Source organism: Alnus glutinosa, chromosome 2 (genome assembly GCF_958979055.1).
Source record: "Alnus glutinosa chromosome 2, dhAlnGlut1.1, whole genome shotgun sequence".
NCBI classification, from domain to species: domain Eukaryota; kingdom Viridiplantae; phylum Streptophyta; class Magnoliopsida; order Fagales; family Betulaceae; genus Alnus; species Alnus glutinosa.
Genome location: NC_084887.1, coordinates 7,696,178 through 7,768,266, shown reverse-complemented (window position 1 = coordinate 7,768,266; position 72,089 = coordinate 7,696,178). Strand labels below are relative to the sequence as shown.

The 72,089-nt window shown below is 34.0% G+C and overlaps 5 protein-coding genes, 2 non-coding genes and 1 pseudogene across 8 annotated transcripts; 4 read left to right on the top strand and 4 right to left on the bottom strand.

Annotated features, from left to right (window-relative positions):
* LOC133860249 (pentatricopeptide repeat-containing protein At5g65560-like) overlaps positions 1-713 on the bottom strand; it is an 8,771-nt pseudogene extending 8,058 nt beyond the window's left edge.
* A 4,507-nt stretch (positions 714-5,220) lies between these two features.
* LOC133860867 (uncharacterized) lies at positions 5,221-8,744 on the bottom strand. The gene is made up of 4 exons (XM_062296501.1): positions 6,721-8,744; positions 6,220-6,486; positions 5,784-5,903; positions 5,221-5,492 (listed from the first exon to the last, which is right to left on the bottom strand). Exons 1-4 carry the CDS (start codon positions 7,849-7,851, stop codon positions 5,442-5,444), a joined length of 1,569 nt encoding a protein of 522 aa, XP_062152485.1. The 5' UTR covers positions 7,852-8,744; the 3' UTR covers positions 5,221-5,441.
* Positions 8,745-29,157: 20,413 nt separating this feature from the next.
* On the top strand, positions 29,158-30,535 carry LOC133861323 (uncharacterized). Its single transcript, XM_062297078.1, has 2 exons — positions 29,158-29,456; positions 30,158-30,535. Exons 1-2 carry the CDS (start codon positions 29,213-29,215, stop codon positions 30,385-30,387), a joined length of 474 nt encoding a protein of 157 aa, XP_062153062.1. The 5' UTR covers positions 29,158-29,212; the 3' UTR covers positions 30,388-30,535.
* A 1,264-nt stretch (positions 30,536-31,799) lies between these two features.
* Positions 31,800-31,872, bottom strand: TRNAV-UAC (transfer RNA valine (anticodon UAC)). Its single transcript has one exon. It is a non-coding gene; the product is annotated as a tRNA-Val (tRNA).
* Positions 31,873-31,937: 65 nt separating this feature from the next.
* LOC133859206 (tetraspanin-19) lies at positions 31,938-37,561 on the top strand. Of its 2 annotated transcripts, none has more exons than XM_062294529.1 (7): positions 31,938-32,179; positions 32,272-32,441; positions 33,129-33,228; positions 35,951-36,031; positions 36,125-36,229; positions 36,753-36,938; positions 37,155-37,561. In XM_062294529.1, exons 2-7 carry the CDS (start codon positions 32,275-32,277, stop codon positions 37,164-37,166), a joined length of 651 nt encoding a protein of 216 aa, XP_062150513.1. In that variant the 5' UTR covers positions 31,938-32,179; positions 32,272-32,274; the 3' UTR covers positions 37,167-37,561. The 2 variants fall into 2 exon arrangements, with proteins under 2 accessions (XP_062150513.1, XP_062150514.1); XM_062294530.1 differs by having other exon boundaries at positions 31,964-32,139.
* Positions 37,562-46,907: 9,346 nt separating this feature from the next.
* Positions 46,908-50,812, top strand: LOC133860248 (expansin-B3-like). The gene is made up of 4 exons (XM_062295888.1): positions 46,908-47,046; positions 47,893-48,199; positions 48,768-48,897; positions 50,615-50,812. Exons 1-4 carry the CDS (start codon positions 46,908-46,910, stop codon positions 50,810-50,812), a joined length of 774 nt encoding a protein of 257 aa, XP_062151872.1.
* A 10,133-nt stretch (positions 50,813-60,945) lies between these two features.
* Positions 60,946-64,098, top strand: LOC133862027 (expansin-B3-like). The gene is made up of 4 exons (XM_062297867.1): positions 60,946-61,242; positions 61,429-61,735; positions 62,117-62,246; positions 63,630-64,098. The coding sequence occupies exons 1-4, from the start codon at positions 61,107-61,109 to the stop codon at positions 63,825-63,827; spliced, it is 771 nt and encodes a 256-aa protein (XP_062153851.1). The 5' UTR covers positions 60,946-61,106; the 3' UTR covers positions 63,828-64,098.
* A 96-nt stretch (positions 64,099-64,194) lies between these two features.
* On the bottom strand, positions 64,195-64,267 carry TRNAK-UUU (transfer RNA lysine (anticodon UUU)). The gene has a single exon. It is a non-coding gene; the product is annotated as a tRNA-Lys (tRNA).
* Positions 64,268-72,089: the final 7,822 nt, after the last annotated feature.

Sequence of the window (72,089 nt, the reverse complement as noted above, 5' to 3'; positions counted from 1 at the left end):
TAATAATAATAAATGGCAACGAATTTAAATCGACGGTTACCCAGGAACAAATTCCGTAAACGAAGTGGCAAACTAATGAAGAAAATTTCCACAGTTAGAACCAGCAAAATACGCACAATTTACATTCCATACAATTAAGTTCATCTTTTTTCTGAAAACAACAAAATTATCTGGGTTGGAAAAAGTAAATATTGCTTTAAATAACTAAATTAAGCACGAACAAGTTACAAGAATTAATCTATGCGACGCGATGTGGAGTGAAACGAAATGGGTGTGAATCCATTTAATGAATAAAATTCTTCAGTTACCCAAGAAAAGAGAAGTAAATAAGAAATGGGGTGAGAGAAAAATGTACCTCGAGAGCGTGACTGAAGCGCCTAAAGTCCTTCATGATTCGAACCAGTGATCGGATTTCTTGCTCGTTGACGGGTCGTTGCTCATTGACCCATTGCTCGAGCACTGGAATGACTGAGACCTTTGGGTTTCGGATGATTTGGATTCGGTGGTAGAGAGAAGTGGAGGAAGAAGAAGAAGAAGATGGTGGGTTCTGGGTTTTGGGGGAGAAGAGAGAAGCTAAAGTTAAAGAAACACTTGGGAGGTTTTGAGGAGAAGAAGAAATGATCTTGCTCATGCAGTAAAGCTTTTTCATTTTCGGTGTGTTTGTATTTTCAGAACAGAGAGTGGGGGCTTCAGGGGATTAGAAATCATTTCTACAAGGCTCTTTTCTTTTTCATTGTTGTTAAGGAACAAGGAATAATGTCAAATCAGACCTTCATCTCAATTATTTATCTGATTTATAATTCCTCTAAAAAAAATATATATATATCTGATTTAAAACTAATTTTTCGTGGTATCGAAATAAACTCAAAAGTTTTTGGAACATGCAAAACCAACAAATCACTTTCTATAGTCAAATTTCGTTAAACACTTGATAAATTCCGTTAGTGTATCATGTCAACTTCAATAAAATGATGACATATATTACTCTTAGTAAAAAAATACAAATATATAAAAAAAATTTAAAAAAAAATGAAAGAAAGGGGGTGGCTCGAAGGCCACCGCAGAGGAAGTCGGGAGTGGCGCACGCCACCGTCGGCCCCGCCACCCCATTTCTTTTTTTATTTTCTTTTTTCAATTTTTTAATAATAAAATAATTCTTTAAGTTTTTAGTTTTATATATTTTTTATTTATATTTATATTTTTTATTAAATGTGACACGTGTCGTTATTTTATTAGCACAGACGTGGTACACTAACAAAATTCGTTAAGTGTTTGATGGAATTCGTTATAGGGAATGATTTGTTTTTTTGGCATATTCCAATAACATTTGAGTTCATTTTGATACCTCACGGAGCAAATTGTAAACCAAAATCACAATAACTAATTTTGCATTTTTCCTTTTTGCTTTTTTTTTTTTTTGGTAAAAATTCTTTTATGTCCCTCCAATAATAATGTGGCTTTAAAATCACCATTGGGTTTGTGATTGATTACTATTGAATTTTAATTATATAATAATTTTAAAAGCTGCTTCATTTTTAGAGGATCACAAGAGGAATTTCTAGAATTATTTTTTTTCATGGTTTATTTATTCCCTTTCTTTGTTTTTAGTGTTTCGCCTGTAAATCATAAAATAAAAGAATATTTAAAAAATAAAAAATAAAAAAAATCCATTCGTCAACCTTTTTTTTCTAAGCATAAAGGCAAGCAGGGACGTGACCATAGTAGCACATGTTCATCAGGAACTGTATAGGAGGAGCCTAGACGGTGAGAACTGCAGGCGCTCCTTCAAGTTTCACTGAGTCAATCCACTCTCATCAGAATATTAGTAGAACTCAAGGCGACTAATACTAATAAGACTAACTGATTAAGAATACCTATTTCGAGAATCGAACTCTCTTCCTAGCACATGCCCACCAGCTTTGCAAAAGAAATACTCTACGCTCCAAGGGATTTTAGATCATTGATGAAGTATCATTCATCATCTCTTTAATTAGTGTACGGATGAGATTCATCCACATCAACCTAATACTTTTAATGTGTGTTGGAAGGTATTTTTTATTTTTTTTTAAATAAATGTTATGATATAACATAAATATGAATATTATCTTTACATTTTTATGAGTATTTTGTATTTTGGATTCAAGTTTTGTTTTAAGAACTAAAGAAAAAATATATAAGCATCTGGCTTACATGCAACCTAATTAGCTTAATTACTAACTAGACATCTCATGTTAAAAATTTGGATGACCCAGATTTAATTTTATACAAACAACGTCGTGACACACATGAGACTTTGGACATAAACAAATAGCTTTTTGAAAAAAAAAAAAAAAAAAAGATGAAAATTTGTTGAGGCTTGGATCATATGTTCAAATGGAGGGAAAACATATTTTTATTGAAATAATCTAACAAAGCACATTGCAAAATCAATCCCCGAGGCACCCCAGAACTATAATGTATGATAAATGAAACAAATTCGAATTCTACAGGCACAAAGTTGAGAATTCAATACCGTTACATGATCGACATGATCTACTATTACTTCCCCAGCTTCTTAGCAAACTAACTTGATCGATCTACAACAACAACCACATCGGCATTCTGTATATATATATTCCGGCGATGCCATTGTTCACTATACAAAGCTCGAATCAGTTTATTTCAGGGCTCGGGCCTGACGGTGGCACAGGACCTTTAGGAAGCATCGTGGCAAGTGTCCTAAGGTTCTTTTCATTTGAATTCACAACTCTCAATTTGGAAACTTCTACCTCCGGCAGCAGCCGAGCCTGAGAGCATGAACCGGCCGCTGTGAGAGAAAGAACCATGGCTAGAACGATTAGGAGGCAGCCGGCCAATTTCTTGCATGGCTGAAAGTACCCCATTTTTTGAGTACCTCCGGTTTGATAAGCAAAAGGTATATATATATATATATATATGGTGATGCATGAAAATGGGATACTTCTTCGTGCAAGAAAGGTGGCCACTGGCCGGCTTTTGAACTAAGATTTTGTACAGGTAATCTTTTGTTGGACGTCTTTAGGCGCCGGCGATTACTCGGAGAAAAGAATTTCACTTCAATATATATATATATAATTGAAGGATTTCAACGGGCCGGCTAGCCATTTTACGTAGGAAGGAATCATTGATATTATTTTTATCACATTCAAAACTCAGATTTGTATTGTTTATAGAAAGATTTTTCTCAAGTAGGTAGAGCTTACAATGTTTCTTTGGAAAAATGCTAAATCGGTGCTTTCACAAAGATAAGTGATATGTGCATTCTTAAGTACAGACTCTCTAACGTTACAATGGATCTAACAATGATTTTCACTGTCGCGTAAGAGAGTGTGCACTTGAAATTGTAAAGTTGGGAATGTATGCAACATCTTTATTTGACAAATAGCTCTTTGGAGTTTAAAAATTGACTAAACACTCCCTAGGGTAAGCAAAAAACAAAACAAAACAATTGTCGTTAAAAAAGTTGACAGAATTTGTTAATGTGATGCAGCAGTACTAATCCTATTGTGACACGTGTCACTTTCAATAGAAAATAAAAATATATATATATATATATATATATATATATATATATATATATATTAAAAAACCAAATATAATTAGCCATTTCTAATGTTAAGGACCCTTTTTTTTTCTTTTTTCTTTTTTCTTACCCTAGAGAATGTTTAGTCATTTTTTTTAACCCAGTAAGCTATTTGTCAAAACCCCAAATTATAATGACCAATTTAGCATTTTGTCTTTCTTTAAACTATATATTTGTATAATTAACTCATAATTTGATATTAGTTTACAATATCCTTGATATCTAAATCAAGTCAACGTTATCTATAAAAAAAAAAAAAAAAAAAAAAAAAAAAAAAAAAAAAATCAAGTCAACGTTAAGAAATTAATATCCGTAGGGCGAGCTGATCATTACAAATTAATTTTTTACCATTGATTTGAATTTCCTAAGAATTAGTTGTAGAAAGCCATCTAAAACCATTGAGGTTATTTACAATGTTTCTCTAATCTATAAATATATGGAATTAACATCCTAATTCGATATTAGTTTATTATATATAATATCTAAACTAAATAATTAAAGTTAACTAATGAATATCCATAGATGGGCATTACAAATTAACATGAACTGCTTGGTAGTTTTGGCACTTTATTGCATCCCACCACTGTACCTGTACGTCTATTGATCAATTTTGACACTTGAATTATGTGATGAACATTCTAAGTTAATCTTGAATAAGATTTTTCTTTTATTACAAAAATTAATATTTTACCATAATTATAATGAAAACATTTCTTATTTGCTAGTTTTGACACATTATTGCATCCTATTACAAATGATCCCTTAGTTTACACACTCGTGTAATTCCTAGAAGCCCCAACCATAGCGGATAAGCAAAACAAAATTCATCTAGCAAGCCCATTTAGATTTAGACAGCATCTTATATTGCGATTTTTAATCAAATCGAAGAAAATATATCGGTTTAGAGTGCTTTATTAAAAAATTATGATTTCCTTTTTTGCATTTTTAAATCGTAGGAAAAATAGTGCACTTTTTAAAGACGTACAATTTTAAAAATTAAATTGTAATTAAATTTAGGTATTTTAAAAATTGCGTTTTCAACACACGTTTTTAAATCGTTATTTTTAAATCACAAATCCAAACAAACCCTTTAAGATAAATGATTCATTAACATGATTAGAGTAAGCATGCATATGAAATTCCAAGCACAAATTTATAATGATTGACAAAAACCAGGCTACCGCTTAAGTATTTATGTAAGAGTAAATCCAAATTAAAGTGCAATCACAGAAACTCTTCTATATTTAAGGTTATGTTTAGTACACAGAATAGTTATTCCATTAGAAAAAATGAAAAATGAATTGCCTTATTAAGAATGGAAGAAGTTAAAATAAAATAGCATTGATGTTAAAGTATACATATACTATAAGGAATGACTATTCCTTAAATTGAGGAATAGTTATTCCTCTCCATTTGAGATGAGTAGTTATTCCTTAATTTAACGAATAGTCATTCTCTCATAGACCATAGGAATGGCTATTCCAACACTATTCTATTTCAATTACTTTCATTTTCAATAGAAGCTATTTTATTTTTCTAATGGAATAGGCATACCAAATGTAACCTAAGAGTGAATCTACAGTCAACCAGCAACTCATTTACCATGCAGACATGTCAGATGTGTAAGTTGAATGTATGCACCTCTGTCAGAAGAAAGGAATATACAACCTTAACGAAGTCCTGGTTATATCGGAAATCCTACCCCTGGTTTCTATGAGAATCATGTCTATGTACAATAGGAGGTACATGATAAAAGAAAAATCTACATGCTAAAAGAAAAATCTACAAGCTACTGTGAAACTAACATCACTACACGGTCCGGAAGATTCTTATGGCTGCTCTATATATCAGATTCATAGAAACGCAACAACTTCAGGGGTTTCACCTTTTCCTATGATCAAGCAATAACATAGAATTAATAAAAGCAAGTACTATTTTCACAAGAAAATTGAGTTCGTATAAATCTTTTTTATATATATAAGTAAAGGTAGACTAATGTTACTTTTCACACCCATTATCGTACTCGTTTCACGTCAGCTAGTATAGCGTGTTTTATAGTGACTTGTTTTTTTATTTTTTTTTAAGCGAAAGACATGAAAAGCCATTTAAAACACACTACATTAATCGGTGTGAAGAGTAGCATTACTCATAAAGATGGTCTTTTTAGAAATCTAAAACAAACCTGAGTCGTTTCTTCAGACTGGCAAGGGAAATGAAAACCTGTTGAGCAGTTCTCCGACACTTCGGGACTTTTCATCCATGCTCTCCGTGCATCACTCAACTTTAGTTTATACTTGAACATCTAGTAGTAGAACGAAGAAAGTCAATATCAATCAAATGCGTATTTCTTAGCAGTTTAATTAGAAATTAAATATGCAATATTTTAGTTAAAACAACAAATTGGGTCTCTTTTTTGGTAGAAAGAAGTTCTCAGGAAGATTAACAGGGTAGAATACCTCATCCTAGCTCAATTCATCTTGAATGATATTTTAAGCCTTTTGTGTAATAATTTCTGATGCATGTACATGACCAGAGTAAAAAATAGAGACTAACATATATGATAGATGAAATCTTGAGTAACTACAATAATTGTAAAAAATATCCCACAGCGTGCAAACCTCAGAAAGGGGGACAGATGGTTTCTCCAGCTCATCTCCTTCAATTATGATCCCAGTTCCCTGGCACTCCGGGCAGAAAACAGAATCAATTTGTCCTCTTGTAGCTTTCACCTCACCTTCTTTTCCTATTTCACTGTATTTAGCTGCATTCTTTCTCTTTGATTTTCTTCTCTTCAGTTTTGGACTAACTAACTCCTTTGTAATTATTTCAAACTCACAGAGAAGCAGCCAGTGAATAATGCAGGAAGTGTGAAATACATGAAATGCCTGCGTGCAAAAATGAAAATAACATGTAAACAACTTTCAAACATTTAACTTCTTTCTTTTTTTTTTGATAAGACTTTCAAACATTTAACTTTAAATGGAGGAATAGACTATAATGAGAATTTAATTCCTTAAATTGAAAAAAAAAAAAAAGAAGTAAAGTCACATAGGTTTTAAAAAGGAAACAGAAAATACAGCCAAAAGGAAAAGAGATGCAAGTTACTAAGAGACTATTACCCCATGCACATTTCGGCTACTGCAAACAAGCCTTCCAGTCTGCATATTCATTAGTGCTGATACGTCTTTCCCAGGAAGCATCTTGTGTTGACAGATATCACACATCCTTTCTGCAGCCAAACGCTGTTGCTGTCTCAGCTCTCGCCTTAAAGCCTTACTTGAAATAAACCTCTTATGCAGAAGGTGATCATCATAATAAGCCAAAATTAATCTCGAAGAGGACCCATTTGATGCTGCAGAATCCTCCCCAGATGAATCATACTGATTATTCAAGGACTCACTAATGTCCTCCGGGTCAGAAAATGATTTCTTTTTTTTCCTACTAGTGCCTTCCCCGTTCTCTGATTCTGACGTAGGACTAGATAACAGCAATGGCCTCACATGATCAAACAATTCTTTGCTACCAATATCACAATTATAACGGAAAGTAACAACAGCAAAATCATGCTCTGGAGCCTTGAACTTATCCTTATTTTCAGGATTTCTTTTCCCCAACCACTCACACCATATTCTACTAACCCCATTCAAAACCTTATCCTTCTCACGGTACCTGGCAGCAATTTGTCCACAACCAACCTCCTGTACTTTTATATCAGATATTTCATTCCAAATCCGCACACCAGGAACTACCACACTGCCATTAGCATTCAAAGTCTTATCACAATAACTAATTTCAATATCAGAATGAACATCACCATGCCCATTCGAACTCGTTTCCGAATTTCCACCATATTCGACAATAGCACGATTGTTGTTATCATTGTTCTGCAACTCCAACAACCTACTTTTATTTGTATTGAAAACACCCAACTCTTTTTGGTTCTCCACTGAATTATCAAAGAACAGAACACCATCATTGAAAGGCCATGGATTGGGCCCCAAAAGGGTAACCTTAGCAGTAGATAACCTCTCAGTGTGAAGATTCCCCTTCAAGTGATCAAACAACACGGCATCACTATAACACGGTGCAAGACACAAAGTACAGAAGAAAATGAACTTTTTCCCATCTTCCCGAAGCTCAACGTACGTATGCCCATGCGACCTCACATTGCGAAGAATGGTTCTCGCTGCTTGTTCTCTAAGACTACAAGCACTTGTCTTCGGAAACCCTACTTCCCACCTTCCCGCCATTCAAAAATTTCCCGCCACAAAATCCAAATTCAAGTTCAAACGCCCACCCAGCACCTTCAAAAATTACAACACGAAATTCAAACTCGAATCCCAATAATTTCTTCCATTTCCAAAACCAGAGCCCTGACGAGAACCAAATATAAAACCTAGAAAACTCGAAATTTGACGAAAGATTCTATCGAACCCTAGAAATCAAATTCATAAGTCCCTGAGATCTTCGTCAAAACCTAAGACACAGACATTTCATGAGCCATATGAAACCCTAGGGAGCTCAAATTTCCCAAGAACTTTCAAGAAACCCTAGAATTCCAATCTTGACACTCTAATCTTCGTGGAAATCACTAATATTCAAAGTTTAACCGAAATTAAGCTCAACCCAAATTCGCTGAAACCCTAGAGCTCTGGCATTCAATTCCACGAATCTCAGGTCCAACAGAGGAAAAAAAAACAAAAACAACAAAACCACAGAAAACAACCTTCGAATTCTAAAACAAAGAGATTTAGCAAGCCCTAGCTTTACATATTCGTTGCGTACTCCGTATAGGATTCTTCGGAAATCGTGGTGTTCGTCCATTCACCGTCGCAGCCGCGCGAGCCATGGAGAGAAGAGCGTGCGAAGAGAGCGAATCCTCCCCCATAGCCATCTCCATTTCTCGCAGTGGAACAGAGGATTCCAACGTGTTTGGATTGAGAGAAAGAGAGGGAAAATCAGAGGGAAAATCAGAGGGAAAAATTTGGTAAGAGGGCTGCGGGTGTGATGAAGCTAATAAAATGTTACGATGGTACCAGAATATGTAATGAGTTGGGACATTGATTTGGAGCCGTAGGATCCGTTGTGATGAAGGCCTGAGATTCTGATGCACGGTTAAGATGGAATTTGAAGTTTACTTGGATAGGATAGGTGGGGATGGGATAAGAGTAGATTCGAATTTTTGGAAGGAGGATGCCTTTTGTTTGGGGGGATGGGGATCGATAAAGGCTGGTGAGATTGGATTTGTCAACGGATTAGGCTAATTAATTAAGCTTACCAAATATAATTATTATTATTATTAATTAATTCCCCCCTTTTTTGATTTATTAAATATTTCAATTATTTAGGGAATTTCAAGATTGATTTAATAAAATTATACTTAATTATTGGCATGGTGGGTCGAGCCTTAAGCGACTTAGGCAGTTGTCTAAAACCCCCAATTAATAATTATACAATAAATTTATATTTTTTTAAAAAAATAATTAAACCTAAAAAAACATTTTAAAGCTCTAATATTATAAAAAGTTAATAAATACTCTTTAATTAATGTTCGTACTTAATAATTATACAATAAAGGTTATTTCCAAAACAAATTTTAAAACTCTAATATAATAAAAATTTAATAAATAGTATATAACTAAAGCCCTCAATCATGGTAAAAATAATTACAAATTGAAAGTCTCATTGTTCAAATTCATAAAAAAAATCCATAAATTTTTGAAAAGTTTCACTTATTTACTCTTTTCAAAAGCCCAATTTTTATATTCATGAAATTTATCCAACATGCATAATTGTTTCTTCGACGTTTATTTGAATTGAATGTTTAGAAAAATATGAAAAGTCTTCAAAGTACAAAAATTCTCATTTTTTGCATTATGCATAATAGTTAAAATTACAACCATTGGTGAACTTTCAAGTCCAACAATTTTTTTTTTGTTCTATTACACATCAATCTTTATATAACTTATTTCTATTTTTCTCTTTATTTTTCTTTAAATCTTATTATTTCATATCTTTGAATCAAGTAATAAGTCATTCTATATTTAATAAGTTATTAAAAAAAAATTTAAAATACATTTTACAAATAGGAGAAAGTGCTCTAATTGATCGACATATTAAATTAAAAAAAATAATATAAATATTAAAATAAATTTATTTTAATTAATATTTAAATATAAGAAAATAACTTCACTTAAACTTGTCGCTTTAGGCTTCAAAATTTATCAAGCGGGCCCTGATTATTGGAATGATGCAATTGTCTGCTCAGATTAGAGCAAATTCAAATAGACAATTGAGAGATGACTCAACGTGCTTAAATAAATTTTAGATTATCCGAACATCTATCGAAACACGTGAATTAATTAAAACCCTCTTTTATATAGGGTGGGGCAAGTTGCAAAATCCCAATCCCTTAACCATCTTTATATACTGCTCATTTAAATACCATGCATCATACAATGAAAGCTTTCATATATGTTTCAACACAATAAGCTAGAAATTAGCATTTCTCCTCATTTTGGGTGGGAAGCTGTTCTCGTGGGTTCTATTACTTCCCCTCTACGGCATCATTTTCAGACAAATAATGTTGCCACGTCTGCATCGTTGCAAGGGTCCATGTCAAACATAATACAAAAGTTGTTAGCAGTTAGAAAATATTTTCACAAGTTTTATAGTCATTGAATACTTAGATATCCAACATGTGAAACATTTGGAAAGAATAACATTTCTCTATAAATTATAGACTAAGATTTTAGCCATTGAAATGCGAAGGGTGTATCCCGATACACCAAATATCCACCGGACCGAGCCCCAAACCACGATCGAGGATCCGACCCTAAAAGTAGGACCCACTACACAAGCAGTACAAGAAAAAACAATACTGGGGGTGATTCTCCTACTACGTCATCCTAACTGTCTCTTATATTTCTCACAGGAAATTAGGTGACAATCGCAACATGCTAGAGTCGATGGAGTAATAATATCAGGGAGACTCATATACTCCTTGAGTCCTCTTAAAATTTATATAATTTTTTAAAATCATCATTAGATATGTGATAGATTACTATTAGATTTTGATCCAATAGTGATTTTAAAAGCATCATTAATTTTGAAATGACTCAAAGAGAACATAAATTCTCTTTATAACATTACTCGAGCTGATGATTCATTTCATTAGCCCCATAGGCCCGTACTCCACAAATAGATGACACCTAGCTACGAGGATATACAAGAATGACGCTTGGTATAATGGAAGAAGAGTAACTATTTTAAATACAGATTTTCTCCTTTCCTCCTTTATTTTGAAGACATTTTTTATTGACTTAAACACCAGAGATCGACATTCCAGACAAGTCTCCTAGCTCACCTTCAATCTCTTTCACAGGCAATTTATATAAAATATGTATGAAATATTAGTAGCATGATGTACCTGACAATTATATTTTTATATAAATAAAGTTGTATTTATGTTATAGCTCTAGTATCTTGTACAGAGTTTGTGGTTTAAAAAAAAAAAAAAATTAATAATTGGGTTTGGCGTTACACAAATTGTATGTCCTCAAGCAGTCCAATGTCTCATGCAACAATAGTAGTTGTAAAATTAGTCAATTTTATAGGTGAAATTGTGGGTCCAAGAGAAGTAAGCAGATACCCAATCATATCATTGTGTGTGACAAGAGACCATTTTATTAGGGGAAACTTCACAAAAGGGTACCTAACTATAGTGTTTTTTTACTTAAGGGTACTAATGTAACAAAACGTTCAATCGAGTGTATGAATTTATCAAAACTGTTCAATGTAGGGTATTCCGTCACCCTCCGTTCTAAATCGATGACGGAACCCAAAACATGTGCGTTTCACGTTATTTACTTAAGCATTTCTTCCCTTTATGCCCCTTAGAGCTCTCAAAAAAACTAAAAACAAAAACCATGCCACCTTCAAAATGCCCCGTTTAAATAAAAAATCACACTCTACGTTGTCATCGTCTTCTTCCCGCATTTTCTCTCTCCTCCTTTGTTTATGTACCTGACTCACAACGAAACTAGACCACAGCATATATGAAAACTATCATGTTTCTTGATTGCAAACTCAAACTGCTCCATCAGACACAACCAACAGCATGATCCATGATCTTCCCTCTCATAAGCTCTTCCACAAGCCTTCTGTCTTCACGTTGAAGCAAAATACGCATGCAAGCCTAACTTTTTGTTCCTCTCTTCAATCATCACGTGTCATGGTACTATATACGTACATAAGTAAATTTCTAATATTAGCAGTGTTCATCATGGCTTTCCCAGTTTGGTTCTAAAACACAGACGTGAAGGAAAAGGCCTCCAAGGAGAAGCTCCTATGTTAAAACAGAGGTGAACAAAGCCATAAGAATTTCTTAACAAAACATGATTTCAACACAAGCTAAAAATCATCATCTTCTACACATTATTAAATATTAATACAAAGCTGCTGCTCTGAAGACTGCAAGCAGTGACATAAAACAATATTTTAGAAAAAATCAATGGACCACAACATATCTGCATCCTCTACTTCTCCACCCCCTGCACCTTCGCCCTCGCCCTCTACCGATCCCCTACCGCCCGATTCTTCTCTCATGATCGCCAAAGAATACGATCACGCCCTCCACGATGGGGACTACAACAAAGCCGTGGAACTAGTAGAGGCTGCCTTTTCCCAATGCGACGCCGACGACGTTCCTTCACGCTACGAGGCAGTAATCCAACAATGCGAGTGCGCGTGGGCGTTGCTGATCCGGAATCCCACGGACCCGGCGACCTCTTCCGTCCAGAAAGAGAAAGCGAGAACGCAACTGTCGGAGATTATAATGGGTTGTAAACAAAGTCTACAGAGGAGTGAGTATGGGGAGCTGCAAAGACTGTTCGAGTTGCGAAAGGAAAAAGGGAATGAGGGTGAGGCTATACAAAAGCATCTTTTTGATTTGGCTGTAGAAAAGCACCGTTTGGTTTTGGCTTTAAAAATGGCGTTTATGATTTGGATATAGAAGATGGAAAATGTTAGATTTACAACACCAATACAACAACGGTACAACAATTCTTCACATGAGGGTAGGTCCCACATACTGGGGTCCACCCTCATGTGAGGGATTGTTGTGCAATTGTTGTATTAGTGTTGTACAAGAATCAAATCCCATAGAAGATTACCGTTTGGATGTAGAAGACCTTTTCCGCAATTATTTCCCACCAAAAGCTGATCAGCAAAACGAGAATACTAACATAGCGTAAGTCCTTCATACTTGCTATTTGAAACTTTTTCTAGATGTGTGTGTAAATTTTCTGTTCCTTTCTGAGTGAAGTGAAACTGGCGTTCCTCTAAAAGAACTGAGCCGATGGATAGTAATAGTGGAATCTAGGCAGCTTGGCTATGACGAGGTTGAAAGACAGATTGCAGAAACTTTTGAGAATTGGAGGCAAAACAAGGAGAATGAGGCTAGAGAAAAGCACCTGAAGCTAAGTAGCGTAGATGCTGAGCAAAATAAGAATGCCGGCGCCGGCCAAACTGGTATAGAGAATTTGACTGAGGAAGCTGACTAGCTAGCCTCTTTTACTTGTCATTTATTCTTTTATACTACTTAAAAAGTTTTTGCAGTGATGTAAGACTATCTTCTTATTAGTTTCTTAGTGATTGTTTAACAAGAAAAAGCATATCAGTAGATATATATGTCAAACAATATAGAAATAAAATGCATGGAATTGAGGCAAAGAGCATTAATATGTGTATGTTGAGGAAATTTGTGCTGAAACAATTAATAATCAGAAAACTCAATGCTAATTTGGATAAAACAAAGTCAAAGGACGACATCGACGTGATGGAGCAGGTCCAAGTTATTAGAGGATTAACCTCTGTAGCAAAAGTTATTGAAAGCTCTGGCACGGCCTACAAGCTGCTGCTCTGAGAGAGAGATTCCCTTTCCAAATGCCTGAGAGTATGCTGCCTTAAGAGCTCCAGTGGTGCTGAATGTCCAACAAGATTCATAGTGGCCTTGATCTTTAATTGGGCTGACTATGCCGGTGGGTGAATCTGATGGGGTTGGAGTCCCGAAGGTTGATGTCCTCTAATACAAGTTAAGAGATTGAAGGTGGCATGGTTTTTGTTTTTAGTTTTTTTGAGAGCTCTGAGGGGCATAAAGGGAAGAAATGCTTAAGTAAATCACGTGAAACGTACATGTTTTGGGTTCCATCATTGATTTAAAACGGAGGGTGACGGAATACCCTACATTGAACGGTTTTGATAAATTCATACACTCGATTGAACGTTTTGCTACATTAGTACCCTTAAGTGAAAAAGCGCTATAGTTGAGTACTCTTTTGTGAAGTTTCCCCTATTAAGATAGAACTTCTATCTCTTTTTGTTGAGGTGGAAGCCTTAAAACACGACTCAAACAAACAACCAAAAATCATAAACTATAGACCTCAAAATAATAATAATAATCAACCTTATTATCAAACGAGTAATGCTGCATATCACCCTTATGTCCTCATTTTGTCCCCCCCATAATTGATGTGGCTCTTAAAATCACCATTGAATTTATGATATATCACTTTTGAATTTTGATCAAATTGTGATTTTAAGAGTCACATCAATTATGAAGGGACAAAAGATAAACATAAGGGTGATATGTAATATTACTATTATCAAACATTTAAACTTTTCCTAACTAAAATCTCAAAACCAACAACAAAAATCACTTCCTCATATAAATAGTAAAGCATTGTACACACCATGTGGTTGTTATAATCTTAACCTTGCATTATGCACTACGACCAATTCTTGTCTCAAAGCTATATATTTTTTTGGAGTTGTACAACATATATATTCGTTGTTTTCTTCATTTACAAAATGATAAAGTTTTTTACAAGATAACATACCAGGTGTAACTCGTAAGTACTTGTCACAAACATATTAAGAAAATCACGTTAAAAGTGTTAAAGAAATAAAATTTCAAACTCAAAAAATAAAAGATGCTTTGTGCAATTAAGAAAAGCAATTTAAAATTTTAAAATGAAAGGAAAAACTAATTATTTAATTACAAACATATGGAATTCAAAGGTTAGAGCCCTTATTTTGACATAATCACTAGGTATAACATATTATTTTTTGTCAATTTTTTTAGCAAAAACTTACAATCAAAATACATATTGCAAATCCATGTTACCATAAATCAATTAAAATGTAGTATTTTTCATATTCTAAAAACTATTGAAAAATTAGATTTACCTCTGTTATAATTTCATTTAAATAAATTGTAACTAACATGAAAATAAAACATATATTCCATGATGATCATTGCAACTTCAAACATATATAAAAAAATCCCAAAACATTCTGAGACATTTTTTAAGTTTCATTTAAAAATAAGAAAAGCTTTTGAAATTCCCATCATCCCTATTTTCATGAACTGTAGTGCAAATTAAGACAACATATTTTGAAATTGATATATATATATATATATATATATATATGACAGGTTGGCTTTAATATTGCTAAAAACTAAAGAAATTCAAACAAGTTGATGTTTTTAGAAAAAAAGAAAAGAAAAGAAAAGAACAACCATAACACAAACAGTCTTAAATTTAGCACAAAATAAGCCTGCAAGTTATCTCTAGGGGAAGAAGCGAACACAACTACATGAAAAATAATTCACAGCTGGTCAAATCAAAGGATTGGTGAAAGGCTAAAATGATGGATGAATATATAGAGAAAAGAAATTGGATCAACCCTCCAAATATAGGCAGACAGCAGACTATCATAATGAACTTTCAGGTTTTCAAGATGATCGATTACACACGTTTATATGCTTGGGAACCAGAAATCACTCGGCCTGTGCTTCTCTAGAAAACTTCAAATTGCACACCGTTTGATGCATGGAAGTTAATTCTTCTGAATAAAACCCCAAAATCTACGACTGCAGCCGCTTTGGAATTTGAAAAGCATGCTTTGAAATACTGGCCTCCTGGCCGGGGGACAATGCGTTTGGTCTTCCTAGGCTTCCAAAGATCGAGTGGCCTTTTGACATGCCCTACACTTTTTTCAGATGCTTCTGCGTCAAGCATGCTTTGCTCTATCCTCGAGGAGGCAATAAATAATATTATGAAAATAAATATTTCACCGGTACAAGGATTTATTATACCAAAATTTTTTCCATTCAGCTGAGGTTAATGGTCATGTAATGTAATAATAAAAAATAAAAATAAAAGGTTAAATACTTTTGAATCCCCGTGGTTTAAAGACTTTTTTTTTTTTTTTTTCCTTATGTTTAATTCATTTCGTTTCATAGATGATACATTATTTATGATTAAAAACGAATACGGTACTTCAATCCATTTTCCGTCCAAAAATTTAATAGATTCCACGTCACTGACCTTAAAAAACCGACACGTGTCCTTATGTTTAATTAAAAATTTAAAAACTAAAAAAAAATTAAAAAAATTGAAAAACTTTAAAAATTGAAAAAAAAAAATAAATAAATAAAAAGGGTAGCTGAGCCACACCCTACGGCTGGTCGAGGGTGGCCAAACCACCCCCATAGTCCTTGGGATGGTTCAGTCACCCCCACATATGATACAAGGTTAAGAAGAAGAAGAAGAAACTTAAGGTTATTTTGGCTCTTAGGAGTGGTTCGGCCACCCCCAGTCCAGCAATGCGAGTGGCTGAGCCACTCTTTTATTTATTTTTAAAATATATATATATATATATATATATATATATATATATATATATATTTTAATGTTTTGAATGTTCTTTTTTATATATATTTAATGTTTTGAATGTTCTTTTAATTGTTTTATTTTTTATTTTTATTTTTAATGAGACATAGGACACGTGTTAGTTTCTTAAAAGTGCTAACGTGGGCTTCTGTCAGTTTTTGAACAGAATGATCATCTTCGTCTTTAGCCATAAACGAAGTACCATCTATTATACGAAATGAAGCACAATGAACAAAAAAATAAAATTTTTAAACCATTAGAGGCACAAATGTATTTAACCCTAAAAAATTAAGTTTGAATTGCTAAAATTTTTATTATAAATTTACGTGACAATATATACTTTTTTGAACGGGAACTGGAACTTTCATTGATAACAAACTCGAAGGCAAATATAACAGCCTGAAAGCAAACAACCAGCTTGAAAGCTACAAACACACGCCCGTAAGCCCAAGGTAGTTAGTAGAGATACAAAATCCCTTACAACTAAATTAGGAAGCAGCTATCTAAGCAACAAATTAAAATTATATGAACAAACAATTGAGTCTTCTCTTTACACTGAAGCACAACCGAATTAAAATGAGAGGGTCTGGTCTAGCTTACAAGCCACATAAAATACCTAAGTAATTTGCAACCCATTACAAAGGTAAACTGTGAACATAAATAATGATGTACAACTACATAAACACATTTAACAGAAAAATCAACCCAAGTCGACAGTAGGGGCACTATCATCGCCGGAGTCCAGCACGTGTATAGCATGCGCCGCCCCCGGAGCTACCAAACAGCAGATCGGCCTCCCTGTCTCCGGACGCCACCTTTGTACAACAAAAAAAGGCAGAGCGTGACCATCATGGGCTGCTCAAGAAGAAGACCTCCCTGGCGCGTGACGGCCACACGCCGGTCACCGGTAACCCACTCAGCCGATGCAAATGACGGCAGGACCAGAAGATGATGATGGACCCATTTGAGTAGCACGTGTCTCTCAGAAGCTGATGGAAAAGCGCATATTTGGCGTAAAAAAAATAGAGGAAAAGATGAAGTCCGGCCAAAACGCTCCACTAACGGCACGAACGATAACGACGACTCCCAACTAGACATCTCAAGATGAACCTCCTGTCAGAGAACGAGAAGAAGAAAAAACCAACACAAAAGCTTCAAAGCCCTGTAAAGACGGAGAAGGACAGCCACCAACGGATCCACCGAAGAAAACAAAAACTCCACAGCCCTAAAATTTAAGAGAAATCTACCTCCACTGGTACACAACATGGAGGAACAAAAAAATTCCATAGCCCTAAAAGGGCTAGGAGGCACTACCACCACCAAGACTCCCCGGCCAAAATCAACCGTAAAAAAGACTTTCTCTCTCTAGAAAATAAGAGCTTCTCTCTCTTGGTACCCACTTTTGATTTTCTTCTTTTATACGTGACAATATATATTGGTATCATGTAATGGGTGAGAAAATTAAGTAATAAAAGTTGACAATTAAGTAAATTTTTTAATAGTTAAACGTCCTAAGTGACACGTAATCTGTTACTTTAGTTTGTAAAACCTATATTAAAATCAAATAATAAATGGGAAAAATTATATTATGACCCCGTGCTTTCATGTTTTTTCGACGCCGAGATCCTAATTTACAATTCAATAAAATCGAAAGTCAAGATATAATAAGTTTGGACATAATGCGTGAAGCATATATGGGTGTCAATTTAATTAAATGGAAACTTAGGTCTGAATATCCAAAAAGTAATATTTACACCACTATTCCACTATAATCGCGTAGCATTGTTAATCTGCCATTAGTTTTTTTTTTTTTTTCTTTCAATAAAAGCTGATTTAAAAATAAATTGACAATATCACACTAGCTTAATAGAATAGTAGAATAGTAGCGTAGTATATATCATTGCTTCCTTAATTTGTAACTCTACATCTATGAGACATGGTTTTTTTTTCCTAAGCTTCTCAAATTTAGTTAGCAAAAAAAGAATTCACCTATAGCTCCGCTTGTGGGATGAATGCCACGTTCCATCTCCTAATTCTTGTATGTTATACAAATTTATACAAATGAGTAATGCTACAAAACACATAAACATCTTACGAAACTGATGTGACTAGTCAATATATATATATAAACAAAAGTTGATCCAAGAACTACTAAATCTTACCGCTTCAACTTTGCCATATATTTGTGGGATGTTTGTGAGTAGGTAACATTACTCTATAAAAATATTTAAAGTTGGACTAGCTTTGTATTGCCAAAGGATTTCCTTTTTTTTTTCTCCCTTCGACCACCGATGAAAGGGGTTAAAAAAGAAAAAAAAGAAAAAGAAAAAAAGGGTGGTGAAAAAACATGGAAAGAAGATTTTGTTGGTTAACTTGGATCTGTGGGCAGTTGTACTAGAAGTGGTTTTGTTGCATGTTGGGTAAACTTCTAGCTAGGAAAAGGTCGATTGATTAAGGTTTTTCTTAGGGTTTAAGAGGTTCATTAAGATTGGACAATCTGAATGAAAAGGTAGTTTCAGCTTTTTAGTAAGAAAATTGAGTGCCATTAGCCCTAGTGCGGTGTAGGGCTTCTAAATTATGTACGTCCTTTGCTTGCAGTGCAAGGAACAACGATAGAACGTAACCTTCCGTGCAACAAATATTCTATTGATTGTGTGGTGATCAGTTAACTCAGGCGAAGAATATGTTCACACGCTTAATTATCACGTGCCACCGACACGTGATAAAAATGTCTACTTATTTCACATCAATTGGTATAACATGCGATAATTCGAGTGTGTGGGCATATTTTTCTCCTTTCGCCCAAACTTCTGTGTAAATAGATTATACGCATCTTCTCCCTATTTTCAGTGAGAAATTGAGCACCTTGTGAAGTTATTTGCATTTGAAGTACGTACTACAACATGCGGAGGAGTACTTCTGCTTAATTCTTCGCCTAAAACAGAAGAATTTATTATGAATTGTATTAGATGAAAAGTTTGTTCAAGGCTGATGGCCGGTTAATGGGCAATTCAAGTATCTCAATCATAGCTTAGTATTTCGTTGGAACCTGCACACCTCTGTTGATTCGGTTTGAGGATATAGGGATGCCATGATGGGTGCATAACAAAACCAACAGGGTTCAGCGGGTTTGAGTTGGTAGTCGCCTACAACACCTGCAAAGAGTGACAGTGAGCTAGATGAGAATTGAAAGAATTCTCTTGTTGAGGGTGTTGTCCAGCCTGTTGCTTTGGTCACACTTCCGCCCCCAAGAGAAGTTGCAAGACTAGAGATACAGAGGAATTGCTTGCCCGCAGGGAACCTTAATGAGGAAGAATGGGTTACTGTTTATGGAAGTCAAATTAGACCCCAGAACTCCAATCCAGAGACTTTAGGGAAAGGCAAATAAGAGACAAGCACTTCTTATTTTTTTTGGCGATTGTTATTGTGTTGTATGTTGTCTCTGTGTCAGTTTGGTGTTGCTCTGTTTTGTGCTTTTTCGGGTTGCTTTTGCTGTTGATCTTGTGGCTTTGGTCTTGATAACCTCTGCAAATTATCTCTTGAGGTTACAGATTGCGTTTTTTTTTTTTTTTTTTTTTTCAGGCTTGTATTTCTGGCCTCTGAGATGGCTTTCTCTGTTTTGAGATTGCGTTTCAGTTTGTTTTCTTTCCGGAGTGAATGTTGATCGATGAAAGATTTTATTCATTTAAAAAAAAAAAACCATGCATTGGAGTAGGGTTGCAAATGCAGTTATGATTAGCGATTTTCTTGGTCTTTTGGTAAATTTTGTATAAAACTATTTTTATACAAAATATACCAAACACTTTTTCAATCTGTTGTACATAAAATCACTTTTCAAGAATGCAAAACATAAAACAATTTTTAAGGAAGACCTTCTTGAAACTTAGGATTTGTTTGGTAAAAATTGTTGAGTTGAAATTTTTTTTAGTAGTAGTAAGATGTAATTGTTGTGATATAAAGTAGAAGAATTTATATAAAAAATGTTAAAATATTTTTTTGTATGGTAATGAATTTTTTTATTTGAATAATAATAAAAAATTATTAATACATTATTTTGAAGTTTATTATTTTTAGAAGAAATGAAAATAAAGAAATCGAAGGGATAGTATGCTACCAAACGCACCCTAGTGTTGTGCTTACCTTAAAACTTTGGTAATAGACATGTGAGATGTCATATTTGATTATTAAACTAAAATTAAACGCAACTTGATACAAAAAAACAAAAGGAAGGTTCGAGACGGGTCAAGTTTGGATCAGAGTTTCGGAGCCCCGGTTTGGGATGCTCTCCTCTCTCTCTCTCTCTCTCTCTCTCTCTCTCTCTCAATATCTAGATCCGACTAAACTGGGGTCCAGATCAAGTGATATCATGAGGTGATGATGTGCCGGCACCACATAAAATCTCTCTCTCTCTCTCACCAGCTAGCTTTATTTAGCTCGACCGTCGACGGCCATGGATAATGGAATATAATCCTTAACTGAAAATATTACCCTAGTCTTCCGCTTTCGATATACAAATAATTTGAAAAATTGCACTTAAAAAAAGAAGAAGAAGAAGATAAATAACAAACAAAAATATTTATTATTACATCAATAAAGCTAATAGAAACCAATAAGATCTAAAAGTTAAACATACTGTCAACAAAATTATAGTTCAACCCAAACAACAAAAAAAAAAGGAAAAAAAAGACAAACCAACACAAATAAATAAGCTTATGACTCGGATCTTTACATTAAAATCAAACCTAGGATAGTAGGAACACGGCTTATAATATTAGCGTCTGATGTTCTTGACCTTGATCCAGCCTTTCTTGCATGAATCCCCCACAATCTTCACACCCTTCTTGAGGAAGAACTTGAGATGCTTGGCCCTCTCCTTCACCTGCTGCTCAAACCCAGCCATCGTTTCTTGAGAGAGAGAGAGAGAGAGAGAGAGAGAGAGATAGAGAGGGAGAAAGTGATGAACTTACTTTCTATATATATAGAGAGAGAGAGAGAGAGAGATGAGAGAGAGAGACAGAGCCACAGAGAGACTTCTTTAGGTTTGTTTGGTTGTTTTTTTTTTTTTTTTTTCTTTTAGTTGGCTGTGGGAGAAAGCAGAGGAGATGTGTGGTTTTCTTGCGTGTTGGGCTTTTAAACCGATAATCTCGTGGGATCCAACGCATCTCGGACACGTGGCGTGAATCTAGTAGCTGTCACGCACTCCCCGCTTTTAATATGGGTTTGATTGTTTCTTCATTTCTTGCCTTCCTGGTAATTATCCACGTTGATTGCGGGACAATAAGCATGAGCTGGCTGTCTGTGTGGGTGTGAGATTCATGATTGGGACTGTCTTTGGCCCACATGGACCACCAAGGTCTTTTTATATTTTGGCCCAACTAAACCAAACTTGTTTGTCCTTTGGACCCATTTAAGTATGAAAATCTATTTATCGCTTTGAGATATATATATATATATATATTCTTTTTTCTATTTAAACTATTAGTTTATATATATATATATATATATATATATATATATATATATTCTTTTTTCTATTTAAACTATTAGTTTTTAAATATAAATTTCAACGTATTATCTATCTCACTATTTACTTTCTTTAAATATTATTTTTCAATATATTTTTTTTATTATGAAAGTTGAGGGAGAGAGAAAAGGGAGGAAAAAGAATAAACAAAGACTAAAAAGTGCGACAGTGAATTTTGATAAATGAAAGTTTACTGTAGCAAAATGGATAGAGATGTTCTATTTTGAAGCATCTGTCAAAGGCTAAAGTGGCGTATAATTGCTAAATATAGGTATTATGAGCCATATGAAGAGTCTGCTGAAGATGCTTTGAGAAATGCTAGGTTTACTTTCAAGTGCTTACTCCTTGATGTGACTGTCAAAATCGTCATTGATACGAAATATATAGATTAACCCATCTAAAATTTAATAGTGATTTTCACTATCACATCAAGAAATAAACGCTTGAAAATACACGTAACGTTTATCTAATTGCTTTTGCAAAAAAGAAAATGATAAGAAAAGAGAAACATGCTTATCATATAGGGTGCAAAAGATGTCATATTGTCACTTTCAAGCATTTTTAAAATGGTGAATTAATGTAAAGTTGACAATGACTTTCAAAAACGAGTTCTTAAAATGAAGTTCCTCTCTAGATAACTACCAAACAGGCCCCATATTTGAAGATTACTATCACTTTAAAAGGCATGGACATAAAAGAAAATTAAAATTAAAAGCTCTAAAAGCATGGATTAATCAAGTATAAAATATTATGCCTATTGTAACATCAACGCAGGCACAGCTCATGGCATGGATACCATAAAGAAAAGAGGTATGGAAATTGATACCACCAGCTGGAATGAGTCAAAAGGTGAGCCTTTTGGATACTTTGAAGTCAATAAAATAGTACATTAATGAATTGGAAAGTTAATTAAACTTGTAGATTAATGCTATGTGCCTACATGTCATGTTTATTATTAATTTATTGGTTCAATTTGAAAAATGGAGAAAAGGGTGAAACCACAATTTGTTTAGAATCTTATAAGGTGGGAGAACATAAATAGATGACAAAGAGATTTCTCAAGAATAAGAATAATTTCATATGACCAATATAATTCTGTCTCCTTAAAATCACCATGGCCACATGAAGAAGCTTCATGATCCAAGAATACCAACTGGTGTACCTAAGAATTGAGCCTTTTCGGTTCGTTGTGGGTCAGGGCGGAACCAAACATTTAATGGTGGGTGACAAAATTTTAAAAAACAAAATTTTGGGGGGTAAAATATTAATCTTGCGATGACATTTCATAAAAAACCATAAATTTTTGGGGGCAATTTTAAAATTTTGAGGGGACATTAGCCCCCCCCCCCCCCCTAAAGCAACACACAGTTCCGTCCCTGGATGTGAGCCTTTTCAATTCATTAATTGGTCTAGACATACCCATTCTCAATAAAACTCTATAGGCTGGCCAATCTCAACTTGATCAAGGACAAGCACACAAAAAATAAAAGAAGTCAGCATGTACTATATTTTAGCCCTGTCACCTGAATTACTGTTATCCCTTTATTTTCAAAGACTCAAGAATGGGTGTCTAACGGAGCGGAGGCCATGAAATCAAATCCGTTTGCTCATAAATCTCTCCTCTTACCAACAGCGTGCAGAAAGCATTTTTACCTTTTTTTTAAACTTTTTTCATTCATTAAGATAAATTTTGACTTGGGCATCGAAATGACTATGAATCCCCTAAAAAAGAACTCTTCGAAAAACATGGAATGATGGAATCAAAGTCGGTAGAAAAAGTCATGACTTCTTGCTGAAGGGTGAAGAGTGAAGTAACATGTGCAACTGTGCAAGCAACCACTTTGTGTTATGAACACAAAGGAACAAGGAGACTATAATGTGATATTTACACTATCTTCTTTATCTTATGCTTTACTGTTGTGCCTAAGAGTAGGGTCTGTCATCTATGCAATAAGTATGACTTTTTATTTATTTTTAATAATAAATGGTATCTTATTTTTCTTATTCATGCATTTTAAGACGTATAAGTTTACTTTAAGGAAACCATGTTTGGCATTTCATAGTCATTGAAATGTGTGAACGTGCGTCGGTTTGGTCCTTTTTTTTTTTTTCTTTTTTTTTTTTTTTTAAGGGAAAGTTAATATTTCATTAATCATTGAGAAAATGTACAAATCACCACCAACTGGTGTACATAGAACAACACCATTAAGGTGTGTACCCCAAACTGAGCCAAGCTCAGACCAATACAACAACAAACAAAAAAACCATCCAAAACAAAGCTACAACCAGAAGAAGAACGCCTCCTAGAAGACACCCCACCAACATCAACCACCAAAATTCACTGGACGCCACCGAACCACGGCAAAAGGAACGGAGTGTGGCCCTCATGCACGCCTCAGAATGACAATAAAACCTGGCACGTGAGGGCTACACGCCGAACATTAACCATCTTTCCAGCCATAGAAAATCGCAGCAAGACCAGAAGACCTCGGAGACATATGCTGAGGGGCGCGTGTCGATCAGAGACAGCGGATTAACACAGATCTGGCCTCGCAACATGCTTAAAACGTTGAGGGACGGCCAACGCTGCCACCGACGCCACTAGAAGAGCACCACTCCTCCTCCTGCACCTCACTAGGTGTTTTCCCGTCATAAAACAACGAAAAAAAAAAAAAAAAACAAAAAAAAACAAAACAAAACAAAACCTTTATAGTCCAAAAGGACTAGAAGGGGCGCTACCACCACCGGATCTAAACCGGGAGGACAAAAACCACTACACAACCCTAATGGTTGGGGGACTTCTAGCCTCCACTGGAAAACCAGAGAGGAAACAAAACCCCCTTAGCCCAACAAGGCTAAGAGGAAGAAAACAGCAACCGGATGGAAGGCATGAAGCCTCCCCCCGGCAAGAAAGGCTATGAGAAATGATTCCTATACTCATTTCTCACAACAGCCCCACAACAAGCTGACGTGGCTGGTAATATTTTATTATTTTTTTTACAAAAAGAAAACAAAAAAAAAATAATAAAATATTACCAGCCACGTCAACTTGTTGTGGGACTGTTGTGAGAAATGAGTGTAGTGATCATTTCTCAAAGGCTATAGATGAAGAGAGACTTTTTTAGAGAGAGAAGCTCTGGTTTTTGGAGAGAGAGGGGTATATCTCGGGTCGAATCCAAGATTTTGCCCCCACCCTTGGTCCCTTTTATCTCATAATGTTTTCCAATTCGATGTCCTATTTTATTGACATTGATCTACAATAACTTCTTCTTTCTTCTTCTTCTTTTTTGTACTTTATTTATTTAATAGTATTTAATAATGTAATGACTTAATTGCTCGTTTGGTTGTGCAATTTTTAAAAAAATTGTAAATATCAAGAGAATTTATTTTTTGAAATTATGTTTGAATAGTTTAAAAACCATGAGACAAAATTAAAAAAAAAAAAAAAAAAAAAATTGAATAAAATCTTAGTAGAATTTGATATTTAAAAAATAGTAATTGAAAAATATTTGAAAAATTGCAATTTATCCAAACATGCCATTAACATATTATATCTATTGTCTATAGATAGTATCAAAACATTTTATTTCCGGCAGCATTCCCACATCCTGCCAGCTCCATTCTCCTCTTGGTTCTGTTGTCAGTGATTTTGTCCCGATCCAGTTAGCAATGTTGTACTTGGTTCGGATGCTACGAGTTGTCTTTCCCGGCCAATGCCTTAAGCATTGTTTTGTTGTTCTTTTACTCGTATCTAAAAAAGAAAAAGAAAAAGAAAAAAGAAAACAAATAGTTTGACGAAGACTGTTCGAGGGTCACGTCAACACCAACACAACACGTATCTTTAACAATAAAAAATTAAAAATAAAACCAAGAAGCTAGATGCCAAAATTATCTCGGGAACTTGGCTCCCTTCAAGCTACGGTGGACAGTGGACTCATAGATGAGTCACAGACGAGGAAGCAATTGGAGCATACAGGCTACAGATACAGCGACAAAAACAGCTTCAGTTCTGTTCCTGCTGGATCATACACTAACCTTTCCTGCCTGCAAAAGATGCCTTGTTCCTACCAGAATCTTTGTCCTCTTCTTTGTTTGTCATATTGTATTTGTTTTATTATATAATAACGTTGGGAAGTCTTCATTATTGGTATAGCACTCAATTCAAAGATTTAAACCTATGAATTTGAATATAATTATGGTATATTGATTACCTACGCTTGTGATATCTATCCAATGTGAAACTCAACCCTTTTACAATCATACGTGTATACTCAATAATTTTCTCATCCCAGTCCGTTACTACAATGCTACTCTAGATCTCCCCCTTGAATGACTCATTACTATACTCTCCTCGAATGAAAACTGCATCAATCTTATGAGCTATTTGTAGGATCGTGCGTGTGGGTTGTGTGCTTTATACGCACTATGCACCTTCGTCTCTGCTCCAATTGCAAAATGGACTCACCATTGAAGGACGCACACCATCTCCAATGCAACTATGAAAGGAACCCTTGTCATCCACCATATTGTACACTACTATTGGCTCTAAATTAGAGCCAATAATACCACTTGTTAGGAAGATTGACATTTTGAAAAGTCTTCTTAATAAGACCATAATATAACATATTGGAACACTACTCAACTTAAAAATTTAAGCCTATGAATTCGGACTTGATTATGTTATATTAATTACTCACACTTGTAATATCTATCTAATGTGGAACTTAGCCCTTTTAAATTCAAACGTGTATACTCAACACCTCCTATAGATGCTAACAGGTTCAAGTTCATAACTGAATGTTGAGTGTACATGTATGTTGTAGTGAGAAGAATCAATAACTGAATGTTGAGTGTACATGTATGCTGTAGTAATAAGAATCAATGACCTGAGGCAAAAGTAGGTCCAACGTCCATGAAATTGGGAAACTATGAAAATGGCTAAGAGCTCGTTTGTTAATGCTTTTTAGAATTGTCTTTTGCTTTATAGTAAAAAAGTAAAAACATTAACAAACAATTCAACACATTAAACAGTCAGAACTAATTTCACATTTATGTCACATCACAACAAAAAAGCAAAAGGCACTCCTAAAAAGCATTAGCAAACGAGCCCTAAATTTTATATTTAGGACAATAATGTTAACATTAGAGTCATGGCATTGTAAAGGGAGTGTACGACAATGGAGGAACTTAAGTTTCCACTCCAGCAACAAGAGCTTCCCAGGACACACCCAATGATGATCAGCTGTAAAAAGTTCTCTGCAGAAAAGTGTGCTGCACTAAAGATGACTGAACTGATTAAGATTGCTTGCTGCCATTTCATTGTTGATGAAATTGATGTCAAAAGAAACCCTCTATAAACAGTTTCCTCCTGAAGAGGAGTGACAAAGCAGTAAAAAGAAGGACACAGGCTGCTTTTGAGATGTCACTGCCCAGAAGGATCTCCTTCAATATGGGGTTGTTCACAGCCTGCACGTATATGGCATAAGAGAAGGTACTTGTAAGGGAGAAAAGAAAAGAGCATTTCAAAAGTCGAAAGCACCAAATTTTGTAACACCAAGCCTCCAATGATTTACATATCCTAAAGACATTAATGAGATGTAGACAAACATTATAGAGGGAACTTGGAAAATAAAATTAAAATCCACATCAGAAAACTCAACAAAAGCATAGAGAAGAACTGTATGAAATTCCTTCTATAGCAATGAAGTGTTGCATATATACCTCATAGCAATGCCTCAATGCACATTATACAAGCAAATGACTCAGGATGAAGTCAATGATCTGACAAACATCAACATATTAAGATGGCTTTTCTATCCCACTGTGGCACTACATAGATTGGAGAGAAGTTACCATTAAAACCTCTTCTACGAAGCTCTGATCCTCCCTGATACTGCGTATATAAGACGACAGCCATTAAATATTCTCATCAAAGTGCGGAATTCAGGCAGCCCTAAATCACATAAAACAATAAAAAACGTGTTAGTGGGAAAGAAAAGGTGATAATATGCTGAAAAACATCATCAAGCTCCGTGCAAGGAATTCAGTTCCCTTTCAACACAAACTAATTTTCATGCAGTATAACTTCTAGATGAATTGATTCACTATACGTACCTTGTTTCCAATTTTGTACGACACTAAACATGCATGCATTAGACAATTTGAATATTTCCAAACTAGTTTTTTTATGCGACATACATATCCCAAAAATCTAAGATGGAAGAATGCAATTACGTGTCTTCCATTCATCCAAAAGTAGCCACAAAATTGCAATTCATTCGATTTCATGATCAACATGGTAGTTACCATACAAAATGATATTGAACTTATAAGCGCTTTTTGTTTCGGCGTAAAATGTTTTCGGTCGTAAAATATTTTTTAGAAAATTATTTTTCAAGAAAATGTTTTTCGCTGAAAACATTTTCCAGCGTTTGGAGTGTACAACAAATCATAAATATTTTTTTTATATTTTCATTCAATCATATTAATTTATAAAAATCAATTTTTATTTACAACTTAAAAATATTAATATAAACTAATTAAAAAAATAATTAACCATCATTTGAGTTTTGTGAGTGGTATGGCAAAAGCCCGACGGTGGTCTGGTGGTGATTTAATGGTGGTCTAGCATTATTCGGGCGTGGCTCACTGGTGGTCCAATCGTGGCTTGGTGGTGGTTCAAGGGTGGCTCGGTGGTGGTGTAAGGGTGGCTCGATGGCTGTTTGAGGGTGGTTTGGTAGCGGTCCAGCAGTGGCTAGGAGGCAGTCGGGGGGTGGGTCGGTGGTGGTCCGGAGGTGGGTTAATGGTGGCCCAGTGCTGGCTTAGTGGTGGTCCAAAGATGATTCGGCGGTGGAAGTCTGGGGGTGGTTCATTAAAGTGTTCCAGGGATGGCTCAGTACTGGTCTAGGGGTGGCTCGGTGCTGGCTTGATGGTAGTTCAATAGTGGTCGGGGGGTGGCCCAATGTTGGTCTGGGAGTGGCTCGGTGTTGGCTTGGTAGTGGTCCGATTTGAAAAGGTGAAACTCAAACTCTAAAAATATTTTACGAAATTTAAAAATGAAAATCATTTTCTGAAATTAAAAAATATTTTTTTAGAAAATGACTTTTGGTCCAACCGAAAATATTTTCAGTCAGCACAAAACACTAGAAAATATGAAAAACATTTTTTAAAAAATATTTTTCGTCGAACAGGAATTGGGATTTCCTAAAATTCCCTCAAGTATTTTATTGAATAGATTTTACTTCGGAAATAAATATATAGTCTAAACTCTAAACTAATCCAAAACCAAACTAGCCTCTAGCATACGCTTGAAACACAGCAAACCAAAAAAAGGAAGGCCCAAACTCATCCATGTCGAGCGGGGTCATAGTGGAGCTCCATAGAAGCGCCACCAACTGGGGCAAGGTAGTGGATGACATAGTGAAACTAGAGAGAAAGATATTCCCCAAACACGAATCGCTTGCTAGGTCCTTTGATGAAGAGCTGAGGAAGAAGAATTCTGGGTTGCTTTACATGGACGTGGATGGAGAAGTTGTAGGCTATGTCATGTATTCTTGGCCTTCTTCCTTGTGCGCTTCTGTCACCAAGCTTGCAGGTTCCAAACCCATACCCATTTTCTTTGTTACATTTTTTTTTTGCCAAATAAATGATTTTTTTTCTCCTTTCAGCGGTCTTTAGATTTTCATCTTCCATTCCTCAGTATGAGAATAGTGAAAGTCTGTGTGTGTGTGTTTTCTTCCTTTTTATGATATTACGAAGTTCTCATCTTAGTTGTTTTGATGATTTCAGTATGTGTTTCTTTTGACGATTTGTTCTTGTCTGTGAATGTGAAATTGATGATTAAATGGAACTCTTAGAGACCCATCTGCTAGAAGTTTCAAAAATTCACGATTTTATCAATTTCTGGATGTGTGCAAGTAATCAGTGAAAGTTACCCACTTGTTGAAAGTTGTTGAAGTACTAAATTTTGTATTTTCAATATCTTTAGAATAGTATGTTCTCTATTGTGGCGTGGGTTGGTGAAACTTCAATTGTGCGCATCACCCATTTGATGAAAGGACCAAAATAGCAAAAAACAAATGAAAATGTAAAATGTGTATGCGTGTGTGTGCACACTAGTCAATGTATTGCTTTCGGGCTGTTTGATTTCTTTAATGGAGATGAGACTGATGGCAAACCCTTAGATACCCATCTGTGGAAACTATGTATAATTCTTCATGTTTTTGAGTCTGTATTGAACACGATGTAATTTATTCAATTTGGGTGTTCTTTTTTATTGATGGAAACCAAACTCAGTGAAGGAGAACTGTAGGAGGCAAGGGCATGGAGAGGCACTGTTGAAAGTAGCAATTCAAAAATGCAGAACCAGAAATGTGCACCGTATATCGCTTCATGTTGATCCCTTGAGGACTCCTGCTGTGATTCTCTACAAGAGATTTGGATTCCAAGTCGATAACCTGATAGAAGGTTACTATTCCTCTGATCGAAATGCCTATAGAATGTTCTTGGATTTTGATGCTGACTAGGGGGATAGAGGTCAAAACTTGATCCAAAGTTTTGCGGTAATTTAATCTATGGAAAGATTTTGTTGCTGAACAAGATGATCCAATGAATCTGCTGTGATATTGAATACCGTGATACGATGAGAAGAATATAATCAATGATGTAAGGAAATATGTTGTTTTTTGTAACTCTGTTCTTGTAGTTCTCATTGTCTTTAAGAGATCAATGCATTTCTGAGATAATCTTGCCCGTTAAAATACATTCATGTTGCAAGCTTTGGTCTTGCGTGCATAGTGTAATTAGAACTTAGAAGTATACTATAGTCTATAGCTTCTTGATTGTCACCATCACCATGCGTGCTAGTGTCTCTGTATGTGCAAGAAAAATGTTGTAGCTCTATAAGCTCCTATGTCTTCTTTAGGGGTGAAATAAAAGGTGAGAGGTTAATAATTGACTCTTAATCGCTTTAAACCGCTAAGGCGCTGACCACCTTATTGTTTTTGTAGGCAATTGGAAAAAAGCCGCTGACTGCCCTAGGGCTGGGCGGTTAGCGGTTTTAGGGGTAGGCAAATGCAGTTACTAACCGCTAATTGCTTCCCCCCCCCCCCCCCCCCTCTCACACACACACACACACATATACATACATATACAAAACGATGTCGTTTTATGTAAAGTTTTAAATGACAACATACTTAATTATTGTTCCTCAAGTTTAGTGGCTAGTAGCATAAGAGAAGAAAGGGAGTTAGTATGGCCCATATTAACTCCAATACCATATCAATCTTAAATTTAAACTTATTCTCCATTTGAAGAGAAATGGAGAGGAGATAAAACCATTTTAAGGTCAATATTACATTGCACAAATTTAGTGATGCATATATTACCACGTTATTTAAAATTATTTAAATAGTAGGAATATATGATGTGAATAATATAAAAGAGAGAAGATATAGAGCAGAAGTGGGCTACATCTTGTATATTAAAGTCCATTAATATGTATTACAATGGTATCTTATTTATAGAGAGACTATGAATAGTGAGCAAGTAAACCCTATAATAACTAATGAAGGGAATAAACCCTAATACTAAATACAATATAAAATATTCTAACAAATGGAACATTATTTACACCATTTGATGCATCAAAATAAAAATCTTAACCTTGAACTTAAGTAAAATAGAGATGATTATTAGTTAGCATACAATTTTATGGAATAGGCATGATGTCATGTCATGTCACATCTTTTAAAAAATTTAAATAATATGATATCATGTACACCATTAAATGTATAAACTTTAAATCTGACTAAAACCATTTCATATAAAACAGAGAAAATCTTTGTCCCAATTTTATGGCCAATGAATTATGCAACATTACAAAGAAGAAATTGGTTTTAAAAAAAAAATATATATATATATATATATACAAAACAAATGTTGCTGCCCAGGATCGAACTGGAGACCTTCAGTGTGTAAGACTGACGTGATAACCACTACACCACAGCAACCTTGATGCTATTGCTTCACGCATAGTTAATCTACAACATAGGAAAATGGTAAGCTCCATTGAACTAAAATCATTAACCCAAAGAAAAAGAAAGAGATAGGAACGAAAGAGAAAGGCCAAAATTTCATGGAAGCCTATACGATAATTTTTCTCCAAAATTATTCCTTAAAATTCGGAAAACTGAAAATCATCAAAACTAAAAGTGTTAAACCTTGAACCAGACTTCGTTGTTAATGATCTTTGGTCCACAGAGTCTTCCCCTTTTCGCGTACCTTCCAAGCGCTTTTGAGCCCTAGAGGCCATATAGGGTTTCCTGCAAATTTTCTTTCTCAATTCTTCTTTTCGTACTCTTTTTTTTTTTGGGCATTATAATTGTTTTTGGTGAATTGGGTTTGGGCAGAAAATGGCTAGAATAGTGAGGAGCTGTGTACAATCGATACTGAAGCTGGTGAACTCATTGATAGCGATGGTTGGGATGGCCATGGTTTTGTATGCTATTTGGATGATTAAGGTTTGGCAGAGGCACATGGATGAGTTGGCCTTTGGTGGGTCTGATTATCCAGCTCCATGGTATGCATTGTTTCTTCTTCTTTATTGTTTTCTGTGATTTTGTTTGGGCTTCGATGTGTTTTATTTTTTTGTTTTGGGATATTCTATTTGGGTCTGTTTGGCTGTTTAGAAAATGTGGGAAAGGAAAAGGAAGTCAAATTTTGAATGTTGGGATTTTCATTTTATGGGGATTGTTTAGAATTAGGATGATGGGGAAATGTAATAATTAAAATTTTTTGTTTGTTTGGTTTGTTGTGTTTAGAAAGATAAAGAAAAATGAAATTTTGGGTGTTTATTGGTCGCATTATAGTGGTTGTTGGTTCCAATAATTTAAACTTTTTCCTATATCAAGTACTGGTTCGACAGTCTCTGAAGATAGGTGGTCTCTTTAACTTTTGCTTTGGCCTTTGCTCTCGATATTCTAATTGACCACTACCATCTAATTGGTGTGGTTCTTAAAAATTTATGACAATTGATTGTAGTTGGAATTTGTTTGTTAGTTAGTTGGCCTGTTATTGAATTGAGGAAAATTGATAGAGACCCGGGGGGGGGGGGGGGGGGGCCCTTTCACGAGGATTTCCTTATTATTGAAATACATAGTTAATGTGCAGAAGTCTGTGTTGCTTAAGGAGTATTGTTTAATGTTTCTCATTGCTTCTTTCATAAAATTTACTTTTAAAGAGACTGCTTCTTTTTCATGAATTGCAGGTTCATGTACGCTTTTCTTGGCCTTGGGATCACTTTATGTGTGATCACATGCACAGGTCATGTTGCTGCAGAGACTGCAAATGGTTGTTGCCTTTATTTGGTATCCTTTTTCTTAAATCAATTGAATTGGATATTGATGGTCTTACTTTCATCCTCTTTTATATTACATATGCTTGGATTTCCGAGTCTTTTTTGTTACTTGTGATCAGACTATATTATTCACTGTAATATTAACTATTTAAGTAACTTGTTTCATCATATTTCGTCCCTTATTATTGTGACCCTCAGTTTTCAAGAATTTCAATTCTCAGTTTTTTTTTGGGTAAGTAATTTATATATATATATATATATATATACAAGAGACCTAACTAGTAAGAGCAAAAAGAACAAAAATATCATGAAAACTAATCACCAAAGGAGAAACAAAAGCAGCTGTCCAAAGATATATAGTGTTGAAAAATAAAGACTTAATCTCCTCTAAAGTCCTCTACGGTCGTCGAAACTTCTATCATTTATTTCCTTCCAAAGACACCACAAAAGGCACAAAGGTACCTTCTTCCACACTGTAGCACTTTGAATGTTGTCGACAGTCCCCAACAAGCATACAAGTCAACTACTCATCTAGGCATATAGCCCAAGACAGCCCAAACCAACTAAAGAAAACATTCCAAATAGCACAAGCAACCTCACAATGAAAAAGAAGATGATCTACGGACTCCCCACTCCTTTTATACATACAACATCTATTGACCGCAATGACGCGTCAGTTTCGGAGATAATCCATGCTAAGAATCTTTTCTAGGGCCAACGACCAAGCAAAAAAGGCTACCCTCAACGGAGCCTTGGTCCGCCATACACTCTTCCAGGATAAGCAGAGACCATCATTACAACTCATGACACTGCAAAAGAACTTAACAACAAACAACTTTCTTTTAGAAGGGACTCACCACAGCTTGTCCTTGCATTCCCGTCTCACTCTCTAAATACAACACCCTGAAAAAACGAGGCAAAGACATGCACCTCCCAATTATGAGCCAATCTAGCAAAGCTCACGTTCTACTAAATAGAACCTCCAGGAATGGCTACGTGATCCACAACAAAAGCACCATTTGCGCCCGCAATACCAAATAAACCCGGAAAAGCTTCCTTAAGGGCCATATCCCCACACTATAAATCATGCCAGAATCTAATCTTGGAGCCATTTCCCACATCAAATCTAGTATGACTTGAAAACTTTCTAGAATCTCTCATAACATTCTTTCATAACCCCACCCCGTACGCCACAACAGGCTCCATAGAGCACCAGCCTCCCCATGAACTCTCATATTTAGTGTCCACCACCACTTTCCACCAAGCCTCTCTCTCAAGCCCATAACACCAAAGCTATTTACCTAAGAGAGCATGGTTGAACCTCAACAAGTTTCTGATTCCCTAGCCCTCCTTTAGAGATTGGAGTACAAACCTTGGACCATCTCACCATGTGATTTTTGAACTCTTTGCCCAGCCCACCCCATAAGAAATCGCGTTGAAGTTTCTCTATACGGTTTGCAACTACCGTAGGGAGAGAAAAAAGAAACATGAAGTGCGTAGGTAAATTGGAAAGGATGATCTTGATAAGAGTAAGCCTACCACCCTTAGACAGGTTGAACCTTTTCCAACTAGCTAACCGACGTTCTGTCTTTTCAATAACACCGTCCCATATATGCTTGACCTTAGGGGAAGCCCCCAACGGAAGACAAAGATACTTCAAGGATAGAGATGCAACCCCATAGCCAAGAATCCCGGCCAACTTATTGACATTATCAACATTACCAACAAGAACCAATTCCGACTTGGCTAAGTTTGTCTTCAAACCTGACACAACTTCGAAACATAAGAATAAGGCCCGTAGATTACGTAGATGATTAGGGTCAACCCCACAGAAATTCTCAACTTAATAAAACTTAATTCTAGACATGGAAATGTGGCTATATCCATTTTATGTGATCTTTCACAATAATCCTCATTTTGTGATCCTTAATTTTGTCAATGTATATGTATCTTCTAATCCTTCGGCATTATGGTCAAATTAATTACCTAACAAGTGTAAAGAAGTTTCTACCTTTCTTCACAACTCTTGGACAAGCTTTTTGATTGATCTTTAACTGTAATAACCTTTAAAAGCTCTCTATTCACCCTATTAATGAAAAACAAAGCCTTAGTTATGAGCTTCGGATAGAATTGTGATTCAAATTTCCAAATTAAGTACTTACTAAAAAAAAATCCAAATTAAGTTGTAGTTGTTTTGGGCAGAACACATACGTTTTTAAGTTTAGTATTGAATTTTACCACCATAGCCATTTTGATTTGCACTTCCTGAATCATTGTCATTACAACTTTAACAAATTTAGGTTTGTGAAGCTTTTTTCTATTCTTTTTTATTTATTTGTTTTGGGGTTGGGGGGGCAGCGGGACTACTCAGTAAAGCATGTGACATAATGAGTTCATTGTGATTCAAATTTCCAAATTAAGTACTTATTAAAAAAAAAAAAATCCAAATTAAGTTGTAGTTGTTTTTGGGCAGAACATATACGTTTTTAAGTTTAGTATTGAATTTTACCACCATAGCCGTTTTGATTTGCACTTCCTGAATCATTGTCATTACAACTTTAACAAATTTCGGTTTGTGAAGCTTTTTTCTATTCTTTTTTATTTATTTGTTTGATTGGGGAGGGGGGGGGGGGGGGGGGGGGGGGGGGGGGGGGGGGGGGGGGGGGTGGCAGCGGGACTACTCAGTAAAGTATGTGACATAATGAGTTCACAGTTGACCTTAATGGAAACAGTATATGCTGTTTGTCTTCCTGCTCCTCATACTGGAGGCTGGAGTGACTGCTGATGTATTTCTAAACCGAAACTGGGAGGAGGTATTGTTCAGTTATTTCTATTTGATGACTTATGTAGTGAATGGCTTATGAAAGATGCTTTTTGTATGCTGATTTCGTTTAACCGGTGTCCAGGACTTTCCAGAGGATCCCAGTGGGAGTTTTACTCAGTTCAAAGATTTTGTCAAATCTAATTTTGAGATCTGCAAGTGGATAGGCTTGACCATTGTATCTATCCAGGTCTCTCTCTCTCTCTCTCTCTCTCTCTCTCTCTCTCTCTCTATGAACTTTTGGCATCCTTATGAGGATATAAGAGCGATGATTTGCTTCTCCATGAGTCATGGAATCAGTAGAAAGATTTGAATTTATGGTATGGTTACAGTCCTATAGATGACTTGGTCTACAAATGACCTGTGGGATAAAATTAAAAAAGAAAAAGAAAATCGATCATGTATCAGTAGGACTTGACACAAAATGAAAGAACTATATTATTTGTTGTTCCCAAAGAGTCACTTTGCTTTGTCATAATTGCCCAGTGCATTGTTTCTGCCTTGTCTTTGTCGACTGCCAAAGTTCTTTAGTTTTTCTCGTTGGACCTCAGTATGGGATTCATTTATTTTATAATTTTCTTGGTGCCTCTTCAAGTTATGCTTTCTGCAGTACTAAGATGAAGAACTCTCTGGGTTATGTTTTCATCTGTACTTAAGATAAAAGCCTTTTGGGTCCTTGAAGAAGAAATTTTGCTTTTGATATTACATTGCAGGGACTGTCTCTATTATTGGCAATGATTCTCAAAGCTCTTGGGCCACATCAATACTATGACAGTGATGATGACTATGCTCCTGATAGAGTTGCCCTCCTTATGAATGCTGCTCAGCCACCTCCTTATGTTGTTGGTGACCCTGTTTATGGATCAAAAAATGCATGGAATGTAAGAATTACTGAGAAGGTAAGAATGCTTCAAGTCTTGAATTGACAGTATTGCTTTATATGAGGCCTTTGATATTCCCAGATATCGTTTTTCGTTCGTTTTTGTTTATTCTTTTCTGTTTCTTCCACTTTATATGTTCTTTTGGCTTGGACCATCATAGGTTCTTATTGCTCAGAGGATTGTCCTTGCAGTTTATGATTTTCTTTTCTTATTGTTCTTTTTAATATATATTAGACAAACAAGTAACTGGATTCACATCAGAAAGAAGCTGAGTTATGGATGGATAGCAAGTTTAGGGGTGCGAAAAGTTGTTATCTAATGTTCATTAACGCACTCGAGGCACGGAAAGAACAGAAAAGCTCCAGATGTACTTTCAGAGGAATTGGTGGTGATGGCATGTACATGTTGCAATAAACTCCAATGTTTATAGCCCAAAACCTCATGAGAATGACACTATATCATATGGTTTGTCTTTTTGATCTCAAGCATATAGTCAGTATACAAATTCTGTTTTTTCTTTTTTTTCTTTTTGTCAAAATTTGTTTGTTTTACTGGGGAAATGTCCCAATTGTTTGGTTCTTCTCTTACATTGTTTTAACAAATAATTTATCCAATAGGAGAAAGTATCCCATGTTCTTTTATGGTGTTTCTCAAGAGTCTCACCGATTGGAAACTACCAACTTAGGATTTTAGTTTGGAATTTGGTATTATGGGGTTTTATAATTAAACCCTAGCATAAAGCCAAGTTCTGATATGCATTATTTTGATAGAAGCCTCGTCTTTATTCTTTGGTAAGAGAGAAGGAAAAGATAAATATGCACGATATTACATGCACTTCCAAGTAGATGCATTTGCATTGCCCCGAGCTTAAGCCATTTGCCTTCTCTTACCACCAATTCAAACAATCCAAACAATTTGTTTAAGAACAGCTTCCTTTTATTTTTCTTGCTTCTCGAAAACATTTTAATAAGCTCCAATTCCTGCAATCAGTTAGAATTTATAAAATATGTAGTCAAATCTAATTGAACATCTAAGTGTTCAAAATCTAATGGTAGCAGTTGTTTTTTTACTTGTACAGTTTTTTTTATATGTATTCAGTCACCCACGAGAAGCACTTTTTCTTCTTACACTGCACCAAGTCTAAGAATATCGAGATGAAAACACCACAATGATTATTACACAATACTAATTAAGCAAGGGGACAAAGTTCTTTGAATTTTTTCTTCCGCTAAGCTAACATGTGTCCAAAATGTATATAATATAAAATTCATTTTAATAGAATATGTGATACTGACATACATATTAGATACGTAACAACTTAATGGATTGGACTAGAGAAAAAATTTTCAACATAATTTGAAAGAAAACTTTGTTTGTAAGTAGGTGTACGGCTAGCAATATTTTACATGCATGATTAGCGAATTTAACACAAACTTAACATGAAATTAGCCGGTTAGGGTTGAGGGTCTAACCGATTTAATTATTTGGGTCGAGTAATGGTTGACTTGTATAGTCTTATGTCCATGTTTCAGCTGACATTTAAGACTGACAATTTTTGACACGACCTGCAAACCCAATACGGAATTAGCGGGTTAGGATTAGGGAATTTTACTCGTATAATTAAATGAGTCAGGTTAATATTGACCTATATAATCTTAGACCCGTGCATCGCCATGTAAACACGAATTGCAACCATGAAATAAGCATAACTCTTATAGAGAAACTTTTTTTTTTTTTCTTTGGTTACCTGGGGCTAGGGGTGTGCATGGGGCGGGGCGGTGCCAGTTTTCGCCTTTTTTGGCCCCGCCCCGCACCTTTGCGGGTTGGAAATTTTCCAACCCGCAAACCGCACTTGATAAAGACTAACCGTGTGGGGCGGATCACTGCGGGGCGGGTTCGCGCAGGGTGGGGATTGCAGGGCGGGTCGGGTATTTTGAGTGGCATTTATGTAATTTTGATTTTATTTTGTAAAAAAAAAAAATTCGAAAAAATACTGTTTCATTAAAGAAAAAAATACTGTTTCACAGAATCTTATGAATGCAAAGTCAAATTTTTAGGAAATCAACTCTGTTTCATTAAAGAAAAAAATTATTATTTCAAAGCTCCTTAAATTTAGTCATCGACATGTTGACACATATTTTTCAATAGTTCCTATTTCCATACAAGAACATTTTTCATGGAATTAGCCTTGTAAACTAAACTAAAAACTCTATTAATTATAGATAAAATTATAAGAAACATGATTTTTTTTTTTTTTCTCCTTTGTGCGGTGCGGGGGGGGGACCCGCGTTTTTTAAAAGGCTAAACCCGCCCCGCCCCGCATAAATTTTTCAAATTAAGACTCTAACCCGCAAAAAAACCTGAAAATCCAGTCCTCTACGGGGCGAGGATTGCGGGTTTTGCACACCCCTACCTGGCTGGGGCACCATAATTGGAAGTAAAATAGGTCTATTTTGTTGTTTATTAGACCATCATTGGTTTAATGTAAACAAAGAGAACCAGAATTCAAAATAGGAAATAGAGAGATTGTAAAGGCGCATGCATATGCCTATTGCCTACCAACTCAACAAAGAATCAAACCTTTATAGTAACACCCATGCGCATGGTGTCCATACAACCCGTAAAGCTCACCGCCCAACATATCCCACGAGGCCAGAAAAGGGAAAGGTAAAGGTAAAGGGAAAAAAAAATGGACCTTTTCGAGCTTTTTTCTCTTGATTTTGCCTTTTGAAAAGCATGTTTCAAGTTCTGTGGACAACCATGCTATATCCAATTAGATCTTTTAATTCTATTTACCATTTGATAGGACAGTTTTTGGTTGGGTCAGATATTCGAACGTGTGGAGGGGGTATTCTTTCACTTGGGTTGGTTCCGGGTGTTTTAGAGTACCATTTGGAGGGGGTATCTTTCCACTACAAAGCTTCCGGTTGTTATGGGGCTTTCTGTATAAAATTGGTGTTCCGGCAAAATAAGGAGACGGTCAGAGGGTCTCAAGCCGGAGACCGAAGACACTCTAATGTTTAAGTTAGCATGTTTGTGTTTTGAGTGAAGAATAATGTAAGGTGTGTGGTTTTAAGGAACCAAAAAGAGAGAGAGAAAGAGATGAATCAATAAGGGAGAGTTGAGAGATAGAGAGTCCGAGAGAAAAAAAGATGGAGAAGCCTTTAGAAAATGTATTAGGATCCTCTCCGGTTCAACTGAACCGGAGAGTATCCAGTTAGTTGTAGTGTAGGAGTATTTTTGTCCTAAAAAATGTGAAAAGACAAAAATGTCCCTACACTTATAACTATATGGAGAGGATACATTTCCTCATAAAAGGTAGGGAGGGGGAGGGAGAGGGGGAGATCCCTCTCTGCCTAGCCCTCCTCCTTTTATAGGGCCTCCACTTACCATATAAAATTTAAGGGGGGCCCACCTTGGTTTTGTATGGGATATTTTTCCCAACAACATTTATTCAACAATGTCGACAACATACTTTCAACTTACCGTTAATTAGAAAAGAAAAAAAAAACTTACCGTTAATTTTCTTATTTATTTATTTAATAAAGATTATTCTAAGCGTTGGTCGGAAGTGTCATACTAGCATTATTAGATAAATGTTGAATATAATTATAATATCTAACATTACTCATATCCAATATATATAAAATAGGAGAAACTACACTTTAATCCCATAACTATAACTCAATTTGTAACGTTTCTCCCAAATTCTTTAATTTTTGCAATGCATGCACCTTGTTTAACTTCTAAAAGGGTTGCAATATCCTTTTCTTAGGCTTCAAATGACAAAAATACACCTACATATATAAGAGAGAAAAAAAAAAAATTAGAACAAAATGAAAAAAGAAAAAAAATCTGAAAATGACTTTGCTTTTTCATTTTTATTTTTCAAAATTTTCACTTTGTTTATTTTTTTAAATTTTAATTCATTTTTTGTTTCTTCTTTAGCTCTTCTTCTTTTTCTTTTTTCTTTTTTTCCTTTTTCTTTTTTCTTCTTCTAAACTATATATATATATATATATATATATATATAATTTTATTTTATTTTATTTTACTTTATACAGGATATTTTTGTCATTTTGGGAAGCGAGAGGCGGGCATTGCAACTCCTTTGGTAGTTAAGCATTGCAAAAATTGAAAGTTAGGAGACACATTACATAATTATAAATTGAATGGTAATTTGAAATGATAAGATCATGCACAGTGAGCTCTTTAAAATTTCTTTAAATTTAACTCTAAAAATAGACTTTTGTTGATTTGGCTAATCACTTATTTAAAGCTATTAAATAAGAAACTTTCTAAATGTTTTTTTACTTTAAATAAATACAATTTTTCATTCATAAAGTTAACTATTAAAAGCCTTAAATGCATTAAATTCAAGTCAAGCCAAATCTTTTGAAGCATTTCATGCAAAAAATAATATTAACAAAAAATTTAACATTCATTTTTCGGCTTTTTATTAGATTTAAAGAGAGATTCTGACACATGGGAGGGAGGGGTTATAGGCCATGGCCCTCCTCAACTCTTAATAAAAAAAATTTTAAGGTAAAAAAAAAGATTATAAGGTTTTTTGCCTATTACCCTTTGGCCTCTTCCTTTTTATCATCTTTTCAACTGGTTTCTTATTTGGAACAATAGCTTATTTGTCAAAAATTTTTCCTTTAATATTTCACGAGTAATAACAGACATGTTTGAAAATGGTAATAATAGAAGGAGCTTTACAAAGTTGTAAATGTTTTGCTCAAAGTAAATGAAATGGTTTAGTAAAGTATTGCATTGGAAGAAGATAGGTGTGGACTCGATTGAGGAGTCACACGCCTGGCAAAGCTCGATTTCATAAGGATTGCGTGACAAAGATAACATAAAATTGGGATTAATTTCAATATACCTAAATGGCATTAGAAAAGTCTATAAGATATGCGTTTCATTTATTTTGTATTGCGTTTAGCAGAATGTGTTTTATGTAGAATATAGTGTGTTTTGTATAACAGTTAGTGAACTACTGTATTAATTAAAGTGGATTGTTCTAATAAAAGGAGTAAGAGAATGTTAGCTTTGAGAACCATGTCATCTAAGTAAAACCTTGCAAGAACGCCAAGAAGCATATAATTCATTAAACTAAAATTTCTCAATTTTAGTATAGAAACTGAGACTTTTTTTTTTTGTTATCTTCCGAATCTTTGGACAACAGTTTTCTTTACTTTTTTTTTTTTTTTTTCCAAAAAACTTTCTTTTCAATTATGCTTATTGATTTTTAATTTGAAGGAAATAGTAAAAATAGAAAAACTGGATAATGTTTAATTTACTTAAAATTTGGCTTTATATATATATATATATACACACACACACACTTTAACTCTTACTTAAAAAAATAAAAATAAAAATTATTCAGCCCCTTCTCATTCAAATGTTTGACTCTGTCCCTATTTTGACGGATGTTAAATTTAACTTTTGACAGAGTTTTGTTAAATGGTAGTTTTTGTGTGTTTTGTAAAAAATTTAGAGAAGAGTAAAATTTAAAGAGCTCATTGTGAGTTCTATAAGTGTAGTTTCTCTTTAAAAAAAAAAAAAAAAAAAAGTTTTAACAGCAAAATAATTTTTAGAAAAATCAACTTATAAACTTATAATCCACGGCTACGAGCCTTCTGCTGGATCCCCTTCAAATTAGTCTTTTATGAGATATTTGCTTAATGGATTCATTTCAAGATATAATCATCATCGGTACCAACTTTAACTACCAAACAAATATTACTTTATTAAGCATCATGGAGATGATCTTTTAACTACTTTGAGGCACTAAAAAAATAAAATAAAATAAAACAGTTGTGAGATGGTCAAGAAAGATAAGTTAAATCAAAGTCTTCTTTCAAGAGCACTAACCTAAATTATGTTTTCTATGCAGAATAATTATTTTATTATTAAAAAAAATATTTTTTATTAAGAATGGAAGAATATGAAATGTGGAATATAATAGCGTCGGTATTAGAGTATATGATAATGATCTAATACTTGGAACAACTATTCTTATTGTCGAAGGGAATAACTATTCTTAAAATTGAGCAATAACTATTCTTCTTAAATTAGAGTAATTCTATAAGAAGAACTTTAGTGCTCTTTATGTTCTCCCAAATGTTTAGGGTTAATTTATTTTAGTTGATAGGAGTCTTTCATATAGCATATGACATAATGAAAGGAGTCTTTCATTATGATAGGAGTCTTTCATTATTTATGTGCTCCTTAAATTAGAGTAATTCTATAAGAAGATGATAGGAGTCTTTCATATAGAATGACTTCTTTTTCTTTTTCTTTTTTTTAAACTATATATCACCGTCTAATTTTAATGTCATGAAACTAAATAATTTTACTATAATTAGTTTATTAATTACATAGCATTTACTAACATTTTTACTATAATTAGTGCCTTACTCTATCTTAACAAATTTTTTTTTTCACTCTCTTTCTATCTTTAAAGTCTCAATAATTGTTGTCTTAATTAGAGTGCATTAACTAACATTTTACCATAATTGGGATATTTCTTTCCTTGTGTCCTCTTATCCCTCTTCTATTCTTTCCGTCTTTTAGTTGGTAATATTTTTTTTAAGGGATAATTACACCACTAATTTTTAGGGTTGGTATAAATTACGAATCACTCCGTGTGGTACAAAAAGTTCATGGAGAGTCATTGTGGTAAACTATAATTACAAATTATTCATTGAACTCGTTTTTCGTCCATCAAGTTAACAACGTCTGTTAGTTTACCACGTCATACTCAATAGAAAATCAACACGTATCCATTATAATAAAAATATATATAAATAAATAAAACTTAATTTTTATTTTTTAAAAAAGTTAGAAAATAGTGAAGGAGTAGTGGTCGATTGGGCAGCCACCCCTAGTGGCCAGGGGTGGCTGCGCGCCACCCTCGGCCATCCCGTTGGGTAGCCACCCCTTTACTATTTTTTATGTAGGGTGAAATTTACTAATATTTTCGTTGAAAACAAAAATAGAAAATCAAATATAATATTGGAACAACACCGTTTGATTAGAGGTTTACTTGTTTGCAGACAATGGAAGTACAAAAGGAAAGACTTGGTCGTCAAGCTTGGATTTTATTTTATTTCCTTATTTAGAATTAAGATTTTATTTCCTTTACTTACTTAGATTAGATTTGCTTTATTTATTTATTTTCCTTACTAGGATTATATTTACTATTGTTACTAGAAATAGGTTTACTTTTATTTATTTTATAATATTTTCCTTTTTAGGAATAAGTTTATTATTACCATTAGGATTATGATTACTTTCTCTACAAGTATTTCTCTTCTATAAATAGGTTTGTTTATTATGTAAAATACTCAATTAAATTGTTATAAAATCAGAGAATTCTCTCTCAAATACTTTGCGGAGTTTTTTTTCTTTCTTTTAGCCTGCAAGCTTATTTTGTCTTTTTAGGTAGAAGACGAAGACGCTTCTCCTTGCAGAAACAAAGACGCTGCTCTTTGATTAGTTACCTTAATGTTCAGCTATGTCAATTTTCTAGTTTTTTAAAAATAATTTTTAATTTTTTTTAATATATTTATATTTTTTTTATTGTGAAGAACACGTGTCGATTTTCTATTGGGTATGATGTGGCAAACTAACAAATTCTATTAACTTGGTGGATGGAAAATGATTCAGAAAGTGATTCGTAATTATAATTTACCACAAGAATCCTTCATGAACTTTTTGTACAACAGGGAGTGATAAGTAATTTAGGCCAACCTCATAAACCAATGATACAATTATCCTTTTTTTAATGATAATTGGGATCTTAATTAGAGACATTGACTAATTTTTTTTCATTTTACTATAATTGGAGTATTAAACTTTTTTCTTTTTTTTTTTTAATATAGAAAGTGCCTTAATTATGTTGCAACTATTTAGGAGTCTTATTCTATTTGGAGAGCTTAATTAGGCGATCGCCAAAGAAGCCTAATGAAGAGCCGGCCATGACTAGGGTGTTGTATGCATGAGTTTGAGCATGATTCTCGGAGTCTATATTGGGGGTGGGGGATTCTACACAGTTTATTTTTAGAGCATGAGATTATCACATTCATCTTAATTCTCACATTTATTTTTAATCAACCTTCTCCTTCTATTATGATAATCAACATGTTTTTCTACAACTATTAGGCCTTTGGATCACTCACATACAAGATAATTAGGTGCATGCTCTAATTATCCAACTGGATTTGAACAGGAGAGGAGCCGGTTTCTTAAACAAATGGGAACTTCCTCCGTCAAAACTTGTTCTTCTTCGTGACACTTCCTTAGCCTGCTATTGAGCAGCCTAATTTGCTTTCGTTCAAACACGATATACTTGCTATGCTTGCAAACTATCTAAGATAATTAACTCTAGCAATATTTGTGATCAATTGACCATAACTACTCCAATTTATGCCATCCATTATCAGTAATTGTACAATTTGAAGAACATCACATTTGAAAACAACATCCTCCGGTCTTATATCTCAATTGAAAATCCCAGTTGTCTTTGTTGCCACCACCTCAGCAATTACCGAATTAGTAATGTAAGGTTTGGAATTAATTATGCCCATACCCATTTTATTATTCGGCTTATCCGTGCATAGCGGCATTCCAATTGACCTTCGCAAACTTACATAGCGGAGCTCTCTGTCTTTGGACAGTAGATTGTAGTAGTAATTTGTCCTTCTCACCTTTTTTTTCAAGTTTCAAAGTTGCAGAATCTTGGATTTCTAAAGCTATTTGATTTAATTTCCAAATCAACCTAATATTCATTTGATAAGTAGTACAATAGTCAAGACTAAATGCTAACCTTGTCATTAATACATGAACAAAATTTTCTTCCAAATGGAGAAAATTCTTGTAACTTAATTTATTAAATTAACATTTACGTTTTTAAAAATGCATGTGAACATTAATTATATGATCCGTTAATTATATTAAAAATACACGTAAAATCATGTATTCTAATAATATATATCAATTTAATAAATTGAGTTAAAAGTAATTTTTTTCTAAGAAAAAGAAAATTTTGTGGTTAATACATTAACTTAAAAAGTTACAGCATACAACATACTATTAACAATGTAGCAGAAAATAAAACATATACCTAGGGAGTGCTTCACCAAACAGTTTCACTAAAACACTGTCCTTTTTTTCCACTTTTACCTAAACTCAGGAACGAATAAAAGAAAGGTATAATTGCACAACTAGTTTTGGGGTTGGCCTAAATTACGAATCATTTTCTATGGTACAAAAAGTTTATGGAGGGTCCTTATGGTAAACTATAATTACGAATCACTCTCTAAACTCGTTTTTCGTCTACCAAACTAACAGAATGCAACGTCATATAAATTGTGAAACAACTTCTAAATATCATTTGTCTTGTAATCTATTAATTAATGGGCTCTGTTAACTTTGTGGGCAGAAAACGGGTTCAAAGAGTGATTTTTAATTTAAGCTAACCTCAAGGACCAGTGCCGCAATTAACTTAAAAAAAAAAAAAACTGAAAAGAAAGAGTCCAAACTCCAACGGTAGAAACATCCATTTGTTTGTTTGTTTTTTTTTTTTTCCACGGAAATGACAAAAACAGCCCTAGACTGGATGAATAGTGAATACCCTTAACAAACGCGTACCGTTGGGCGGAATTAACGCCTTAACGGCCGATGGGACCCCCTAACTGGCATTTATCAGTTTATCTTCCCGTAAATAGAACACAAGCCTACCCTATTTATTATTTATGAATGATAAACAATAATGAGAAATGTACGTTGCCTTGACGTCTGACGAACCCCTGCAAACCAAGAAACAACAGTTGAAACATCCAAAAAAAAAATTAAAAAAAAACAACAACAACAAAAGTGTCGGCGAAATCATTTCTTCAACTGTTTGTTCTTGGGCTTTGTGCCGTTTGGAAACTGAGCTGAGCGAGCGGTGGCGCGCTGCCGACACACGCACACACAATGCTGCTTTCAGCTCGGTCTTTCAGCCTCTGGGTTTCGTTGCTGTTGTTCAACTGTTTGTTTGCCTCTGCGTTGGACACACATTGGTACCCGGCCTCCGCCACCTGGTATGGCGACCCCGAAGGCGACGGTAGCAGCGGTAATGATTTCATTTTCCCGCTTTTTATTTTTATTTTTTAGAAGCAACTATTGAATATGTAAATCTCAAATACTTACGAATGAAATGACATAAAATATTTAATTGAAATGAAAGATAAATGGTAAAATTAAGGTTTAAACTATGACCTTTGATTTTGATATTACGATAAATTATCACTTTTTTTACAAGCTTAAGCATTAGGAAGAGATAATTTAATAATTTATTTAATTAATACTTTAACATACATGACCTACACATCTCTATATAATCAAGTTTCAAATTTATCGTTGAATATGCATGGGTTCAATCAATTTAATAGTGAATTTAAAAATGAAATGTGTACGAGATATATTTATATCATTTTTCAATTGCTAAATGCAAATAAATAATCCATGGTGTGCATATAAAATAGGGATTTGATTCTTACACTACATCATCACAACAATTGCACAACAACCCCTCACATGAGAGTGGGCCGCAGTGTGTGGGGCCCACCCTCATGTGAGGGGTTGTTGTGCAGTTGTTGTATTGGTGTTGTAAATCTAACATTTTCCTATAAAAGATAGGATGTGTTAATTAGTTGCACAACATAAAAGTGCATAGCATTTAAACAACAAGACACATTAGTGGGATCCATGCATGTGAATATATATGTGTGGAGATTTGATTCCTACACTACACTAATATATATGTGAATATGCTCTTGTTGTGTTGGCGTTGTAAATCTAACATTTTCCATATGTATAGATCACACATGCACGAATCTCACCAAAGTGTTTTGTTGTGTAAATGTTGTGCAAAAATCATTTTTCATAAAAGATTGACATATTATGCAATAATGTGAAGGTGGGGCATGTGGGTACGGATCGTTAGTGGACGTGAAGCCTTTGAAGGCGAGGGTTACTGCAGCGAGCCCAGTGCTGTTCAAGAACGGCCAAGGGTGTGGGGCATGCTTCAAGGTGAAGTGTCAAGACAAGAGTATATGCGCGAAACGCGCCGTTACCGTAATAGTGACGGACGAGTGCCCTGGCGGGCCCTGCTCGAATGGGCGCACCCACTTTGACCTCAGTGGCGCTGCATTTGGGCGCATGGCTATAGCCGGTGGGGGTGGTTCGCTCAGGAACCGAGGTGAACTCGCAGTCGTTTATCGACGGTATGTGCTCGATCTTCTTCTTGCTTTACCCATGCATGTCTTGTTTTCTCTACTCCTTTTCATACTTGCCTGCATATATTATTGACTATTGTCCACAGGTTGCAATTAGGAAAGTTAATTATATGTATATAAAAATAAATAAAAAAAATGAAAAAAAAAATCATTGGATTAGTCCTTAAAAAATTAAGAATCAATTAAAATTGACATATCATTACTGTGAGATAATTATAAAATAAAAATGTGATCTATAATTTCCTCCTGACCTAAGCAATCAAGAGCTGGTAATTTTTGCAAGTTGTTAATTCTCTCTCAACTCTCAATCATTTATCATATGCTCATCCTGATCATTTCGAATCATTTCTCCACTTTAATTACCACCTATTTATTTTTTATTTTTTAAATTACATATTAATATAATAGTCAAATGATTCTTCATGACTTTGTTTTTTTCAATCATCTTAGAGTCTGGGGACAAATAATAATTCATATTTTCCTTCATGCATCGCGTTTCTCATCAACCAGTTTTTTTTGGTAGTAGTGTAAATGGAATATGTTTGTGGAAGTACAGGACAACATGCAAGTATCGTGGGAAAAGCACTGCGTTCCATGTCAATGAAGGTTCAACAAATTATTGGCTATCAATCCAAGCGGAGTTTATGGATGGTGATGGAGACGTCGGATCAATGTCCATTAAACAAGTATGAACCTTTCTCCTTCTATACGTGTTCGATGAATTAAAAAAAAAAAAAAAAATTATAATTTAACCTATAAAACTGTTAGTCATTTTGTAAGTAGCCTTACAAATTATTAATACTTAAATTTTGACCCTTTAAATTGCCAAAAAAATTTTAAAAAGTTAATTTTATCGAAATATGCTTATAATATCCTTATCACTTGTCATTTTCCAATTAAAAAAAAAAAAAAAAAGTGTTTGGAGGTGGCTTCTTGGGAAGGAGGTGGCCTGTGAGCCACCGCCTAGGGCCGGGGTGGCCGCGCGGCCACCCCAAACGCTTTTTTATTAAAAAAGAAAAAGAAAAAGAAAAAATTTAAAAAAAAAATAAATTTTTAGTTATTTCATTTTTTTATTTTTTAATTTTTTTGCATTGAAAAATGATATGTGACAGGGGTACTATAGGCATATTTTGACAAAATAGGCTTTTTTTGAAACTTTTTAGTAGTTTGAGGGATGAGAGTCCAAGCATTGACAGTTAATGAAGGTACTTACAAAACGACTGACAATTTGAAGGGTTAAATTGTAATTTTATTAAAAAAATAAAAATAAAAATAAAAATAAAAATTAAGGAAAGAAAAAGAGCAGCGATGAGACTGCCTCTTCATGCTCCACAAGAGGGCATATATATATATATATATATATATATATGACTAATCTTATCAAATCAATCAAATCCATAAATTAAGCATTTTTAATCTTGAAAAGGGAAGATGTTTAGCCGAAAACGACTGCATAAACGTGGTTTTGATAGATCATATCATTCACTGAAATCATTGGTATGTTGGTATTTCCTATTATCGCGGGGCCGGGATGTCTCTTCCATATCATGTGCCAATGCCCTGCATTTCCATGCTTCTTTTCTTGTGCTTTTGTTAATGAGGGCCAATGTGAACTGTGCTCAAAAGCACCTTTTTTTTCTTTGCCTCTTTCTTATTTTATTTATTTATTTATTTTGTCATTTTACTATTCAACTATTCTCTCGAATCAAAGCATGTGAGAAAGATACGGACCACTCTTCAAAGTCACATTCCAAGCATGTTCATAATGACATTTTTCTGCCATGGCTGCAATACTTTACCCCCACCTGTTTGACCAACCTCGATACAAGATGTACATACATACATCTATGGCTCCTATACATATAGCAAGCACTACAAATAATTTTCTTTCTTTAGACTTTATTTTAAGTTCAGTAAAGAAAAAAAAAAATTATTTTTTGTTTCTCTATCCAAATATACTTCACAATCTGTGATTAACTTTCCCTATACTATTAAAATATTATTTCTTTACAAAATACAAGTTTCTTACCTACCTTCACATTTTTTACAAAATTTTAACACAATTTCCATTTCCCACCGAAAAAAACAACAAGATGAGAAAGAAGAAAGGAGATAGATATTTTATGTTAAAATAATGTATAGGGAAGCTAAAGTGCTACGACAGCATTCTCAATGTTTAGGTAAGCTGCTACAAGCAACATTTTGTAGTTTTTTTTTTTTTTTTTGAAATTTTTAAAATTACATGTAGAATTTAATGGTAAATTTTGCTACACGTTAATGAGTGAGTACTTGAGAGTATGTGTTGCATTAATTTCACGTCTATAAAAACAAGCATAATGCTATATATATATATATATTAATTGAAATTGGTCTATTGTATGTATGTATGTTGTACATTGGCAGGCAGGTTCGACGGAGTGGCAAGAGATGAGCCATGTATGGGGAGCAAACTGGTGCCTTAATGGCGGACCCTTGGAAGGCCCATTTTCTTTGAAGCTAACGACACTAACAACAGGAAAAACACTCTCTGCGACAGATGTCATCCCAAAGAACTGGTCACCAAAATCCACGTACTTCTCTCGCATGAAGTTCTCGTCCTAATTTTACCCACATGCATGCATGCATGCAAGCACATCAAGCTAGCTTGCTTGGTCTTTTGACAAATTAAAGGGACAAAGAAACAAAGCACTTTCTTAAACCCTTTTTATGCTACTCCTCCATTGTTGAAGCTAATTAAACATCATAAGTAATTAGATATATAATTTGGTTGAATAAGGTTTCTTATGTTGTATTTTTGTATATCTGCTTCTATAAATACACATGAAACCCTGAATATTATTAAGACGAAAACACAATGTAACAGTTGTTGATTTGTTTGTACGTATATCACTTTTAAAAAGTTTCTTGCATCAAACTTTTTAAATATTTCTCTATTTTAACTAGATATTATTTTTTTATTAGTTTTGAAAGCAACCACTTTAATGATGTTTTTAGAAGTGGGTAGCTAAAATAATTGTAAAAAGTTAATTTTCTAACTAAAATTTATATAGGAGATGCATAACTGAAGCAAATGCTCATAGAATCCAACATCGTGAATATTGCGGTGAAAATAGGCAAACGATTGATTCCACATTTTTTAAAAAAAAAAAAAATCGTTTGGAAAAATTACAAATATTTTTATATTTTCATTCAATCGTATTAACTTATAAAAATAAATTTTTATTCACAACACAAAAATATTAATATAAAATAATTTAAAAAATTGTCATAATAATTTGAGTTCCGACTGTGGTATGGCGAAGGCTTGTCGATGATATATTCAGTGATGGTTCGACGGTAGTTGACGATTGGTGGTTTGAGGGTGGCTCACTGTGGTCTGGCGGTGGCTTAATTGGTGGTAGTCCGGCGTAGGCCTGAGGGTGGCTTGATGGTAGTCTAGTGGTAGCTAGTGTTGGCTTGATGGTGGTCTGGCAGTTTGAGAATGAGAAAACTCAAACTCAGAAAAAATGGTTTATGGATTTTAAAAATGAAAACCATTTTCCGAAATTAAAGAAGTTTTTTGATCAAACCAAAAATATTTTTAGTTTGACTATTATTTTCGGTCACACCAAACTCTACAAAATACAAAAAATATTTTTCAAAAAATATTTTACTCCGAAACAAATAAAACTTTAAGTGTTCATAATCTAACAGTAGCAGTTTTTACTTGTACAATTTTTTGTTTGTTTATTTGTTTGTTTGTTTATATGTGTTCAGTCACGCACCATAACCACTTTTTCTTCTTACAATGCACAAAGCCTTAAGAATATGGAGAGATGAAAACACCACAAGGTCGAGAATGATTGTTACACAATAATAAGTAGGGACAATTTTTTTTTTCTTTCTTTTTCTTCTTTTTTTTTTTTAAAAAAAATTTTCTTTGATTCAATCTATTAAATTGAAATATGTCTAAAATACACGTAACACATCATTTTTAATAGAGTAATTCTTACATACAATGGCGGAACTAGGATTTTAAATGTGGTAGGAAAAAAAAAATTGGGAACATTTGAGGATTCCACCCCTGCTTACAAGCATTTTGGATACATATTAGTTTAATAGACTGAAATGGAAGAAATTTACCAAATTTGAGGAAAAAAAAAAAACACACTTTTTCCAAAACCAGATTTCACAATAGGAAGCAGTGAGCTTGTAAAGCTGCATGCAATATGCCTACCCACTCAACAAAGAATCAAACTTTAGCATGGTGTACGTCCATACAACCCGTAAAGCTCATTGCCCAACTTATCCCACAAGGCCAGAAAAGGGATTGGCAAAAAAAAAAAAAAAAAAAAAAAAAATAGTGTAAAAAAAAGAGGAATTTTTCGAGTTTGTTTATCTACAGATATAATTCTTTGTCAACTTTTTACACAACTATCCTATGTGACAGGAAATCATAGAATAGTTGTGATTTCTTTCTTTCTTTTTTCAAAAAGCCTATAATTCTCTACCACATAGGATAGTTGTGTTTTTAGCTGTGTGAAAAGTTGACAGAGAATCAAATCTCTTTTATCTATTACTTTTAAAAGTTTTCTATATTAAACTCTCAAAATATTTTACTGTTTTAATTAGATATATATATATTTTTTGGTTTTAAGAACAACCACTTTAAGGATATTTTTAGAAGTGGGTAACCAAAATAATTGTAAAAAGTTAATTTTCTGACTAAAATTTAAATAGGAGATGCATAACTGAAGCAAATGCTCATAGAATCCAACTATCGTGAACGTGGTGAAACTCAAGCAAACGATTGATTCCACGAATAAAAAAAAATTATTGAGAAAGAATTTAAAATATTTAAAAATTATTGAAAAATTCGCTATCTATTTTTATTATTCTATTTAAATATTTTTTTTTCAAAGATTTTTTTTTATTTTCTTCTCTAAAATTTATTTTTTTTAATGTTTGTTTTTTCCTAATGATTATTTATTTATTTTTTTGAATATTTGTCTTATTCTAATAGTCATATTTATGAAAATTTGTCTTTTCCTAACAATCATATTTTTTAAAATTTGTTTTCTTCCTAATGGTTATATATTTTTTTAAAAATGTCATATGCTTTCAATATAAATATACTTTAGGATAAGAAATAATAATAAAAATAAATAAATAAACGTTTAGTTTAAGTGTGAAAAAGAAATAAAAAATTTTATTATTTTTTATTCTATTGTTGAGGGAACAATACTTACCAAACAAAAATCACTATTTGTTGAGGCTATTGGAGATTTTTGTTGTTGTGATTTTTAGTTATTTGGGTAACCGAAATAACTAAAAAAATTATGGGCTTGTTTGGTAAGTAATTGTGTTGTGAAATATTTGTGTGCTGTGTAATAAGAAGAGATTGATGTGATATAAAATTTGAGAATGTTTCATAGAAATGTGAGAAAGTTTTGTTTTGTATTGGGTTTTTTTATTTGAATAATAATAAAAAATGATTGATGTGATATAAAAAGTGTAAAAAAGTTAGAATGTTTTTTTTTTTAAAGAAGTGAAAAAAAAATAGAGGGAGAGTTTGAGTGATTTGCCAAACTAACCCTATGAGTTGAGTACTATTTAGTCCCTTAAACTAACAACCATTTTTAATGAAGCACCATGAAATGACAAGTGTCATGATTTGACCTTTCAAATTGTCAATCTGTTATTATTTAGACTCCTTATCAGTCTTGATTGTTATGTTGGATGTAAAATCAAATTTGACCAAAATACTTTGAAAATACCTTTATTTTGACAATTAAAAAACAAAAATTATCATTTTTATTTATTAATTAGTAGAAAAGGACAAAGGATACTTTGGTTTTTCAATTTTCAAAATTAGGGTATTTTCGAAATATTTTTGTCAAATTTGATTTTATATCCAACATAACGATAAAGATTGATGGAATAATCTAAGTTGCAACAAATTAACAGTTTGAAAGGTCAAAGTATGACATTTGTCAGTTCGTGGTGCTTTATAAAAAATGGCTGTTAATTGAGGGGGTTAAGTTATATTTAACCCAAAAACTATTTTGATAAAACTACTAGGAATGCTCTTATATGCCAATGAAAGACATAATGATTTCTTGAAATTGCTACACCTAGAAGAATAATGCTATACATACTCGCTTTCTTATGTATATTTTCATACTTCGTTAGGAGTTAGACTTTTAAAACTATCGTTAAATTTAAAATTGATCTTTATTAAATTTTAATTTAGTAGTAGTTTTACAAGCCATCTCACATAATATGAAAATGAGTGTAGAAAAAAGTGGGAATGTGTGTCATATTACTATCCAAAAAGCTATCACCACTCCATCATTGGATCAATCTATTAAAATCCTTTTTTGTCAATCTTATACCAAATATGAACCAGTATTATTAGCTTAACTCTCATTTTGGACAATTTTAGCACTTTTGCCTTTTAGTTTTGATTTTAAGAACAATTTTCTTTTATTTTTCTTGCTTCTAAAAACATTTTAATAACCTCCAATTTCTGCACTCATTTAGAATTTGGAAAATATGTAGTCCAATCTAATTGAACACATTAAGGCTATGTGTGTTTTGCTCTAAAATATTTTTAGAGAAATTCTTTTTCAAGAAAATATTTGTCGATGAAAAAAAATTTCAGCGTTTGGTGCACATGAAAAATCACAAATATTTTTATATTTTCATTCAATCAATCATATTAACCTATAAAAATACATTTTTATTCACAACACAAAAATATTAATATAAAATAATTTAAAAAATTGACATAATAATTTTAGTTCCGACAGTCGTATGGCAAAGGCCTGTCGATGGTTCGATGATGTCTAGCAGTGGCTGATGCTCAGTGGTGGTTTAAGATTGGCTCAATGTCAACCGGTGGCGGCTCGATCCGGGGTGGTTTGGTGGTGGTTTGACTGTTGTCTAGTGGTAGCCAGTGCTGGCTTGGTGGTGGTCCGGCAGTTTCAATAGAGTGATTCTTACATGCAGCGACGGAACTAAAATTTTAAATGCGGTGGGACGAGAAAAAAAAAAAAAAAAAAAAAAGGACAGGTAAACATTTGATTTTGAAAGAATTATAGGGGGATTTGTAGAGTAAAGCTGCATGCAATATGCCTACCCCCTCAACATAGAATCAAACTTTAGCATGGTGTGTCCATACAACCCGTAAAGCTCATTGCCCAACTCATCCCACGAGGCCAGAAAAGGGAATGGCAATGAAAAAAAAAAAGGGTAAAAAAATAAAGAGGAATTTTTCGAGTTTGTTCTCTTGATTTTGCCTTTTGTGAAAAGCATGATTCAAGTACTCTGTTAGATACTGTAATTTTATGTAATATTCATCAACAATATTATTAGACACTCCAAACTAATTATTGAATCTTTGATTATTTAACAAGGATTGATTAAAGGGTTGATTAGAGTGTCACACTAGAATTGTTGGATGAATGCAGGATATAATTATAATATCGAGCGTTATTCATATCCAATATATAGAATGGAGAACTTCACTTAAGGATCCTGATCTATCGACCTATTTAATTAAATGGTATAAAATTTCAAAACGTCTCAAACTAAGATATTTAATTTTTCAAACGTCTCAATTACAGGTACTCTGTTAGAATTTGCTGTTAAATCTTGCCAAAATTTTTAAAATACTTCTTCTTCTTTTTTTTCGAAAAAAAAAAAAATGATATTATTTAGGTATTGGTCAGAATTTAACAGAATTTACAAAAATATTTATACATGAATCTTTGAAAAATTTTATAATTTTTTAAAAAATTTTACCTAAAATAAACCCATTGAAACATACGGAGCAGTAAAAAAATAGCATGCAAAATAATTAAAAAATAAATAAATAAAGTTATAGCCCACGCCTAGGACTAGGAGCCTTTCTGCTGGAGCCGCTTTAAAGTAGTCTTTTACGGTCGTGGGACAGCTTGCGCTATTTGTGATATGATCTTCAACGGTGGCAACTTTAACTACCAAAAAAATCTTACTTTATTAAACATCATGCCACTTTAAAGCACTCTTTTTAATTATTATTAATTATTTTTAAAGCAATCGTGGGCGATTGTGTGCCTTATTAAATATATTGTTAACCACCTTTTCATGCTTTAATTTTCATGTACGTTCTGTGTATCTTCGAAAAATATAAAATAATAATAATAATTGCTACAAAGTTTGTGAGATAGTCAAAGAAAGATAAAAAAGTTAAATCAAAATATTCTTTAAAGAACACTTCTTTTAAGAGCTCTAACCCTCAGTATTTAGTAAGATATAAAAGACAAAAATTTATTAATTACCCGTTCGTGGGTCATTTAAACTACTAAAAAAGCATGTAAAAAACACATAAAATTAAAAAAAAAATATATTTTTCACATGCAAAAGATACATGTCACTATTAAAAATTAATTTATAAAAAATTTATGTCCCGTTTTAGTCCCTTTTATGATTTTACCCAATAATTCCAAGTGAGTTGGAGATTTTGCAAACTTTTTACTCAACTCAGTCTATTAAGCCTACCTATATTTTTAGAACATGCAAGAATATTCAACTTAATTTAAGGAAAAATTGTCTATTGAAAAAACAATTAATTGATTTATAACACGGGCAACACGTGGATGTGCGGATGTGATTAAATGTCAATGGAAACATTGATTAACATGTTCACAGATTCTTACCCAAAAAAAAACAAAGAAAGAAGAAGAAGACGAAAACATGTTCACAGATTCTTCGACCGGCCTAGCAAGTAGCTACTCACGAGTCACATGTTCTGTTAAAGGTTGCAGACAAATTCCAAGGAAACTTTGAAACCAAGAGGCCTTCGAAATTGGTGGAGATTCTCCTTCTCCTTCTCCTTCTCCTTCTCCTTCTATCATGGTAATCAGCATCTTTTTCTACTACTGTTGGGCCTTGGGATCACTCACATACAACTATACAAGTATAGATAACTAGGGAGCAAACAAACAAACAAACCAAGTTGGGATTGCATTGGAAGGTACATCCTTTAATTATTCGAACCGGATTTGAATTAGAAATGAGCTGATTCACTTTTTGAAGAAACCGACTCCTCTCCGATTCAAGTGAATAGGAGATGATCCGATTTCTTAATCATCTACCATGTACATGGTGGAGGCAGCAACATCATTAATGGGTTAAAGAGAAAATGCAATTTGTAGGTGAGTCATGGTGCACTCTTGCATATATGAGGAAAGCCCCATGGACAATACCAATTATGCTTCTTTGATTTGGTCTATCCAATGGGGGGTCCACTCATTCAATAGATAAGGCACCAACACTGGACAATATTTGTCATTTTGTCTCTATGGCCCCCACATAAACCAATCATTCATTATTACTTCACTCCGCAATCTTCTCAAGCACATATTTTTGGCACTACCATCTTATTTGAAATCATTATGCTAGAAAATAATTCCAAGACAACTTCAGCCAGCATATTTAGAAGCCTCTCACGTTAAAAGGGGTCACTCTTTTTAAAAAAAAAAATAAGAAAGACGCTCACATACTCTCTCTCTCTCTCTCTAAACCTCTCTCTCTAAACCTCTCTCATTCAATTATTTTGTTAAATAATGTATTAACTTAAGCATTCAATTATTTTGTTTTGGAAGATTTTAAGTAACCATTTTCTCTATTTGACAAGTGGCACGTCGCCGGTCCGACTGTGGAAAAAATTGCTTCAGCACATTCTAGCTATCATTACTTTCATTAATGACGATAATCAAACACTAATTGATCCGCAAATACAACATGACTTATGAACAACATCATTTGTATATTCTTCGCCAACCTATGAACAACATCATTTGCTTCCATCTTAACATGACTTACTGTATATTCTTGCAAATTACTCAGGGTAACTCTAGCATTAGCTATCAGTTAACCATATCTACTCTAATTCATGCCATTCACTCTCAGTAACCGTATAATTTAAAGAGCATTTGTACCATTACAGTCTCATATTGAGAAGAGATACATAGAATTAGTAGTTTATAAGAGATAGTCATGAGTGCTAAGTTCCACATTGCTTAGTTACTAGGTAAAACTGGGTGTAACGACCCACCTTATTGTGTCGTTTGAGGTGGGTTGTTACAAATGGTATCAGAGCCATTGCTCAGCCTGAGATGGTGGGAGCGTGCACAAGCCAATGAGGGACGCCAGCGAGGACGCTGGGTTCAAAGATGGGGTGATTGTGGCGTCCCACATCGCCTGGGAATGAGGATGTGCTTATATGTATAAATGCATCATTTATGACACAACGCGTTTTAAAGCCGTGATGGTTATGAACCTATCAGAACTCCGTAGTTAAGCGTGCTTCTGCGAGAGCAATTTCAGGATGGGTGACCTCCTACGAAGTCTGGTTTGGGGAGCCAAAAGCGGACAATATTGTGTCATTGGGGGTGGGTCGTTACATTGAGCTTTGTAAGAGATTCTAGAAAAACTTCTAATTAACTTGTTCTTTTGATGTGATAGTACAGACGTAACTGGCGTTTTTTCCTGAGTCGTTAAAACATCACCTTTCAAAACAACATTTTTCAACTCTATATCTCTGCGAAAAATCACAATTGCGAATACTGCCAGCACCTCATCAATTCCCGAATCAATGATATAAGATTTGAAAGCCATCCTAGACTTCAAGAGCTCTCCATTATGATCTCTAACAATTATGCCTATACCAATTTCATTATTTGGCTTATTCACAACAACATTCCAATTGAACTTTTTGCAAATCCACACAGTACTGGAGCTCTCCATCTCTGGACAGTATTAGTTTGTCCTTCTCACCTTTCTTTCAACGTTGCAGAATATATCTTGGATTTCTAAAGCTATATGATTTTAATTTCCAAATCAAACTAGTATTCATTGGGTAAGTAGTACAATAGTCAAGACTAAATGCTAATTAACCTTGTCATTAATATACAGGAACAAATTTTTCATCTAAATTGAAGAAAATTCTTCTAACTTTTTCGTAGAGCATATAATTTTCACATACGTACATTTTAAATAATGCATGTGAGTATTAATTACTTGTTCTGTTAATTATATTAAAAGTACACATGAAAATCACATATTAAACTAAAAAAGTTATAACATACAACACACTATTATAAGAGAAATGCTATTTCATATTATGTTGTACATCTCTCAATCATCTCAATACATCTTTTTTTATTTTTTATTTTCAAATCAATCATTGAATTTGCAGTACACATTTCTTTTTTTCTTTTTTTGGTGTCATACAAATTCAAAGATTGATTTGAAATTTTGAACAAAATATGAATGAGAGATGCAATACAGTATATAAAATAACATTTCTCTTATTAATATTTTAGCAGAAAATGGTGATTTTACCACTCCCTTTGTGTTCTTTTAAGATTAATGTGGCTTTTAAAATTATAATTGAATCAAAATTGCTCAGGATAAATTCAGTGAATGACTTACTATATATTCTTGCAAATTGCTTAGGGTAACTCTAGCATCAACTATTAGTTAACCATATTTACTCTAATTCATGCCATTCACTCTTAGTAACTGTATAATTTAGAGAACATCCGTAACACCCCAGTTCCATATTGAAAGAGATACACAGAATTAGTAGTTTATAAAAGATAGTCATGAGTGCTAAGTCCCACATTGTTTAGTTACTAGGTGAAACTGTGCTTTATAAGGGATTCTAAGAAAACTTCAAATTGACTAGTTCTTTTGGAGTGATAGCGCAGATATAGCTAGCATTTCAATTCCCGAATCAATGATATAAGGTTTGAAAGCCATCCTAGACTTCAAGAGCTCTCGATTATGGTCTCTAACAATTATGCCTATGCCAATTTCATTATTTGGCTTATTCACAACAACATTCCAATTGAACTTTTTGCAAATCGATCCACAGTACTGGAGCTCTCCATCTCTGGACGGTAGTAGTTTGTCCTTCTCACCTTTCTTTCAATGTTGCATAATATATCTTGGATTTCTAAAGCTATGAGATTTTAATTTCCAAATCAAACTAATATTCATTGGGTAAGTAGTACAATAGTCAAGACTAAATGCTAATTAACCTTGTCATTAATATACAGGAACAAATTTTTCATCTAAATTGAAGAAAATTCTTCCAACTTTTTGGTAGAGCATATAATTTTCACATACGTACATTTTAAATAATACATGCAAGTATTAATTACTTGTTCTGTTAATTATATTAAAAATACACATGAAAATCACATATTAAACTAAAAAAGTTACAACATACAACATACTGTTATAAGAGAAATGTTATTTCATATAATGTACGTTGTACATCTCTCAATCATCTCGATATCGCTAAACGCTATTGTTTGGTTTCCTTTTTATCTCTTTTTTTTTAATATGTCCACGTAAAAAAAGATAAAAAATTTAAATTAATGACCTCCGCTCAATATAACGCGGTCCATTTCCACTTTTACCTGAACTCACATGACCTTTTGGTCCGTTTCCCTTCGCCCAATAAGAAAAGAAAGAGTCCCAACGGTAGAAACATCCGATATTTATTTATTTATTTTTTTTTCAAAATGACCAAAACACCCCGTAGCCTGAATAACCTAAACAAACGTGTACGGTTGTGCTGAATTAACGCCTTAACGGCCCATGGGACCCACCCTAACCGGCATTTCCCGTAAATCCCCGTTGTCACAAAGCCAAACAGAACACAAGCCTGGCCCTATTTAAATACTGTATGGGTTACCTTACAAACCCCTGCAAACCAAGAAACAACACTAGGAGCCCTACACAAAAAAACTGTCGGCATTCGGCAACATCTCATTTCTTCAACCGTTTGTTCTTGGGCTTCGCGCCGTTCGGAAACCGGGAGCGAGTGGGGGTGGCGCTGCCGACACACGCTCACACAATGCTGCTTTCAGCTCGGTCTTTCCGCCTCTGGGTTTCGTTGGTGTTGCTCAAATGTTTGGTTGGATCTGCGTTGGACTCATGGTACCCAGCCACCGCCACCTGGTACGGCAGCCCCGAAGGCGACGGTAGCGACGGTAATGGTTTCCCTTTCACACTTCTTTTTTGCTTTTACCTGCATTTTTTCTTCTTTTGGCACTGCAACTCGGTGATTTGACTCGGCTTGTCGAAGTTTTCTGGCCCAGTGAGTCAACTCGGTCATATTCTGTGCATGTAGTAAATAAAAGATGCGCATGTTATGTAATAATGTGGGTATTTTACAGGTGGGGCATGTGGGTACGGATCGCTAGTGGACGTGACGCCACTGAAGGCGAGGGTTGGAGCAGTGAGCCCAGTACTGTTCAAGAACGGTCAAGGGTGTGGGGCGTGCTTCAAGGTGAAGTGCCTGGACAAGAGCATATGCTCGCGACGCGCCGTTACCGTTATAGTGACGGACGAGTGCCCCGGCGGACCCTGCTCCAATGGGCGCACCCACTTCGACCTCAGCGGCGCCGCCTTTGGGCGCATGGCTGTGGCCGGTGAGGGTGGTCCGCTCAGGAACCGGGGTGAACTCTCAGTCGTTTACCGACGGTACGTATGTCAGTATTTGGTCCTCGATCGATCTTCTTAATTGCTTTATTAACGTCTCTTTTTGGCGCTTCCATTTTGTCACCTTTTGCTCATCTGCTTGTTAATTAATAATCAAAAAATTTATTTATTTCTCTCTCTCTTTCACCAACAGTCTTGCGGCCCTACTCGTTTTCATACTTGCCTGCATTTTTGACTGTTGACCACATGTTGCAACTATCCAGAAAAAAGTTAATTACTATCTTCTGGCCAAACATATTATAAAATAAATAAATAAAGTAAAATAAAAAAATAACCCAGAAGGATGGGGCTTTTGTTTCTTCTCCTTCGAAAAGGTAGACTTGAAACTGTGTAAATGGAATATATATGTTTGTGTGAGTACAGAACAGCGTGCAAGTATGGTGGGAAAAGCATTGCCTTCCATATCAATGAAGGTTCAACAGATTATTGGCTATCAATCCAAGCGGAGTTTATGGATGGAGATGGAGACGTCGGATCAATGCACATCAAACAAGTATGAAGCTTTCTCCTTTTCTTCAACATTTCTTCGATCTTCTTTTGTGCTTTCTTCTCTCATTCATCATCCATGGATATTTTCGTGTTTCATGATCATCACCCAATGAAAAAGAAATTAAAAGGAAAGAAAAAGAGCACTGATGAGCACGCCTGTTCACGCTCCACAAGAGCGCATATATATGATTAAATCTTATCAAATCAATCAAATCTTTACATTAAGCATTTTTAATCTTCAAAAGGGGTGATGTTTACCCCAAAAGTGTTTACGGCCTCCGTAAATATAGAAATGAAAAATCAATCAGGATGATAAATTTTAATAAGATAATTCGAAAAATTTTGAGCTTTTTAATTTTATGGTAATTTGAAAAATTATAGATCCTCTAAAACAAATATTAATGTTGAATCTTAAACTTTTAATATTTTTACCGACCAATTCTCAGGTTTCACGTTTAAATAGGAGATTACAAACATGCATAGAGAAATTATCATTCTCTGAAATGATTGGTTACGTAGTTTGGTATTTCTTCAACATTACTCATTCTTTAGTTAATTATTTTCCATATCATGATTCATATATGTGCCACTGCCCCACTGCCCAGCGTTTCCATGCTACATTAAGAAAATAATTCACTTTCCTATTCACATTTTTTAACTTTTCTTTCTGCTTTTATTAACGTGGGCCAATGTGGAATGTACTCGAAAGCACTTTCTTAGCCCACTTTTCCTTCTTTTTTTTTTTTTTTTTTTTTTTTTTTTTTTTTTTTTTTTGACTATTGAAACTATTCTCTTGAATCAAAGCATGTGAGAAAGATACGGACCACTCTTAAAAGTCACATTCTAAGCATGTTCATAATCATATATTTCTCTGCCATGGCTGCAATATTTTACCCCACCTGTTTGACCACCCTGATACAAGATGTATATATATATATATTAAATATATTTTGGCCTCCTCAACGAACATGAGGTATTGTTGGAAGAATGACAGAAAAGTAGCTTAATTGTAACAAAATGGTAGTTTGAGGTGTCACACCTATCAGTTCATAGGGCTTTCTAAAAAATGACGGTTAGTTAAAGGTGTCAAAGTATATTTAACCCTAATTTGTTGCAATGAAGCCATTTTTTTGTCATTTTTCCAACACCACCTCTATTTTCTTTCTTTTTTTAAAAATTTTATATATATAAATAAATTAACTTTTTATTTCACTTTTTTCTTTTTAAGAAAATATGAGTATTTTTTAAAAAAATAACAAAATAATAATTTGATGAATCTAAGTGTCACACATATTAGTTGAGAATATATGCAGCATTTCTCGTCCATCAGAACAAGCAAAGCTTCATATTAATTGAAATTGGTGTCTTTGGATGTTTAAATTGGCAGGCAAGGTCGACGGAGTGGCTAGAAATGAGCCATGTATGGGGTGCAAACTGGTGCTTTAATGGCGGACCCCTGGAAGGCCCATTTTCTGTGAAGGTAACAACACTGTCAACAGGAAGAACTCTCTCTGCAAGAGATGTCATCCCAAAGAATTGGTCACCAAAAGCCACCTACTCCTCTCGCCTCAAGTTCTTGTCCTAATTAATTAGTAATTCCCCCACAACCACAGGCTCCCCGGCAGCCTAGCTAGCTATAGTCAAGTAACTGTTGTCGGTTTGGAATTTGGGTTTTTTTTTACTTTTTTAAGAAGAACAGTAGCCGTTGGAGTGCTTAAGAGTTAAGATGCTCTTTCCTTTAGTAGTAGTATGTAACCACATGTGTAGCCCTCTCCAAAGGAGAGAGAGCTGAGAGCCGTATGTTTTTACTTTTTAATGAATTTGGACCGTTGAATGTGGCATTGATTTGTGTTGTCTATTTGGATACAGGCGACAAGCCCTGAGATTGGTGGACCACTCTCTATTGCTGTTATTAGACGACCAAAATTAAAATAACCAACAAAGTGGGGTAGCGCCGTCTGTGGGATTCGAACCCACGACCACATGGTTAAAAGCCATGCGCTCTACCGACTGAGCTAAGACGGCTTCATGATAAAGTGGCGCATAAAACGACAAAAACGTAAAAATCTCATAAATCAAACACATAGTACCTTGTACGACAAGACAAGACATAACCTCTTTTTTTTTTCTTCTTTTTTCTTTTTTTTTTCTTTTTTTTAACCGAGAAAATGATACACAAAACAAAATAAATAAAAACAAACAAAAAGAAAGGAAGGGTTAAAGCTAGGGGGTTGAGGTCACTCGCAGGAACACAATGATGGAGGGAGGGAGGGACGGGAGTAAGAACTTAACTTGAAGGGGTTGGATTATATTGAATTTATATTTAGGGAACCAAAATAAAAAAGATAAGATAAAGACCTAAAATATTTTATAATAAGTTTAAAGGCAAAAATTAATTTTGGTAAAAATACACACACTGCCCTCATCGTATCAGGCAATTCATAATGTTTGTCCCAAGCTTTCAATTGAAGCAATGTCCTCCAAAATTATCAAAAAATTGTAATGTTCCAATTATGTAAAAAAAAAATAAATAAAGAAGAAAAACTTACAAAAAGTTCAGTAAAACATAAATAAATAAATAAATAAATTGTGACCCATGACAGCAGCCATTGTGGGTCACAAGACCCATGAACACCGTGAGTTTTATATTTCTTTTTTTCAAATTTATAAGGGTATTTTTCTTTTTTGGGTGACAAAAAGAGTATATTATAATTTTCTAGTAGTTTTGGAAGAGATATTGCAAATTGGCTGCGAATGAAATATGTGTACTTTTTTCAACAATTTTCTAATCAATTTATTTTTTTATGAATGTATGTGTACTTTGTCTCCCCTCCAGCCCCTGCCCCTCTTTTGTGTTCGTCATTAGATTGAGGTATTGAAAATATGAGAATGGTTCCACTTTAGAAAATCTAATTAGGTTATGTGTAATTGGTAAGGGCATGTTTTGGTAACTCATTTTTTTTTTTAAAACACATTTGGTTTGATTTTTGAAATCAAAATTTTACTCAAGTTTTATCCAAATTTTTTAAACCATCCGAACATAATTTATTAAGAAGTAAGCGAGTTTTAATTGCCAATTAATAGGTAGGACCATACACTTCTTTGCGATGATTTAAATTATCCTATTGCATCCCCAATAACGCAATAGAAAAACAAAGTGACTTCAATGGGACACGAAAACGATTTGTAGACATTGTCACAAAGTTTCTACCAAGGAAAACAACAATAACTCTGTCAAAAAAGATGTGGTCGTGTTGTGTCCTTTTAAATGATTCTTAAACCTTAACGAGCTAGATTGTTAGGTTTTAAGAGAATTTAGACCTTAAATTTCGAGGGAATTCAAATCTTTCAAATTCTAATATAACTTAAACATTTTACAAACATAAAATTTAAAATTAGATTAATTCTGCTAACTTTATTATTCAACCCGGCCAATAACAACTACTTTGTTCACGAGCCAAAGATGGGAGTGCTTGTTGTATATATGCATAAATTATAATGCTGTGGAAAGCTGTGGATTCAATAATCCCTCATCACATGCGTTTGTGTAAGGTGGGGGTGGCACTCACATTACAAGGGTGTGACCACGACACGTGGGAGGGTGTCCCGTTGAGTGGTACCTGATTGGCACATGACTTTATCTGTTCACATGTGAAATGCCTTTTGTTTTTTATTCCAACGGATATCATCCGAATCTTGGAATTGGCCATCAGAATATCGCCTTTTAGTATAACATTATTGGCTATTGTCAAGCAAAAGTTATGTGGATTCTATTCCACATTTAGGGATAAAGATTCTGTAGAATATTCTTGCCTTATTGTAGTTCAATAGGCTAAGGGTATTGAGAAATGTTAGGCGGTCGGGGAAGGGCTAGATCCCAGCCAGCCGGCTGGGATCCGGCCGTTTTGTCTGGGGAACGGTCAGATCCCGTCCATCCAGTCGAGATCCGGCCGTTCTGGTTGGGAACGGCCAGATTCTGTCCAGCCGACCCATTTTGGCCGGGGAACGAGGTCGCCGACGAGATCTAGATCCGGCGACGGTCAGATCCCGTCCATCCAGTCGAGATCCGGCCGTTCTGGTTGGGAACGGCCAGATTCTGTCCAGCCGACCATTTTGGCCGGGGAACGAGGTCGCCGACGAGATCTAGATCCGGCGACGGGAAAGAGGATCTAGCTCATTTTTCTTAGGGCTGATGAAGGGTATTTTTGTATTTGTATAAGACGACACATCAGTCAGTAAAACTCTCTTTGTAAAAGTTTAAGTTTTCCTAACATTTCTAAAAGGTATTGCACCCCAAGAATGTGAAATAGAATAGTCTTAGGATGCGTTTGAGATTGCGATTTTGTAAATAATAAGTACGATTTTAAACCAAATGCAGAACATAAATCCTTTGGAAACTGCGTTTTTAAAAATTAGGATTTGAAAACGCAAAAAATATGCTTTTCCAATCGCAGGTAAAAGTGTTTTTTTTAAAAAGCTGAAATTTAAATTCTAAATTACGATTTTGCCAAACGTTTAACTGCGTTTTTAAAAATCAATTTTTCAAATCACATATTTTAAAATCGTTATTTTAAATCGCATTTTTTGAAATCGCAAATCCAAATGGACCCTTAGTATTAGAGTATATAATTTTAAGGAAAAATTACGATTTAACCCTCCAAACTACCAGTCATTTTACGGATAGTCCCCGAACTACCAAAACTTGGATTCTGACTCCCAAACTACCAAAAAGTTTCAAAAAGGCTAAATTTGATGAAAAATGCCTATAATACCCTTGCCACATGTCATTTTTCAATTAAAAAATGACAATTTTTTTTTTAAAAAAAATAAATTTAAAACTAAAAAAAATAAAAATTTAAAAACTAAAAAAAATTAGGGTTGGCAATTTTTTACATGACCCGAGAACCCGACACGAACATGATATGAAATTACATGATTAGGGTTCAGGTTAAACGAGTTGGCGGCTTGACCCATTTACCGACACGATTATAAACAGGTTGGCGGTTCAACTTGCAGGTTGACCTGCCAACCTGTTTAGTTATCGGGTCACTCGCCAACTCGCGGGTTGGCGGGTCAACCCGTTTACTTATTATTATTTTTTTAAAAAATAAAAAATAAAATTACTAAACTTAGATTTTTTTTTTAAAAAAAATGCTTAAAAAAAAAAAAATCTTAAAACAAAAGCCATGATTCCCCGTTATCCAAGAAAAGAAAAAAAGGAAAAAATATTTTAAAACATCTTAAAAAAAAAAAGAAGAAGAAGGAAAAAAATGACTTTAAAAAAGGCGAGTCGGGTTGACATGACCCTTAACTTAATCATGTCGTGTTTGGGTTGCAGATTTTAACCCGATTAATAATCGTGTTGTGTCGGGTAACCCGACGGGTTAGTCGTGTCGTGTTCGGGTTGCGGATTTTAACTCGATTAATAATCGTGTCGTGTTGGGGTTGGCATAATCGGGTTGGCTGGTCAAGCAAGTTGACCCGAACCCGACACGACAACCCGAATTGCCAACCCTACTACGAGCCATCCTAGAGGTTGCGCCGACTCGTAGGCCACCACTAAACACCATTTTTTAAAAAAAAAAAAAAAAAAAAAAAAAAAAAATTTGTACAAATCTTGGCCGTTCACCTTCACAGTTCTTTGTTGTAGGTCGTTGGATGATAAGGTTATAAATCAGTATGAATTTATCAGTTAGTAAATCCAAAAAAAATAATGCCCCATGTTTATGATATAATTTTTTCATAATCTAGTGTATATATCAAATATACTATGCATTTTTTTTTTCCTACCATTTTAGATATATAAAAGCATAACTCTTTTAGTCAATTTTATAAAAACCTTGATTAAATCGAATGAAAACGTAATTTGGATCATAAATTTTGGATAAAGATTTTATTAAAATTAGTCAATAGATTCAGTATGCAATATTTATTAAATAAAATTTGTTAATAATTTGTATGACAAAAATTCTGATAATAATTTTTTTTACAACTTACAAAAAGAGTGATTTTTTAAAATGATTAAATCTAATATATTTTTTTAAAGAAAATGAGTTCATATTTTTATTTCGAGAAAATATATAAAAAAAAAAAAGCAAAAAAAAATTTTAATCAACTGAGATTATTTTCAATTTAAAAAATAAAATTCTGTTTTTTTTTTTATTATTATTATTTTTAAAATTAATTTTTATTATTTTTAATTGAAAAATGATACGTGGCAGGTGTATTATAGGCGTTTTTCGTCAAATTGGGCCTTTTTGAAACTTTTTGGTAGTTTAAGGGCTAGAATCCAAGCATTGGTAGTTCGGGGTGCTATTCGTAGAATGACTGGTAGCTTAGGAGGCTATATTGTAATTTTTCCTAATCTTAATTTGCACATTTTTTGCACATATTTTAATGGTGGATTTACACATTTTTTTGTAGGGAGATGAATAAGAGATGTGCAAGAGAATAAAACGAAATATTTTTCTTTTAAATAGTCATTCTCATTGCCCATGAGAGAATGACTATTGGAAGGCTATTCCATTCCATATTATTCTATTTTTTAATAAAAACTATTCTCATTTTCCTAATAAAATAGTCATTCGGCATAGATTAGGATAGACATAGATTGCTCAAATTTTACAAAAAATTCGAACAGTTTAAGAGATGGAGGTTGTTTGGCTCACCTGCTTAGAATAGGCGGGTTCACATTCTAGGTTGTTCAAGACAGGTGGTCTACTAGTCCTCGCAGCCACCCTCTAACAATCGGGAATCCTCATCCATCTATTATATATTTTGGGTTATTAGAATATTAGAGCATAATCGTATGTTACTATTACATTTATATTATCTATATTGTATCTGTATTTTTGTAATACCATATATTTTTGTTTATGTAAATCCTTTTTATAATACATAATAGAATATCAGGTGAATAACAAATATGTAACCCTTTATAAGACATGACTCTAAGTTTTAGCCCAATCCACATTAATTCCTCTCTTTTTATTTTTATTTTTTATTTTTCATTTTTAATATATATTTTTTATTAATCCTATTTTAATGTTTAACATGATATATATATAAGAGTAATGCTCTCATAGTTACCACATATTTTGAGGCTTAAGACAACAAATTTAAATGATATATTTTCTTATATTTAAATATTAATTAGATAGTATATATTTTAATATTAATATTAATTTTTTATTTAAAAATCATTCTTCTCATTTTTGTATGCAAAATTACTAATTAAATTTTTATATTCAAGTTTTTCTAAAATATTATTTTTAATTGATAATATGACTAATCTATTTAATTTTTCTTATGACATTATTGATCTTAGGTAGCATTTTATAAATTTTAATTTTTTTTTACCGAAGCAACTATAACATGCATTGTCAATAAAATTCTATAAGCATACATATATTGGAAAATAATCAAGTCTTTTTATATATAATTTATCCATTTTTAAAGACTTTCCATATTATTCTCAACATTTGATTCAGATCGATGTTGGAGCACGTACATTGGAGATAAAGACCTTCATTTTCTACTGACAAGTTAATTGAAATTGATATTACCACCTTGAGAGGCGTACAGATGGAACATTTATTAGCCTCTAATAACTGCAACCGCATAGCCGCACAACCGCTATACAATAACATATTATGAAAAAGATGGGCGGCTCAAGAAATTGCGGTGACATATTTTTGATGATTACTATTTCTTTAGTCATGTTAAGAAAGAGTGGGTTTTTAAATTAAATTATGAAAGAAGCTCATGCATTTTACATAAACATGGTAAGAAAAACACCCTCTTATTTAGCTACACTAGAAGGGTTATTATTTGGGGTCGTTTTCATTCAAGTGGCCATATCAGAATATATTGGAGTGCCTTGGCAGTAGGATCATGTTCCATGATTGGGGCCGTTACGATTGCTTGAAAGTGATAACTGTTTAAAATGGTTGCAGTTTTGGTTAAGAAAAAATAACCACAACCGTTTGTATATTCTTAGTCATATCGGATAAAATTATGCACTTGGACTTTCATAAATGTGAAAAAAAGAAAGTAAACAAGTAGACAATTTATATACTTTGAAAAATTTATGTCGTTAGGAGTCTTAATTATTAACTTTCATGAAAAGTCCATTCTTTGTGAACATGAATTGTACACATCAGAAGAAATTGAATAATAACATGTCTAGAATTAATAAATTCACATTTTCATGTTTATAGATTTTTTAAGGCCCCAATATTGTAAAATTATTATTTTTAACCATAATTGAGGACCTTAATTAAAGATTATTTATTAAATTTTTACCATGTTAGAGTTTTTATTTTTGAAAAAACAAACCTTTATTATACCATTATTAATTAAAACGCTCATTTGCAATTTTGATATTGAGCTCTAGCTCCCTTCTACTTGTCCAAAATTTGAATTCCTCGTGAGAGAACTGAGAAGGCATAGTATTAGTAAGTAATGTCTTAATAATGTTCCTCAACCATATGTTCTCCTTTGCTTCTCATTGCCCCCATTGCAGTGATGTAGGATTGAATTTACTAATATTTTCATTGAAAACGAAAATAGAAAAAATGTCCAAAATAATACTGAAGCAGAACCGTTTGATTGGAAGTTTACTTGTTTGCAGACAATGGAAGTACAAAAGGAAAGACTTGATCGTCAAGTCAAGAGTTTATTTTATTTTATTTCCTTATTTAGAATTAAGATTTTATTTCCTTTACTTACTAGGACTAGATTTGCTTTATTTATTTATTTTCCTTACTAGGATTAGATTTACTTTTACTATTAAAATAAGGTTTACTATTGTTACTAGAATAATGTTTACTATTACTATTAGGATTATGATTACTTTTTCTACAAGTATTTCTCTTCTATAAATAGGCTTGCTTATTATGTAAAACGGAATTAATTTAATTGTTATAAAATCAGAGAATTCTCTCTCAAATACTCTGCGGAGTTTTATCTTTTTTTTAGCCTGCTGGCTTGTTTTATCTTTTTGGGGTAGAAGATGAAGACGCTTCTCCTTGCAGAATCAAAGACGCTACTCTTTGATTAGTTACCTTAGTTTTCCGCTACGTCAGTTGGTATCAGAGCAGGCTTTATCCTGATCATGACCAATCAGCGCAACGGTGACAAACTTCTCCAACAATGCCGCTTGTAGGGTAGGGGCTCTTTGGAGAGCCAAATCCATGGGGTATCCGAGCCGGCTTTATCCGGATTCGATGGCCAACTTATACTTCAGTAACAATTTCTATAATGACGTTGTTCATGACAGGGAGGTTCCTTCAAGAGCCGAATTTCAAGAGTACCGGCAGATCATGCAAACGACGCTACAAGAGATGCAACAAACACGAAAGATGATGGAGCGCATGCTCAATCGTAATCATAGGTACAATGATACCTTTTTGACTATGGGATCCGAGTGAGGCCTACTCGTCACCAACGACTTGCACCATAAACTGACCACCGGTCTATGAAGATCTTAGTGACGATGATGTAAGTTGCGTTCAACCCATTTCTAACCATATTTATGAATCTCCAAATAGGAAACCCATATATGAAGATAATGTTAGTTACAGTGAAAAAGTGGAGTTGCCGTCAGAGAAACAATATGTGCAACCACAACCATTGGTTCCAGTTACTGTACTAGTGGAAGAATATCCACCACAAGCGCAGCTCATCACGATCACCACAGAAATAAATGAAAATCGTGATTCCTTTGACGAAGAAAATCAAGTTGAAGATGACATCAAAGAAAAAATATTTGGAGAAATTTTTATGGAAGGAGACGAAAAGGAAAAGTTGTGTTTTAGTGCTATCTACGTAGATTTCTCAAAGTATC

Coding starts and splice junctions, on each gene's coding strand:
- LOC133859206 (XM_062294529.1), top strand. CDS start 32,275: ATGGCTAGAATAGTGAGGAGCTGTGTACAATCGATACTGAAGCTGGTG. Junction 32,442..33,128: donor TCTGATTATCCAGCTCCATG/GTATGCATTGTT, acceptor CATGAATTGCAG/GTTCATGTACGCTTTTCTTG. Junction 36,230..36,752: donor TGACCATTGTATCTATCCAG/GTCTCTCTCTCT, acceptor ATTACATTGCAG/GGACTGTCTCTATTATTGGC.
- LOC133860248 (XM_062295888.1), top strand. CDS start 46,908: ATGCTGCTTTCAGCTCGGTCTTTCAGCCTCTGGGTTTCGTTGCTGTTG. Junction 47,047..47,892: donor CGAAGGCGACGGTAGCAGCG/GTAATGATTTCA, acceptor AATAATGTGAAG/GTGGGGCATGTGGGTACGGA. Junction 48,898..50,614: donor GATCAATGTCCATTAAACAA/GTATGAACCTTT, acceptor GTACATTGGCAG/GCAGGTTCGACGGAGTGGCA.
- LOC133861323 (XM_062297078.1), top strand. CDS start 29,213: ATGTCGAGCGGGGTCATAGTGGAGCTCCATAGAAGCGCCACCAACTGG. Junction 29,457..30,157: donor TTCTGTCACCAAGCTTGCAG/GTTCCAAACCCA, acceptor AACCAAACTCAG/TGAAGGAGAACTGTAGGAGG.
- LOC133862027 (XM_062297867.1), top strand. CDS start 61,107: ATGCTGCTTTCAGCTCGGTCTTTCCGCCTCTGGGTTTCGTTGGTGTTG. Junction 61,243..61,428: donor CGAAGGCGACGGTAGCGACG/GTAATGGTTTCC, acceptor GGTATTTTACAG/GTGGGGCATGTGGGTACGGA. Junction 62,247..63,629: donor GATCAATGCACATCAAACAA/GTATGAAGCTTT, acceptor TTAAATTGGCAG/GCAAGGTCGACGGAGTGGCT.
- LOC133860867 (XM_062296501.1), bottom strand. CDS start 7,851: ATGGCGGGAAGGTGGGAAGTAGGGTTTCCGAAGACAAGTGCTTGTAGT. Junction 6,487..6,720: donor GTAGCCGAAATGTGCATGGG/GTAATAGTCTCT, acceptor TTTTGCACGCAG/GCATTTCATGTATTTCACAC. Junction 5,493..5,783: donor AGTCTGAAGAAACGACTCAG/GTTTGTTTTAGA, acceptor GCTTGATCATAG/GAAAAGGTGAAACCCCTGAA.